At 37.6% G+C, this 72,089-nt stretch overlaps 1 pseudogene; it reads left to right on the top strand.

Moving 5' to 3' along the window:
- Positions 1-53,085: 53,085 nt before the first annotated feature.
- Positions 53,086-53,956, top strand: LOC129518317 (methylsterol monooxygenase 1-like; annotated as a pseudogene).
- The last annotated feature ends 18,133 nt before the right edge of the window (positions 53,957-72,089 follow it).

Below are 72,089 nucleotides of genomic sequence, written 5' to 3'. Positions count from 1 at the left end.
CCTTTCTTCACCAGATAGCACATTTAATATTTTTTCACTTTCTTACCATATTTCTATATATTAACATACATACATATTTAAAATATATTTTAAAAGAAATTACTGCAGATAAGAAAGAGAACTAAATAGAGTAAGAACATTGAATTATCAGGAATGTCTCATGATTTTAAACCTAAGGAAAATACTGTGAGTATTGTTTCAGTCACTTGTGATGGGCAGGTTCTAACATGAAACCCAATCCCTGTCTCCTGCAATTCACAACTTTGTGTGATTTCCTCTCCTCTATGCCAGACTGAACCTAATGACGCTTCAACAAATATAATACACCAAAAGTGATGAGATATCACTTATGTAGCTAAGCTACAAAACACTGTGACTTCCATTTTTCTAGCACCCTGTCTGTCTTATTCTTGCTCTTTCTGAGTGTTTGCTCTGATGAAGCAAGCTGGAGAGATCTGCATGGCAAGGGACTGAGGATGGCCTCCAACCAGTCATGAGCAAGGAACTGAGGCCCTCACTCCAATAACCAATAACCCTTGAAAAACTGATTCTTGCTACATTTGTTTACTATTGTTGCTATAACAAATTATCAAGCACTTAGCAGTTTAAAAACAACACAAATTTACTATCTTATAGTTCTGGAAATCAGAAGTTTGAAATTAATTTCACTAGGCTAAAATCAAGGCACCAGCAATGCTGCATTCATTTCTAGAGGTTCTAGAGAAGAATCCATTTCCTTGCCTTTCCAGCTTCTAAAGGCTGCCCACATTCTTTGGCTCTCACCCCACTCCTTCTGTCTCCAAAGCCAGCAATAGCCAGCTGAGTCTTTCTCACATCATATCACTCTCACGGTGATTCCTCTTCTGCCTCCCAGTTCCACCTTTAAAGCCCTTGTAATTACATCGGATTTACCCAGATATTCCAGGATGATCTCCTTATTTCAAGGTCAGCTGATTAGCAACCTTAATTCCATCCATAACTATAACTCCTTTTTGCCATGTAAAATAACATAATTCACATGTTTCAGGGATTAGGACATGGACTTCTTTAGAGAACCATTATTCTGCCTACCACATTTATCAATAACCAGGTAAGTGAGCTTAGAAGTGGATTCTTCCATATAAAGTTTAGAGACTAAAGTCTCTAAACCCCAGCTGGTACTTGGATTGCAACCTTGTAAGTGACCACAAAGCAGAAGACCCAGCTAAACCATATCTGGGTTCCTGACCCGCAGAAGCTGTGAGATAATAAATGTACGTTGCTTTAAACTGATAAATTCTGGATAATCTGTTACCCAGCAATAGGTAACCAATACACTACTTAAAACTAAATTATTGGTTTTATTTGGACATTTCCCCTAGATTTTATTTTGACAGCCATTTAACTAAAAATAAATGGAAATTGTGGAAAATACAGGTTACATTTAAGTTACTCTAACCAATAGCTAAAATGATCAATTATGAAAATCTCCAATTTGCTACACTCACACAGTAATTCTTTGGATCAACGATACAAATCACTCTTCTTTTAGCTACAGACTGATCCTCAGAATAGGATTACAGTTTAGGAAGATGATCAATCAGTAGAAAAGGCGTGGTGGCCCAGTTATACCACAATGCTTGTAATTATAAGGAAATTGTGATGCATTCAACAGAAACTTTAGCTGCGGGAATCAAATTAATGTGTTTGTACTTAGTTTTTTCTTCTTCAGAAATTAAGGATGGCTTCCCTTTTTTGTAAAACAAGGAACGCCAAGAGATGAAATTACTATAAAAACTAAGAAGATGACTTATCTTTTAAAGCTTTTGGTATAGTCAATGGGTGATATCTATACTAACTGATTTGTAACTGATACACTTAATTAAACCATAGATAATGATTGTAGCTAATTGCCCCAGGCAAAATAGAACTCAAGACTTTGTTTCCTTAGCTTTATGTTCCCATCAGCCCAATAAGCACTTTTTTAAAAAATCATTATGAATATTGGCAGAAGCTTTGTCTCTCACTAGCAAGATAGTTTAAATTATACATTTCCAAATACTTATATTTTATTTGGTAACTTTTCAGAGAGATTCCTTATTTAATGCCTATCAGTTGGGTTTCATTGTTTCTTCTAAGTAAGAGTGGAGGAGTAAACTGCACTGGGGAAAAAATTACACAACTGCTTTATAAACTGAATGTGGCACTGTTCTAAGTGTGTTTTCATATATGACTTCATTTAATACTTACAACATCCCCTATTCAGTACATGTTATTACTTCCATTTTGTAGGTGGGAAAATTGAGCCTCAGAAATAAGCAACTTGCTTAATATTACACAGCTAACAATCACCAGTGCTAGAATTCAAACCTAGTTTACATCCTACACTAGAAAAGAGTTCCAAAAGCTTAGTTTTAACTATTCTTAAATTTGAAGTCTATGTTAAAAAAAAGTACATTTAGAGTCTTATGAGTTGAAATGTATCTCTTAAAAATTCAGATGATGAAATCCCAAACTCCAGAACCTCAGAATGTGACTTTACTTGGAAATAGGATCATTGCAGATGAAATTAGTTGTGGTGAAGTCATTAGGATGGGCCCTAATCTGACCGATGTCCTTATAAAGAAGGAAAATACAGACACAGAGACAGATGTATGTGATGACACATACATCAAGGAAAGACCATTTGAAGAGGCACTGCTAGAAGGTAGCCATCTCTAAGCTGAGGAGAGAAGCCTGAGGCAGATGTTTCTCTCAGGGCCCTCACAATTCAACTTTGCTAACACCTTGATTTTGTACTTTTGGCCTCCAGAACTGCAAGAAAGTAAGCTGCTTTTTGAAGACCACAAAAAAGCAATAGATTGAAATTTGAGATGTTAGAAAACTCTGCCTCCTTCTAAAAGTTCAGGAAAACCAATTTCATTTAAAAATAAGTAACAGAAAATGATAGGATGAAAATTCCAAACAAAGTTATTATACAGGAAAAAGAGAATAAGAAGTAGAATGACATCTCCCCTGTCTGTATGGGTTTGTCCTGGAAGGGAGCTTTGGCTGCAGTTTTGAGAGCTCATAATGCCTAAGTAATTCAACCCCTTCAATCTTACCACATATCACTTGTACTCATTCTAGTTCCACTTGTTTTTCTCAAATCAGTTCACTGTGTTATCTAATTAGTACTTTGTATTTTAATTTGTCGAGTATTTAGGTTTTTCCTATTTTCTGACCTGTCAGATGATCCATTGTTTCTTTATGCTCATGCCCACACAGATTGCTCGGGTCTTACAGATGTGAATTGCCCCCAACCTCTTGTATTTAGAGTTCATGGAAATATGTTATTACTTACTTTTTTGTAGATGTTGTCCATGGATTAATTAATTAATTACTACATTGCATGCACAATTCACTTACTCCTTATGGCCGCCATGGCTCTGCCTCTGCACAACCTCAAGGCCTGAGTGCAGACCCTGATGCCTAGCCTAGTGCCCATGGGGTGAAGCACCACTGGCAGAGAAAAGCGTGAAGGAGAAGTGATGTTTGCTTGATAAGTGGCCTGAGCCAGACTCCTTATGGACAAGTCTGGGATAACAAGGATCCATTATCTGGGGGTGATACCCAGCTATTTCTCTATCCAGGACTCCTCTGCCAGCCCCCGTAGACCTCCTGAGATCCTGGGAGATTGCCTTCCTCTGGGAAGAGTGATGGCAGAAATAGCATTACAGGCCTGATGCTGCCATCCTCTGAGCCACCCTTAACCCTTAGTCTATCCTAGCCCATCCTCTTCTCATCCTAGCCCTCCATCTGGACTCAAATTTACACTGTTATACACACCCAAAGCTATAGAGCATATCTGGAGGGCTCCAATTGCCCTATTTGTCTTTATCTAGGTGAACCAGACTCCAGCAGATAGGAGTTTCTCCTAGTGTTCAATAGAGGTGAGCAACTCCTGATGGAGGGGCTTAGGTGAAGGGAGCCATCACTGGATGCTGGCAGTTGGACTAGGGCAGAGAGAGCAATGCCTTAAGACTGTACTTTGTGGTGAGAAGCTGGAGGTACAGGCAGCAGTGGTCTCCTGGGACAAATTCTTTAACCTTTGCTATTGCCAAGAGGAACAACTGGCCCCAAGGATGTACAATGAGACAGTGTGTTTGGGTTGTTTCAGCCTTAGACCTTGGCAGATGTCAGATTGGCCTCAGGGTTTTGCACCAGAGGCCCAAGTTGCTGCCCAGGGGCCTTCAGCCTCCAGGAAGACAATAGACTTGCCACCAACCAGTCCTTGTGCAGTTTACTCCTCCACTCTGGTCTCAGGCAGTTCTGACCCACACAGCCTTTAGTCTATAATCTGGTCCCTGACACCTGGCCATGGGCCCCTGGGGTGAAGTACCACTGCACTGTGACTCTGAGTGGGATGGGGTAAGGCACTGACAAGGATTGGGGTTTTATAGGTGGTGTGATGGGGCCTTCACCCGGCAAGCACCAATGTGTGAAAGGGAAAAAAATTAATGAATATATTAATTAATAATAAGCCTATGGGTACAAAGTTTCAGTTATGCAAGATGAAAAAGCTCTAGGGTCCTGCTGTACAACATTGTGCTTATAGATAGTAATGTTGTAAAATTTCAGTTAAAATGTTAAGAGGGTAAGATCTCATTCTGTCTTTTTAACCACCATAAAAAGTAAGGTCATAAAATATTCTGTACAATTCTATGTAAAGGATGTTTAAAAAACCTATCACACCTATCTCTGTGCACATACATGGAATTAAATACATAAAAATGTACAAGTGCTACTTCTCTCCAGTGGTGGGATTATGGTTAAATGTTTTTTTTTTCTTTTTCTTCATTTTCTGATTTTTCTAAAGTGATATCAAGCTACATTTATGATCAGAGACATACTCAGAAAATGCTTTCTTCTGATCTCCTTGGTTCTCTCTTGCATTTCTGAAATCAAAGAGGACTGGCCCCATCAGAAGACAAACCTCCTGTCCAGGATCAGACATCTTCAGTTGAAGCATGGTTTTATCCCCAAAATAATCATGTTTTATCACTTCCACCATCCTAGTCCCTTGGTCTTTACCTCATACAATTATCTTATCCCTAAGGGATCTTGAGGAATGCTGAGCCCTTTGTTCCTGTCCTTTCTGTCCCCTGAGGCTGCTGCCTCCTCTTGCCTTATCACAAGAACTTTTTCCACATCCCACACCTGTCAATATGCTAGCTGCAGATGCTCCCACAGGAGCTGCTCTTATTAGAGCCACTTCTTCTGATTCTGCTTTTGCTAGTGGAAGTGGAAGGGGATAAATGATAGGTGGTATATTAATTGTGGAAATGGAAATGGGATTTTAAGGCACTGCTCCTGTGAAGGTCTAGTAGTGGATATGAAGTAAAGAAATGGGTGAGAATGTGGAGAAGAGGAAGATATTGCTATGATTCTCCACTTGCTCCACACAGAATTTTGCCTCTCCCACACTGAAGATCTCACAGAATCTGAAAGCCTTCTTCCCACATCCCCTACACTCTCCTGTTCAGAGAAATACCATATTACTCTTCCATCACTACCACCTTCATAAGCGCCTGTAAGGCTGCAGTACTAGGCCCATCCCTACCATCAATAAGAGTAGTAGCTGCTGCAAGGCCTGGTTCTTTTTCCTCTTTCTCCACCACCATTTGAACCCTTCCTATACTGTGCTCACACTAAATTTAGATCCAGCAGGAAAAATATCTGCACATGCCCATCTTTCCAAATGCACAGGGGACATTAGGATCTATAGTATATCATAGTATCTCCTCTACCCCCTTCCTTTTTTTAATAATAAATTTATTTTTATCGGTGTTCAATTTGCCAACATACAGAAAAACACCCAGTGCTCATCCCGTCAAGTGCCCCCCTCAGTGCCCGTCACCCATTCACCCCCAACCCCCGCCCTCCTCCCCTTCCACCACCCCTAGTTCGTTTCCCAGAGTTAGGAGTCTTTATGTTCTGTCGTGTGTTTGTTCCCCATAACAGCTCTCTTCTATTCCTGCATTCCTATCTCAGGTAATCACGGCCCTCTCTGTTAGTCATCTCTGAAAGAAGAAAGATTTCCACTATGACAGGATCATTTTTGTTGTCCACTCCCTCATCTCACTATCCCAAAAAGGTGTCCAGATCTTTGTTCCCCACTTATGCCAAAAGAAATTGATGCTGCCAGCCTATTTTTGATTTTCTATAATCCTGATCATCTTGACCAAATTTTTCTAAGGGAGCAAAGAATGACTTAGAGAACAGAGAGAATGGAGAGAGATTACTGTTTATTATATCTAAGCCCTCTTTACTCCCTGCCAGGACCCCAGGGAGAAGGTAGGGCCCCAGAAGTGGAATGGCTACTTAGTGCATGTAGGGAAATGGACCCTAGGCATTAGGGCTTCCAACATTAGCAGATACCTTGAAACCTCACTGACCCTGGAGAAGCAAACAGGCCCACCTTCGATGTATCATCTGGACTTGGTCAGTAAGGGTAGCAAGGATAATCACACAATGTATTGAAGGTCCCATAAAAACCCCTTACCCCTCTCATTCTTAGGTAATTTTCATTATGACAAAGACCCTCTCATAATGAATGAGATTGAGCTTTCCTTTGCCTCAGTGGGATAGGAGGAATATACAGATTTAAGCTGCCACTTCTGACCAACCTGCCCCAAGATACACATTACACAGAAGACACAGCAGACCAGTGCACACTCTTTATTACTAATTAGGATCAGAAAAACCCTGGCAGAGGTTGAGCTTGGTGATCTGGACAGATCTCATGGGGGAAACTACAACATTTTTGTGCAGACTAAGGTTCCCACCCTTTCCCACGCCCTCGGCTCTACCTTGGCTCTCTCCTTACTTATAGCAGCTGCCTTAGAAGAGCAGAGAGCCTTGAAGAGAATACACCAAGTGGAGGAGAAAGGTACCAGGTGCATTCTCCAGAATGCTTGTCCCAGTCCAGTATTATTTTTAATTCAATCTAAGAGAAGTATGATGTCTGTCCTTGGACTCCATCTTGTTCTTCATACACTTTTGACTGGAAATGGGCTTAGGATGGAGGTAGTCAAGACTGAGGGTTTAAGTGTGTGGCCAATACTCCCTCAAGCACTATATTTAAGTCACTCAGTAGTCTTTCAGGCAACCAGAAAAATAGTTTTCCCTCTCAAAGGAAGAAATAAGACTTTCAGAAAAGTCCTGCCTGCACTTTGTGATGCCACTTTTCTGATCTTTGCCACTACTAGTTTGTTTCACCTAGGAGCAATGAGATGAGCAATCTGGTAAATCTTCTCATGAAAGTCTCTGATATTGCTCCCAGAACTGCAAAAATATCTAACTTGTTTCAATTGGGTTTACCCAAAGGCCATGCTATACACAAGGCAAAGAAATTACCTCTGATCTCAAATTATGCTCTCTCCTATCATATAAGCAAACTCACCAAAAAGTTATGATGTGTGCACTAAATATTAACATATGGTTCTAGCTCCCAACATACATTAGATAATCAATAACTATTTGTTTAATGAATTAAATGTGATCCATCAAATTTGCTATTATCTATAGAATTTAACACTGCAACACCCTCTCAACTCTTCCAAATTACTCCCTTGTCTCAACAGAGAAATTAAATTCTATCAAAATCATTTTGCCTTCCTTCCCCCCTTATGATTGCCAAAGCATCTCTTCTTCCCTGACTTCCTCTCACTCTTCTCAGCTCCAGCCAATGAGGGTCTCCATGAGGTTTGGGTGAGCCAGAATCAAGGTGTGATTTCTTTAGACTCTTGGGAGATCTTCTAATGGGATGGATTCAACTTCTTCGGCAACAAACAACTTCTGTGGGGCTCAGAGACACAAAAACAGGCTCTCACCTATAAAACTCAAAAACAAGAAGCAAACATGAACGCTGTGGTAGTTTACAAAGGAGTAATAGCATTTTCAAGGAAAAACAGTGCTCCTAAAATTCAATACGGTTATAACTTGAAAAACACATGGCTGTTCATAGCCAATGACATATTTTCAGGAAAAGGAGGTTAATAAGAAAACAGAAAGGACTGAAAAAAGGAAAAGGCTTCATGACTTTAGCCTCTCCAAGGTGTCAACCAATCAGCATCAGCTATCCAGAATCTACCACCTGCAAACTTAACTGCAATTAGGAGAAATCCCCTGTTTAAAATGTGTGATACTCAAAAAGTAATCTATCCTTGTTAAAATAAATGTATAAAATAAAAACATAGGTACATATACGCTTGTGTGTATGTAATCAGAATGATGAAAAGTGATTAATTTGGGTAAAGGGATGATGGACAATTTTATTTAATTTTCTATATCATAATTTCGATTTTCAAATTTTCTGTGAAGTATATGAGTTACTTTTTCATGAGAGGAAGTCTTAGGAAATTGGTTTTTCTTTGGAGTGTTTCCATTTTTACTTACCTTCCTAAAATTAGTTAGTCTGTCCTGGGTCCAGGCCTCTACTCTCACCAGCCACACAGAGTTTTTTGCATTTATAGCAGGCCTTGCGCCACGAAAAATTAATGGCTTTACACCATGGGCAGTCCCAATTCTTTGGACTGCATACTGAGGCAGGCTTCTCCTGGTGTTGGGAATCCGAGGCTTTTTTCCCTTTTGGTTGCTTGGCCTTCTGCCCCTGAGGCTGCTGTTTCTTGGGGCTTTTTCTGGCACCACTTCTCCTGCTGCTTCTCAGTGGGGATGTCCCCCGGGGCCTCTCTGGATCTTCTTGGCTGTGGTTCTTGCTGTTTTCCAGGGAGTACTTCTCCTGGGGCATCACTGGACATTCCTTCCGGCTGGAATTTCTGTCTCTCAGGGGTTCTGTCCCCTGAGGTCTCTCCAGATTTTCTTTCTGGCTGTGGTTCCCGATGTCCTCCAGGGAAGCCATTCCCTGGAGACACACAGGACCTTCCTCTTGGGTGTGGCTTCCGCTGCCCCCCAGGGGAAATCCCCCCTGGGGGATCTCAGAATATTCTTCCTGGTCATAGCACCTCTGGTCACAGAGTGGGGCCATCTGCTTCTGGGCCCTCACTGCAGCCCATGGACCAAGTGGGTAGACCCCCAGAGGAGGCATCTGAGGCGAGCCTACCAGTGCTGCTGTTGCTGCTGTTGCTCCTGCCGCTGCTGCGTCTGCTTCCACGACTAGTGAGTGCGGTAGAGATGCCGAGTATGGAAATCCCATAGGGAATGATGCAGAAAATGGAAATGCATGTGACACCTGCACTGGCAGAGAGGATTGCATGACCTTGGCCCAGGAGCTCGGGGGTGCCTGCACACGAAGCACAGTTGCTGGAGCTGCTTCTGGAGCTGCCGTCTGGCCCTCCGAAGGCTGCACGGCCTGTGCTCCTGCAGCCATCATCTTGCACTGCTCATCCACATCCACTGGCCATGCTCTGGCGCCACGCTGTTTAGCTCCTGACTCAGACATGACTTCCTGAGGTGGCTTGTCAGCCAGGGCCGATTTCTCTGCCTGGATCAGCCGTCGGCGCAATACATTCCGCTCATTTGACACCTGCTGCAGAGCAGCCCTCGCGCATCGAAGCTGTGCAGCCATCTCCTTGCGCTCCCCTTGCATCCGCTGTAGCTCAGAGGCCAAGGCCCAGGCGGCGGTCTCTCGCTTTTCTATTTGTTCCTGCAGCCACTGGATCCGGCGCCCCTGCTGCTCCCGTTGCCTTGCGCCCACGCGCACGCTCAAGGCCAGCGCGCTCCAGGCACAGGCTCTCTGGTAGGTGCGCGGCGCCTGCGGGTCGGCCAGGACACTTCGAAGCTGGTCTTCCACCTCATTCCAGGGCCGCGAGCGGAAGGCCATGTAGAAATCTGGGCCACCGCCGTTCATGAGGACTTCGTTGTTGATGAACCTGATCACCTCAGCGTGACGGAACCCACTGGCTTGGTCCCCAAAGTCAACTGCCATGGCTGCTGCGGCCTAGTTAACCGCCGCCTCACAGACTATGCTGCCCCTGCAGACGCCAGTAAAGGTCCACCCTTCGCCTCTCTACTCAGTCCTATCAAAGTCCTTTCCCAGTCCTGGCCTCCTCCTTTGTTTCTTTTCTCCTTCACGCCTTTGTTTTTCCTCAAAAAAGAAGAAGAAAAGAGAAGTGAATTTTCTCACCACACCAACCCCCAGTGCCTGAAGGGGGACGGTGACGTGATACGTCAGATATAAGAGCTCTGAGCCACGTGCCACCGCAAGGTATGCTGGGACCCATCTCCCTGGGCCACGTGCCCCTGGAGCCTGAACCGGGTGAATGGCTGCACTGTGTAGTACAGTGAGCCCAGACAGTGACAGAGCACATTAGATTCGTTGGAAGTCACAATACTTGTCACTCATGCACAGAAGGGCTTGGATGGGACTTTCAAACACACACACACACACACACACACACAGTCTAAAAGAAAGGGTCGGTCAGAGAAGGTCAGAGAACTTCTGAGGGTGAGAGGGAGAGAGTCAAGGAGGAAGTTGGGGTTGCGGGACCCAGTTCAGGGAGATAAATAGGGTGCAAGCCTGGGGTCTGCCCAGAAAAGGAGCAGGATAGTGTTGAGTGAAGGCTGTGGTTGCAGTACTGCTGTGGGGAAGGGAATGAAGCTGCACCTTGGGGCAGCAGGGGGAACTAGATGAAGAAAAGCAGAATATGCCACCCCAAAATATGCCACTTTGGCACATTACTTTGAGTAAAAGTTACTTAAGAAACAGCTGATATAAGCAGGACACTCTAATCCTCCTTTGTTCCCCTGAAAGGAGGAAATAAATCGCCCATGTGAAGTGTACCCTCTCTCTACCCAGAGAATAGAAGGCACCCTTACCACCAGAAATAGGGAATGAATTTAAAGTTGAGAAGGCTGCATAAAACACCTTATTACTTCTTCACTAATTTATAATCCCAAACTCAAACCTCTTTGCCTTGTCAATTCTTTACAATTTTTTTTTGTCTTGAGGTTATAAAAGCTGCCTGCTTTAGTCACTTTTTTTAGTCTCATATTTATATAGAGTTCCTGTATGTATGAAATTAAATTTGTTTTTCTCCTGGAAATCTGTCTTATGTTAATTATTAGGCCAACCAAAGAACCTTGAAGGGAAGAAAGGAATAGTTCTTCACCTCTACAGTTTTGGCACCTGACGTTGGGCCCTCCACCACCTAGACATTGCTCACTCTGAAGCTGCTGCAGCTGTGAGATGCTGGGAGTCTGGCAAGAGCCCACAGAAGGTAAGAATTCTTACCTCATCAGTCTCCTGGATCTCTGCTCACAGAGTCTGGTGGAAGTGAGAGTGGTGAGAGTCCTTTTCTTTTTCTAAATTTAGTTTAACAGGAGAATATATTTGTGTGATCAAGTTCTTGGATATAGTGACTCTTGTAAATATTCATTATGAGTACTCTTGTTATCTATTAATCTATTTTCTCCCAGAGATGGTCATTGTTTTCTTTTGTCTCTGTCCCTTGTAGTTTTTGTCATAAGGAGGGAAACCATAGGGTAGGATGCTTCACAAAATGGTGAGTTCACAGTTCTAACCAGACTGGCATCTGTTTAGACAAACTTGGCTTTATGGTTCTTTATGTAAAAATCAGATGAGGTTTTCCTTTCATCTTGTTCTGTCCTGAGAGTATGGCATTGTGACCAGTAAGAATATTCTCTCTGGTCTCTGGCAGCCAGAAGGTACAAGTACTGACTTGCATTTGGTAGCTAGCCAAATAGGCTGGGAATCCAACCTGTGAGGTCACAGGCAGCATTCTTTTTGTCCAAATGTGCCAGGTATCAGGGGAGTTTGTCATAAGGTGTCCCAGTTCATAAGCGGCCTTTGTTGTCTAAACCACAGTTTTCTTGTTAGTGCTGGAAAAGTATAATTCTAGTTGCACCTGCTCAGTGGCACAAATTAGTGGATCTGCAACTGGAGGCATCTCACATCTCATGGGAAACTGGATACACCATTTTCACTACACCACTCACTACTGGTGACAACAAAAATTCTGCTTTCTTAGGCGACTCTGGGAGTGAAACCTTTGGATCTTGTGAGGGCTGCATCTTTTGTACTCTCTTTTGGGATACCTCTTATGGTCATGGTTAAGCTATAAAATGTCTTATTGGTTTGAGTCTCTATTGAAATTAATATGAGATCATACTCATCAATGCCAGACAATAAATCCTTTGAATTAGAAAGACTTCTGTATTTGAAAAAAAATTAAAGAGCTCTCATCCTAAACAACTGCCTTATTGGTACCTATGGAAAGACCAAATTAAAAAGTGGATATAGAAGAGGATAATTACTAGCCTAAGGGATTCCCCTAATAAGATTAAAGAACAGAAATTAGACATAGAACAAAAGTTAAAGTCCACATCCAACATAAATTCCTCTTTTTAAAATACAGCTTGTCACTAAATTATATCCAAAACAAATATTACATTGTATGTTAACAAACTGGAATTTAAATAAAAACTTTAAAAATCAAATAATAAAATCTAGTCCTGTCTCCTTAGCTCCTAAGACTCCTCTACCTTTCCCAGAAAATCCCTTAAACATCAAGCTGCTTGTTTTAACCTCCCTTTCCCTACAAGATTTACAAAGAGCATTCTGGTCTGATCTCCAGGTGTAGGCTATACATGTTATTCCTGTAAAGGAGGAAAGGAGGAAAGGAGGAAAAGGAGGAAAGCCAGGAAGTGATTTTAGCAGAAACACAAAGATAGGTGGTGGGATTCACTTTGCCCTGTCCCTTATAACTGCTCCTGCTCTCCAGGGCTCTCAAATGGGGTTCATTTGTATTTCTCATGGGTGCAGTAGGACAAATTATATTTAAATAGGAAAGAACAGATTGGATTTCTGGTGACAGATTCAATGGTCAGAAAGGTTTTCCTCTTTGGCAATAGACAGGGCCAAGAAAGAGGGAGGAAATAAGCTAAGAAGGTACAGTGAGAAAAAGGTATACAGGTCTGGTCATTTTCAGAAAGCTGCCTCCTTCAGCTGTCATCTGCTTCAATTCTTATAAATCTTAATTTTCAGGTCATTACTTGGTGTACAGATCTAATCAGGGTTTGATGCTTTCTGTAGATGTGACATATGGATTCAAAGATCTATTCTTGGGAGTTTGGCAGCACAAGGGTTGGTTAACAGTATCTGATAGAGGTCTTTTCATCAGGGTTGAAGAGAGTGTTTCTGGACATGTCTTTTCCAATGATGAAATTTCTGGGCTGCAAGGTGTGATGTTTGAGGTCTTCGTCTCCGGGGAGTGTTCTGTGGAAAGACTGTTCTACTAAAGTATGGTTATTTTCAACAGAAACAATTAGGCCTTTGCAATATTAAAATATATTATATCCCCCTTTACTAACTGGATCCAAAGAAGCAGGAGTCAAGTACATTGACCATCCTGTGATTATCTCAAACAGTGAGAGTTTATGAGGTCCAAAAGGAGTAGACCTGAACTTTAGAACCACTAATGGCAGTGCTTTTGGCCTGGATATTTGAAGGATCTCTACAAATTTTGCCTAAATGCTATGTTAGTGCATTCAATTAGCTCTAAGGATTGAAGACAGTAAGCAGAGTGGAAGTGTTGTAACACAGGCCAAACAGCACAGACCTGTTAAAGTGAGTTCCCTGATCACAGAACAGACCTGTCAAAGTGGAGTTCAAGGGGGATTCTCCAAGTAGGGATGATCTTTTCTAGTAACATTTTAGCCACAAAAGTAGCAGTCCAGTAAGAAAACATACAAACAATTAGCAAGACATATTTATATCCATGAGATGAGGAAAGCTAAGTAAAATACATCTGCCAAACCTCAAATGGTCCATTGAGAAATTTAAAGTGTCTAGGAGCAATTGCAGACAGCTTTTCCTGAATTATATTTCAGGCAGGTAGGGCAAGCAAAGTAGGCACTCTGTGACCTTATTAATATTTAGCCACCAGTATTGCCTCATAAAGGTTTTTGGTTTATCAGTAGACCAATGATTCATTGCATGTACAGTACTCAGTAATGGGAACTTTAGAGTCCCTGGCAGCACTGTATTATTATTTGGCCTAACCCCAGAATTTTCTTTTTTTATCGAACCCACATTTAGTAGATTTTCAATATTGTTTTTCCTTTTCTGGGGCCAATTATTGGACATCTCCAGTCAGTTTTTCTATATTATTATTTGGGGGAACATCCCTTTGGCCCAAGACAAAGGTTTAGTTGTTCCTTCCTTTGAAGCAGCATTCTTTGCAGAAATAATCATCAAGGTGGTTTCCATTAGTTTCCAGAGAATCAAGTTTGGAATGTGCAGGGACCTTGACGCTGACCAAAGTGTCTGCAAGAGTATGACATCTAATAATTCCTGGATATAAAGGCCATTTTTAATTTTGTCCCAACTAGGAGTAAGGAAGCCTTGCTGTTTCCATAGCATTCCAAAGTCATGAGCTATTCCAACATACCTACTATTAGTATAGATATTTACAGTTTTGCCCTTAGCTAAAATGCAGTTCTGATCAAGAGTGTACAATTCAGCCTATTAGGCCAGTTCAGCCAAGGGCAAAGGTGTTGCCTCAGTGACTTCAAAAGGAGTTGCAGTAGTATACCTAGCATATTTGTCATTTTCACCTTTTAAATAAGAACCATCAGTAAACCATGGAGAGTTAATGTTATACAAAGCCGTTTCCTATAAGTCATCATGAGGAGTCAGGAGGTGATCTGTGAGAGTCATAGTCATGAGGAGTATTGAGCATAGAGAAGTGAAGAAGGGTGACAGTGTTAATATTATTACACTGAAAAAAAGAGTTTGGAATCCAATTTTGATGGTAGCCAGCTAGCCTGAGAAAACCTTGTAATTAGCATTTAGTTTTGGGAAGTTCAGGATGCCATGAAGCCTATTTGAAACTAAATGCAGCCCTTGTTCTGAAATCAGGTGCCACAAATATTGAACCTGAGTTTGAGTAAACTGCAGTTTCTCCTTGGAGATTCTATGTCCATTTAAGGCTAAAAGTTTTAACAGGTAGATACTGCCTTCCTGCAAAGAGGCCTGAGATAGGGAGTAGAGAAGCAAGTCAACTACATATTGTAATAAAGTAGAGCTTCCAGATAACTTTATATCATTTAAATCCACTTTTAAGATTTGGGAGAAGTAGGAAGGATTTTTTAGTAAAACCCTGGGGCATTACTGTCTAGGTACACTGCTTTCCTTCCCAAGTAAAGGAAAGAATTATTAACTAGCTTTATCCACAGCAAAATCAGTCACTAAAAACTTTGATGGAGCAAATAAAAGATGCTGAAACATCATCTGATTTATCTGGTTGACTATTTTGGTTGCTATCAAATTCTAGAATAATTTTCTTCTTTCAGGAGAAAAATTCCAGCATGATATTTCTCTAAGGAATTTTAGCCTAATAAATGAACAGGGGTGGAGAAACTAAGAAGAAAAGTATGAGTGTCTCTTAGCGGGCCTAAATGAAAGGGAATAGGTTTAGAGATAGAACCAGTTTAGGTTTATTACAGATCCCCACTCTTTGAACTGTTTCAGTACTTTGAGGTAAGGGCTATTTAATAACAGCAGGGTCAAGCACCAAGAGTGTAGCTCTGGTGCTGATAAGAATTCTCTAAGCCATTTCAGAGGAAGGATTGGGAAAAGCCCTGTAGTTCCTCAGACTCAGAGTTGTATCATTGGGAGTTTGCAGGGCATTGGAAAGGCTGGTTAGAGGGCTGAACACACCTGAAATGCTTACATTTGGAACACACTTTCTGCTAGTGTCTTGGTGTTTTTCAATAGTGGAGAGACCAGGAGGGTTTGGTTTTGTTTAGGGCGTCTATTTGTTAAATCTGAATATCAAGGATTTTATTGGTCTTCCTTTTAGTTAAATCCTCTAGGGTGTAAGTGAGCTGATTTGCTAAAAACTGAATCTGGAGTGTAGTTTCCCATTCCATCCTAGTCCTTTTAAAAGAGAAAGATCCCAATTCTGCCCTTTAATGAACATAGAGTTGAAGACTATCTGAGTGGATTCAACATCTATAAGGAGGCCAGAATTTTCCTTAAAAACAATTTGGATATGATTGTAATAGTCATGCATAGATTCACTGGGTTTCTGAGTGGTAGCAATCACCCAGCATGGTCATATAAAAAGGCATGGGGTTGGTCTCTCATTTAAAGTTTTATAGATTTGTTCAGGATCATCCTAGTTAGTTGTTTTCATCCAATGTTGGGCTTGGCCTTCACCACTAAGCATATGGACTAGCTGGTACGAATCTGAGGAACCTGAATGGTAAGTCTGATTGATTATATTAAATTCCTTGGCAAATCTATGAGGATCTTCAATAACTCCAGGAAAATCTTTGACTATGGCTTGTAGTTCAGTCTTAGTCCGGGGGACATGGAACATTAGGGGATTAGCATTAGGACCCTCAGAAGGTCTAATTTTAAAGATGTAGTTTCTAATGGGTTCGGAAGAAGAAGGAGCAAGAAGTTCTGAGAAAAAGAGAAGTTCATTGAGAGAATTAGAATAAGAAAGTAAAGGGTAAAAAGAGGTGGGGATGGGGAGAAAGATACCTGTGAATCATTTTTGTCTTCTTTCAGCTGTTGACTTGTTAATTTAGAAATGGTAATTTGTAAAGAGGCGATTTTAGAGTCCTGAGTATATTTGGAAGCCTCAAGAAATATGTATCCCATTCAGTTTGTTTTATTTTAGAGCCATGGTTCTAAGAAAAGTAAGTTTGGTTTGATCAAAAGTACCCCATAATAACCATTGGAGTTCTAAAATTATTTTTAGTTAAATTGGTCCAATTAGTTGAAAATGTACATTAGGGGTGCCTGGGTGGCTCAGCTGGTTAAGTGTCTGCCTTTAGCTCAGGTCATGATTCCAGGTTCCTGGCATCGAGCCCTGTATTGGGTGCCTTGCTCAGTGGGGAGTCTGCATCTCCCTCTGTCTGCCCCTCTGCCTACTCATGCACTCACTCTTTCTCAAATAAATAAATTCACTCTCAAATAAATAAAGTATTTTAAAAATGCACAAGGTAGGGACCATAGGGTGTAAGATTTATTTATTTATTTGAAAGAGAGAGAAAGAGCTAGGCAGAGGGACAGAAGGAGAGGGAGAGAAAGCCTTAAGCAGGCTCTGCACTGAGCACAGAGCCTGACTCAGGGCTCAATCTCATGACCCTGAAATGACCTAAGCCAAAACCAAGAGTCGGACACTGAACTGACTACACCACCCGGGTGTCCCAGGACTAGTTTTTAAACATAAAACTAGCTTAGGTAATAAAAGGAAGTCCCTCCTGAAAGAATTTAGCAGATTGGGATCCCATTACTCAAAACGAGAGGTTCAGGAAACAGAAGAGTATTCAGCAAGAAGGACAATGGCTTCAGAAAAATAACAAAAACAAGAACAGATCCTGAATAAAGTCAAAGAGCTCAATCAGAAGGAAAGAGCTCATATCCAAGAGGAGATTTACTTAATGGAAAGGAAAAACATGACTCACAGAAGCAGAGAGCACAAGGGACTCAAGTGGGTACTTCACATGGTTTCAGGGTCATTAGTTTCTAATGGGTTTGTCTCCTTTGGGTCCCTTCCTGGTCACCATGTAATTTTGACCTCAGAAAACAAAAGATCAAGTTACTTTAGCAGCAATTTAGTGTATTCAGGAATAGCAGAAGAACTGCAACTCAGGACCAGCAAACTATAGAAAACGATTGGCAAGTCTGGAGAATACAGGAGAGGAGCCTACTGAATGGGAAGAAATCAGAGAGGGAGACAAACCATAATTGACTCTTAACTTTGGGAAATAAACTGAGGATTACTGAAGGGGAGGTGGGTTGGGGGACGAGGTAACTGGGTGATGGGCATTAAGGACAGCATGTGATGTGATGAGCACTGAGTGTTATACACAACTGATGAACTTTTGAAAACCATCTGAAACTAAGGATGTACTATATGTTGGCTAATTGAATTTAAATTTTAAAAAAAAGAAGAAGAAAGGAGGAAGCTGGAAGGGGCTGTTTTGCTGAATTCTCATTGGCTGGGCTGTTGCAGATCTATGTAAAGAAAGCTTCTTTGTGAGGTATGATGCTCTAGAAGTAATTCCAAGTCCACCTAATTTACCAACCCCAAATCTCCCCTATTCATCTCAACATGTGTATATATTATAAAAGATCGGGACTTTAGAAACAGAACTGTCCTGTACTTAAAAAAGATGGAAAATTTTAAATAGTAATTACCCTACACTTCTGATAATAGAGAAATGTACCATAAAACTCCTAGGAGAAAGCATACATTTTTTTTTCTCCATCCCTTGAAGATGTAAACGTTAACACGTCTTTGAAATGTAAATACCCCAGGAAATAAAACACTGCCCACAATCACCTGAGACTGAAGAAAAAAGGGAAGAAAGAAGTTTTGAATATACAGACTTCTTTAAAGGCTCCTTTGCCCAAACACTAGTCCACAGCCTTCATAAGATTACTCACCTGGGGCACCTGGGTTGTTCAGTGGTTGAGCATCTGCCTCTGGCTCAGGTCTAGTCCCAGGGGTCCTGGGATTGAGTCCCTTGTCAGGCTCCCGACGGGGAGCCTGCTTCTCCCTCTGCCTGTGTGTCTGCTTCTTTATGAATAGATAAAATATTTTTTAAAAAAGATTACTTATCAAAGACAAATACAATTCTTAAGAGTATTCTCCACAAATATTAGTAAAAAGTTCTAGCCATCTGAGCAGGTACACAATTTACTCCAATTGCAGAAGCACAATTTAAGCCCAACTGTTATTTATAAACTAGTGAGTTCTATATTACTATACCTGATTCATGACTAAAATTTTAGAATGAAAGTTATAAGGTCTCTGTATGTTTATGTATGCTATAAATGTGTCATGTATATGTGATATTTTCCTACCTCAGGATGATATTGCCAAAATTAATTTTTTAAAGGTTACATTTAATTGGCTTAAAGAAAAATAAATGATGATCAAAATAAATATTTCTAAGCTCTCAGAAATATATTTGAAACTAACTGAAATATTTTTCAAGTTACATGATTTGGAATAATCTTCAGTAAATAAAAGCTAGTTTAGTTTTATTGGTTTAATTAAAAAAGGAATGTCTTCAGAGTTATAAGCATTAAATATAATGCATACATACAATTTTTATTCTATCTGGGCTTATTAGTCAAATAAGCTCATGTTACCTCTGTTACAAAATTTGTCAGCAAGAAAAGTAACTTAAGATGATAGCTAGCTGCTTTAATGTCTCATGAAACTTTCATGAGCAATCTAAATATAATTGTTTAAAACAAGTGATTTAAATAGTTGTAAATGAGATAAATGTTTATAAGTAAAGTTTCCAATAATAATTATATTTTATAATAGGTCTACTTAAATAGTTTCCAAAGACTTTTTTGGTAACTTTAAACCTTAGGTTAAATGATGGAAATTCAATGACTATCTAGAACATTTCCAAATAAGATAAAATATGGAGACATTATTTACTAAACATAGGCTTATCTACTTTTGGCTTCTTATTACAGAGAAACTAAAGAAATTTTGACCTGTCAGTAAACATGTCCTGTGCCACATTGAAAAATTATAGTATAAAAAAGTATATGATTCTAGAAATCATGAACTATATTCATAAATTTGCCAATCTGAAGAATGTTGGTATAACAGTTCACGATTGCTTACTTCTTAGCTCTTACTAGAACTTAAAGTTTCTAAGTGTTAAAAATTGGGTTTTTTTTTTTTACAGATTTTATTTATTTACTCATGACAGACCCAGAGAGAGAGAGAGGGGGGGGGGCAGAGATACAGGCAGAGGGAGAAGGAGGCTCCCTGCAAGGAGCCTGAAGTGGGACTTGATCCTGGATCCCAGGATCATGCCTTAGCCGAAGGCAGACACTCAACCCCTGAGCCACCCAGGCATCCCTAAGGATTAAAAATTGTAATTATTTTAATAATTAGTTAATTAGTGGGTTAACATAATAAGTGTACTTAAAACTCCCAGAAATACTAAGGGAAACATCTCTGTGCAAAAAAAAGTAAGATGTATTTTTGACTAAGAAAAGGTATGAGGTATGGACTGTGTTTTGTTAAAAGAAAAATAGTAATTTTGTGTAAAGTAGAAAATCTGGTTATTTCTGAATAGTGGAGAGGAAAATAAAGAGCAAACTAAATGGGTATAGAAAATTGGGAAGGGAGAAGGAAAAAAAATCTTCCTTTGTATAGTCAAACTGGCTAAAATTAAATTTATTTAAGGGCTTTAAAAAATAAGGTTTTTTAATTTAAATTCAATTTGCCAACATATAGTATAACACCCAGTGCTCATCACATTACGTGCCTTAATGCCCATCACTCAGGTATCCTATACCCCCACCCACCTCCCCTTCTGCAACCCTTTGTTTCCCAGAGTTAGGAGTCTCTCATTGTTTGTCTTCCTCTCTAATTTTTCCCCACTCAGTTTCTTCCCTTCCCTTATGGTCCCTTTCACTATCTTATATTCCACATATGAGTGAAACCATATGATAATTATCTTTCTCCTATTGACTTATTTCGCTCAGCATAGTACCTTCCATTTCCAACCATGTCAACATAAATGGTAGGTATTCATTCTTTCTGATGGCTGGGTAATATTCCATTGTGTATATATATTACATCTTCTTTATCCATTCATCTGTAGAAGGACATCATGGCTCCTTCCACAGTTTGACTATTGTGGACATTGCTGCTATGAACATTGGGTGCAGATGTCCCATCATTTCACTACATCTGTATCTTTGGGGTAAATGCCCAGCAATGCAATTGCTAGGTTGTAGGGTAGCTCCATTTTTAACTCCTTGAGGAACCTCCACAGTTTTCCAGAGTGACTCTACCAGCTTGCATTTCCAACAACAGTGTAAGAGGATTCTCCTTTTTCTATATCCCCACCAAAATCCGTTGTTTTCTGTCTTGTTAATTTTAGCCATTCTGACTGGTATAAAGTGGTATCTCATTGTGGTTTTGATTTGTATTTCCCTAATGACAAGTGATGTGGAGCATTCTTTCATGTGCTTGTTGGTCATGTGTAGGTCTTCTTTAGAGAAATGTCTGTTCATGTCTTCTGCCCATTTTTTGACTAGATTGTTTGTTTTTTGGGTGTTGAGTTTGCTAAGTTCTTTATATATCTTTGATACTAGCCCTTTATCTGATATGTCATTTGCAAATATCTTCTCCCATTCTGTAGGTTGGCTTTTAGTTTTGTTGATTATTTCCTTCACTGTGCTGAAGCTTTTTATCCTGATACAGTCCCAGTCGTTCATTATTGCTCTTGTTTCCCTTGCCTTCATCGATATGTCTTGAAAGAAGTTGCTGTGGTCAAGGTCAAAAAAGTTGCTGCCTGTGTTCTTCTCTAGTATCTTGAATGATTCCTGTCTCACATTTAGTTCTTTCATCCATTTTGAATTTATCTTTTTTATGGTGTAAGAGAATGGTCCAGTTTCATTCTTCTGCATGTGGCTGTCCAATTTTCACAACAGCATTTATTGAAGAGACTGTCCTTTTTCCATTGGATATTCTTTCCTGCTTTGTCAAAGATGAATTGACCATAGAGTTGAGGGTCCATTTCTGGGTTCTCTATTCTGTTCCATTGATCTATGTGTCTGTTTTTGTGCTAGTACCATACTGTCTTGATGATCATAGTTTTATAATACAGCTTGAAATCAGGCATTGTGATACCTCTAGCTTTGGTTTTCTTTTTCAACATTCCTCTGGCTATTTGGAGTTTTTCTGGTTCCAAACAACTTTTAGGATTATTTCTACCAACTCTGTGAAGAAAGTCCATGGTATTTTGATAGGGATTGCATTGAATTTGTAGATTGCTCTGGGTAGCATAGACATTTTCACAATATTTATTCTTCCAATCCATGAGCATGGAATGTTTTCCCATATCTTTGTGTCTTCCTTAATTTCTTTGATAAGTGTTCTGTAGTTATTAAAGTACAGATTCTTTACCTCTTTGGTTAGGTTTATTCCTAGGTATCTTTTGATTAAAAAAAAAGCTTTAATAAAAATTGCATACTTATGCTTATATAAAACTAAAACTTAATATTCTTTCATCTGCTAAAAAAACAAAGTTTTCTTGAACTGTTAATCTACTCCTGATAAGAGATTGTGAAAGCCTTTTCTTTACCTTTTCAGTAATCTGATTAGAAAACAAAGATTCTATGTCTTATCAAAATAATTTACTGTCTTTCATGCTGTCTTCATTAGGTCTTTGATTACTTAAAACTTAGTCTTCTCAATGTTAAAAGAGCTAAGTTTTGCTTATGACTATGTAACCTTTTGTATCTGCCTTTAAACTGTCATTTGGTTAAATGAATAATTAAGTATTGTTTCACAGTGATCTGCAATCCTAGTTAATCAAGTATTTTAAAACCTTATAATTTTTGACAAACTTCCCCAAAATCAGATTCTAAATGAAGTCATTTTAATCTGGAACAAACTTTGATATTTCCAGAGGGTCCATGGAACATTTCAAAATTTTGTTATCTCTCCTTCTGATAAAGGAGATATTAAACCTTAGCCTTGTTTATATTAAATTACATGGGAAGCATTGTCAAGGAGTGGTGTTTAACCTTCTTAGATTATATTCATATGGTAGAAGTTATTAATACAAGTGTCACAGAAATTGTATAAAATTCCTAAAACTGATATGAAATGTTATCAGTTATAATTGCAGTTATTAATATTCCATATTAAAATGTGTGTCACAGAAATAAGCAAATTTCCTTGTCAGTTGCATTATAATGAACTCTCATCAGATCTTTAATCATGGTCATTTTTAAGTCCTTTGCCATTTATACACAGTTGTTAACTCTGATGCTTTTGCAAAAATGTTCCTGCAAAAGTTTTTCATCTTCAAGGAGACCCATGGAAGGGACTCTAACAAGTACATGTTTCTGATAACTTTCAGACCATATTACTAAACTAAGTAAGAATTTACAGAATTCTAATGAAGAACCTGACAGATTCATTAAACTGCTAATAAAAGTTTAATACAAGAAGAACTAATTACATGGGACTGAATGAACTGATGAAGATAACTATATAATTTAAATGACTTTTTGAAACATTTTTGGTTATTTACTGTTATGTTTTTCTAGATTTAAGGAAGCTATTTTCTCTTAAACTATTAGCAGTTTGATAAAATACACCTTCGTGAACAAAAATAAAACAATTATTTTATTCCTTACCTAATCTCACCAGAATTCATAAGCTCTTAGTAAGTTTTCTTATTTTTGTGGTAGTGTAGTTATTTGCATAGTTCCATAAGAATCTGTTCTCCTTATAACATAACACAATTGGAAACTTTGGTTATATTACAAAAGCTTTGACTGGAATGTCATATTTGAAAAAGATGTACTGCATAGACTCAGATAGGACCAGAAAGCTTTAAGGAACTAAGGTTGACTTTCAAAAGCAAATAAAGCCACTTGGAAAAATAGCCTAGTAACTTGCTTACAGCGTTCTGGACAACCTTACCAGGTGAGTAAGGAAAGCTTCTTCCTGCAGGCTCAGGAAACTTAGGATATTTTGGGAACCTCAATAAGAGAGGAATTAATCCAAATGTGTAGGTATTGCGGGTCATGGCTGATGTTGATTCCTTGGCTTGGCGTCGTAGGCTCAAGAGGCTTTTAAGGGTTCAATCTGAGGGTTTTAATGAAAAGTTCCAGTGAAACAGACTTAAAAGAACCTATTTGGTCAATCACTATTCTTGCTGTACTTATGAAAATAATCGGGCCAAGTTTAATGAGACTAGACTTGTTTTGCAAACAAATTAGTCTCACTTTGATTATCTCTAATAGAAATGGGAGGTAACTGTAGAGAGAAAAATTATGTTTTCAGTAAAATCTATAATACCCTCTTGTGGATATCAGATTCTAGCCTTATTCATTGTCTTTGAGGTTTTGTTATCTACCTGTAAACTGGACTAGACTATCCTGAATTCTTCCAATTTTCTCCAACATACGACCACAATCCTCCAAACTAACGTTTCTAGCTTCTCTCCCATTCTTCTGACTTGGAATGATTGAAAACTAAAACTGCCCTTTTCCTAAAGCCATGCAAGATAAAACTGGGCAACTTGATATAAATAAGAGAAATTACAGTTCACCTATGGACAATCTTCATGTCTGTTGGTATGTGGGCCACTCAGAAAGATCACCAGAGACATTCAAGCTGCAAACTAGGAAAATCTATAAAAATTTCCACCACCTGCCTTTACTCCATCTAAAGATGCTTTAAGCTAGACAGCTAGAATTTTTTTTGACTGGCTGTCCTCAGGATTCAGACTGGTTTTTTAGTCCATTCCAAACATTAACCATTGTTTTCCTTTTGTTTCCATAGAAATACCTCTTATTAATACTTGATATAGATATTTACACCATAGAGGCCTAACTTTGGGAGCATACCTACATCACTGCCTCCTGAAATGAAACACAGTGGTTTAACTGAACTGATTTATTTTCAAGACTAAAAGACTAGGTCAGTTAAATGGAGTGATCTACCAACTCAGTTTCTCAATTGTGAAGTTTCTTGCAAGTTTCAGAAGATGAACTAAAGGAGAGCAGAATATGGTGCTTCAAAATATGCCACTTTGGTATTGATCATTTTGAATTCAAGTTACATAAGAAACAGCTGGAACAAAAAGAACTCTCAACTCCTCCTTTGTCTACTCAAAAAGAGGAAATAAATCTCCCATGTGAAAGGTACTCTTCCTGAAACAGAAGGATAGAAGGCATCCTTATCACCACAAATGGGGAATTTAGGCCTGAGAAGGCTGTATAAATAAACTTTGTTACTTCTTCACTAATATACTACCCCCAAAATAAACCTTCTTGTATTTTTAATTCTTCACAATTTATTTATTTATTTATTTATTTATTTATTTATTTATTTATTTATTTAGAAGGTATAAAAGCTAGCTGCTATGGACACTTCTTTGAGTCTCATATTTTTATGGAGCTCTAGGACATAGGAAATTAAATTTTTCTCCTATTAACCTGTTTTATGTCCAATTAATTACTAAGTTAGCTACAAACCTACAAGTGAAGGAAGGAGAAAGTGTCGACCCATACATAGGCTCAGTTGTGTACCCTGTATATGAGTAAAGGGAGAACCTGGCAGCTATGGAGACTTACAAGGCTCAAATCATTGGGTAAGGCTGTAAGGAGGAAAAGGAAGCCAGACCAAAATGTTCTGGGAAAATAGGGAGCTATCAAGGGCACGAGGTTATAGTGGGGATGAGTGACCTGATACTGTGAAGAAGAGGAAAAGATGTTTCTGATTTTAGCATTCCAAACTGGAGTACTCTGATGGATGATGAAACAATGTTTGTGAATATGTATGGGAAAAGTGAATTGTGAATATCGAGTCTCATGTTTCTGGGGGCTTCTAGAGGACATGACAAACCATGTAGGGTGGTTTACAAACATGAAGTGGAGGAAAGGGAGCTGCCCTTTGCAGAGCTCCTTCTCTTACCTCTCAGTTGCCATACTGTCCTCAAACTTCCTGCATAGTTCCTGCTTTGTTTGCTCTCACAATAAACATAGTTTCTCTTTTCAACGTTAAAGCTAGCTCCTTCACTTATGATTTAGATCCCATTTAGATCTCAGCCTCTCCCATCTCTTCAGAAAGTTCAGTCCAGTCATGGTCTCCTCACTCTCTTTTCTATTTCAGTCCCTTCCTCTCTGCTTGCTCCTTCCCCATCATGGTATGAACATGTTCAAACATTTTCTATGCTATATAATGTTCTTGTCTACATTTCCTATACCTAAACTACAGAAAGTATTCTAAGGGAACCACCAGTGACCCTCTCTCTTTTCTTAATCCAAATTTCTTCTAACTTAAAATGTCTGTGGCCTTTGACTATATTGACAACTCCCTTTCTGAAATTCAGTCCTTCCTTTTCTTGTGGAACACCAGACTCTTTCAGTTTTTTTCCTGTCTTTATGGCCGCTCCTTCTTAGTTTCCTTTTGCTGTCTGCTATGTTTCCATTCATTTCTAAATCCTGAGTCTCATCCACAGACCCCTTTTTTCCCAGGCACTTTCTCTCATGTCAGATACTCTATCTGATCTTATCTCTTCTCTTGTTCTCAACTATCATTATTAATTGCTAAAGACTCACACAACTTTCAGGTCCTTCCATGTCCTAAACTTCAGATTCACCTAAACAACAACTTCCTAGAAAGCTTTACCTAGATTTTCCATAGGCACCTTATTCTCTACAAGTCCTAAAGTCATCAACACTACTTTGGATGAATGACTTGCCAACTTTCTTAACATTTCTGAGGATCTGCTTCCTCAAAGAGTTGTTGCAAAGATGAAATAAGAATATATATATAAATATATATATGATATAAATATATATATAAATATATATAATGCATACATGTATGTATCTGTATTCTTATATATATTATCATATATGTATATGTATTCATATATAGTCTTACAAATAGGTATGTATATGCATTCGTGTATATTTAATTGTCCCTTTCCTTATATCATCCTCATTAGTGTTAAAGAAGTGTTCACGCAGAAGGTGGGATTTTATCTGGAAAGTGTGATTTGAACAACAGGTAGAATTTAAATGAGGATAGTGAAGGGGAAAACAAACTTGAAACTGACAAAAGATGTTTCACTGTTATTTAGTAATCAATTGCTTGGCCAAGATTTGTTCCAGGTCACCCTTTTGAATTATGCTTCTCAATTCATATGACAACTGCCTCTTGTGCTTTCATTCTATTATGTTTTTAGAAGCTGTCATCTGGTCCACCACCTACCTGCCTTCTACATTTCAGCTATTTCCATGGATGCTCTTTGCTAGAGATACACATCTAATACCACCAAAGAGGCACCATGTGTGTACTGGCATTTGTGATATTTGCAGGATCTATGTTGCCTTCTGGGTGCTGAAGGCATCGTCTGCCTCTGATTAGAAACAAAACATATTCTGTATATGAAAGTAAAAACAGTAGGGTTGTTGAAGCATAGAATTAAGACCATACTTGGAATATTCAGAAAAATAAAAATATATATCAAGGGGACAATTATGAGGGTAAATGATTTTGTATATAATAATCATCTCTTCTTAGGCCTGTAATAGGAAAATAAAAAGAAAATAGAGCATTCTGGCATGACCCTAAAATATTAAAAAAACACATTCAATGTGTTTATCTAGTTCTTTATTTGGATAAGCAGATAACATCTTTCCCTAAAAATAAAAACTTTTTCATGCTTGGGCCAGTTCAACTTGCCAAGTGTTGAGTAAATATTATAAGTAGCAGCACTGTTTTTACTAGCTATATAAAAAAATCATTCAGGTGTAAGAGGAACAATTATCAATATTACTAGCTCTAATTTTCAAATTGGCACTAATCATTGTTGCATATTAAGTGAAGGTAGAAGTGATTCCATTTAAACTAAAAGTAAAGTTGTTCACTGATGATCTTTTCAATAGTAATTTGCATATCTATGTTATAAACAATAATGGTGCCAATAAAAAGTTTCTCTTCTGGGCTTTTTATACTTTAATAAATAATAGGTAACTTTTTAGTACTTTCTATGTGCTACATGCTGTGCATATTTAGTGCGCTTTATCTTATGCAATCATCACCACAACCATGTAAGTTAAGTAACAGTATTACCTCCCTTTTTTAAATAAGTAAATTAGGGCTTAAGGAAGCTAAATAACTTTTGAAGAGCCCACAGCTAGTGTGTAGGGAAGCCAGAACTAATACTTTGATTGTTTCAGCACAAAACCCATGCCTAATATTGCACATACTGCCTGCAATGACCTATTTCCCCAGAACTCTGAGTCCCAAACAAATAAAATCAATATGTGATATATGTGATAATACATGTGCAAAAGTCATACAAAAAAAGAAAATGTTTTTCCCTCCACAAGTAAGAACAAAGCTTGCCTATAACCTATTAGGTAGCCTAGAAGTATTTTTTAAATGAATCAAATGAAGAGGAATGAACAATTTGAGACATAGGAAAGCAGGAATCAGAGAGTACACATTGGAATTTCCATTAAAACCTGTCCAATGTAAAGGGTGTTCTAACCAATGGATGGTAACATTCCAGTCCCTTGCTCAGATATATCACTGTAGTGGACACAGAGGCACCAGACCACAAAATTTTAATGACAAAATTCTATGAAAATTATTCAACTAACTCCAGTTGTTTTCACTACATGTTCAACAATCATAATATTTGGACTTCCAGTATAACTTACAATTCTGGAGGAAACTCCATGATCATCAACCTAAGTGTTGCAGTCTGCTTGATAGTTATGCTTACTATTGTAAACAAATAAACCAGCACTCAAATTTTAGACATTGATATCTTTTGAATTAAGCTAATGTGTAAGCAAGTCTCTGAGAAATTGGTAATATTTAGTTACCAAACCAGACTGAACATCTGATCTACAGAACTGAGAAGCATTATCCTGGAATGGGATTTCCACAAAGATATATCCATCCTAGGTGACAACTCTGTGTCATGACTCATGCAGCCACAGGTTCACTTGACCTGTACTGTTCAACATAATCACTAAGTTTATGGAGAATCATATATATGGAACCATTTTTAATGTTTCTCATAATCTGAAATCCCTAGAAAACAATTGAAATTATAAATAGTCATAATCCAATATGGCAACAGGCAACAGAGGAAGATGCAGAACCTACCTCCTTTCACAGGTACTGTGTACTGATGGCTAATTGATAGCTTCTGCACAAGAAATAATAGAGACCATATAGAGAAAAGTAGGAAAAACAGAGACACAGTGATGATTAGAAGTCCACACCCCAGGCAATGACCTCGACTAGGGAGGGGTATCACTGATAGGCCTACATGCAGAGTTATCCAACCTGGGGCACCAGGAAACAAAACCAAAACAACAACAACAACAACAACAACAACAATAAAACACAGCTGTTTAAAGAGCAGCTACACTATAATTGAAGGAAATCAATTTTCTAATAACACTAGAGGGTGTGATAACAGTTGGGGAACGACTAGAGCTCTCCAAGATTGAAAGTACAGGCAAACACCATTGTTTATGTTTTCCCTCCACCTTGACAGCACAGATTGGAGCTGGGACCACTCTGGCCCTGCTATATCCACCATTGTGAGCCCCAAGCCTTTAACCCATGCCAGTTCCAGCTGTCCTGCCTAAGGTGACCCTCCACCAGTTCCCTTCCCAGCTCCCGTAGTCCCAAGATGGCCCCAGTGTAGCATGCCCTAGGACCCCTAAAACCCATGCACAATCCAGCTGTCCCATCAGGACTACCCTAGCACAACATGCACCAGGACTCCCCTGGTCCATACCCTCTCTAACTCAAGATGTCCTAACAGGTAGCCTGGGTGCAGCAGTTCAGGACATGCCCAGGTCACTCCCACTCCAGCTTCAGTCATTTCACCAGGGTTGCCTCAGTGTGGTATGTCCCAGGACAACCCCATCCCAATTCATCCTTTCTCCAGCCCCAGCCAACCAGCTAAAGCCACCAGAACATTCAGTCTAATATGAGGAATGTTCTTATATAAGGCCATTCCTTCAAAAGCAGAAGAGGTAGCTTTTCTGCCTAGTTTATAGAAATAAACACAGAAAGTCAAACAAAATAAGACAGAATATATTCCAACAAAAGAAAAAAATGAGACCCCAGGAAAAAACCCTAATGAAATGGGGATAAGTAATTTACCTGATAAAGAGTTCAATGTAATTATAAAGATGGAGCAACACAGTGATAAACTCAAAGAGAAAACATAAGAAAATACCAAACAGAAGTCACAGAGTTTGAAAATAGAATAACTGAACTAAGGATTACTGGAGAGGAGGTGGTTGGAGAAAAGGGATAATTGGGTCATGGGCATTAAGGAAGACATTTAATGTAACGAGCACTGGGTGTTATATGCAACTGATGAATCAGCAAATTCTACTTCTGAAACTAATTTTTAAAAAAGAATAACTGAACTGAAAAATAGACTAGAAGGAATCAACAATTCATTAGATGATACAGAAGAATAGATCAAGAGGTGTGGTGGAAATCACACAGAACAGCAAAAAGAAGAAAGAACTTTAAAAATGAGAATAAGTCTGCTTTTCCCTCTGACCATGTCTCAGCCTCTCTCTGTGTGTCTCTCACGAATAAATAAATAAAATCTTTTTTAAAAATGACAATAAGGGACCCCTACGACAACATCAAACACACTAACATTCGTGTTACAGTTGTCTGAGAAAGAGAAACAAGTGGAGAACATATTTGAAGTAATAATGGATGAACATTTCCCCAAACTGGGAAAGGAAACAGATGTCCAGGTCCAGGAAGCACAGAAAGTACCAAACAAGATGAACCCAAAGAAATCCACACCAAGACATATTATAACTAAAATGGCAAAAGTTAAAGATAAAGAGATGATCCCAAAGACAGCAAAAGAAAAATAGACAATTACATACAAGGGAAACTCCATAATACTAGCAGCTGAGTTTTCAGCAAGAAACTTTTCAGGGAAGAAAGAAGTGGCAGGATATATTCAAAGTGCTCAAAGGGAAAAATTTACAACCAAGAATACTCTACCTGGCAAGATTATCATTCATTATTGAGAGAAAGTGAAGTTCCTCAGGCAAGCAAAAGCTAAAAGTGTTCATCACCACTAAGCTGGCATTACAAGAAATGCTAAAGAGTCTTCTTTAAGGGTAATAATAAGGCCACAACTAGAAATGAGAAAATATATGAAAGAAAAAAATCTCACTGGTAAAGGCAAATATAGTAAAGGCAGTAAATCAGCCACTTTAAAAGTTAGTATGAAGACAAAAAGACAAAAACACTGAAATCAATTCTAACTACAAAAAGTAGTTAAGGGACATGCAAAATAAAAAGATGTAAAATAAGGTATCAAAAAAAAAAAAGCATGGTGGGGTGATGAGTAACAATGGAGTGCTTTTACAATGTGCCTGAACTTAAGCAGCTATCAGCTTAAAATAGGCTGCTGTTTATATAGATCAATATATGTGAACCTCGTTGTAACCTTAAACCAAAATTCTATAGTAGATACACAAAAATAAAAAGAAAGGAACCCAAACATAACATTAAATAAAACCATCAAGCCAAAGGGAAGGGACCAATAGAGAAAGAAAGGAATAGAGAACTATGAAAACAGTCATCAAAATGGCAATAAGTACATGCCTATCAGTAATCATTTTAAGTGTAAATGGACTAAATGCTTCAATCAAAAAGCATGGGGTCAGTGAATGGATAAAAAACAAGGCCTATTTATATGCTACCTATAAGAGACTCACTCCAGATCTCAAGATACACACATATTGAAAGGAAGGGGATGGAAAAAGATATTCCATGCAAGTAGAAACAAAAAGAAAGCTGGTGTAGCAATAATCATATTAGACAAAATAGACCTCAAAACAAAGACTATAAGAAAAGACAAAGAAGGGCATTACATCATGATAAAGAGATCAATCCAAAAAGAAGATATAACATTCATAAATATTTATGTACACAACATGGGAACACCTAAATATATAAAGCAAATATTAATAGACCTAAAGGGATAAATTATCAATAATATAATAATAGTAGAAAATTTTAACATCTTACTAACATCAATGCATAGATTATCCAGACAGAAAATCAATAAGGAAACATTTGCCTTAAATGACACGTTAGACCAGAGTAATTTAATAGATATATATAGAACATTTCATTTTAAAACTACAAAATACACATTCTTTTTAAGTGCACATAGGTCACAAAATAAGTCTCAGTAAATTTAAGAATATTGAAATCATTTCAAGGCTTCACTCAAGCATCTTTTCTAACCATAATAGTATGACACTAGAAATTATTTTCAAGAAAAAAGCTGGAAAACCACAAAATCATACTATTAACAATCAATGGGTCAATGAACAAATCCAAGGAAATAAAAAAAATACCTTGAGACAAATGAAAATGGAAACACAACTTTTGAAAGTCTAAAAGGCATCCAAAATGGAAAGGCAGTAAATTGTCACAATTTGTAGATGACATGATACTATATAGAAAACCATAAAGACACCACCAAAAACTATTAGAATAATGAATTAAGTAAAGTTGCAGGGCATAAAATTAACATAAAGAAATTGATTACATTTTTATACACTAATGAGCTATCAAAAAGGGAAATTAAGGAAAAAAGCCCATTTACAAATTGCATTAAAAAAATAAGATACCTAGGAATAAATTTAACCAAGAGGTGAAAGACCTATAATCTGGAACATGAGACACTGATGAAAGAAATTCACGATGACACAATTTTTAAAAGATTTTATTTATTTATTTATTCATGAGAGAAACAGAGAAAGAGAGAGAGAGAGAGAGAGAGAGAGAGAGAGGCAGAGACATAGGCAGAGGGGAGAAGCAGTCTCCATTCAGGAAGCCCGATGTGGGACTCAATCCCAGGACTCTGAGATCATGCCCTGAGCCAAAGGCAGATGCTCAACTGCTGAGCCACCCAGGCATCCCAGGATGACACATATTAAGGGAAAGATACACCATGTTCACAGATTGGGAGAATTAATATTGTTAAAATGGCCATACTACCCAAAGCAATCTACAGATTCAGTAAAATTCCTATCAAAATGCCAGTGACATTTTTCACGGAACTAGAACAAATAATCTTAAATTTTTTATGGAACCACAAAAGATCCTGAATAGCCAAAGCAATCTTGAGAAAGAGGAACAAAGCAGAAGATATCACACTCCCAGATTTCAAACTACACTACAAAGCTATAGTAATAAAAACAGCATGATACAGGCATAAAAATAGACATACAAATAGATGAAACAGAAGACAGAGATCAGAATTAAGTCCACACTTATATGGTTAATTAATCTATGAGAAAAGAGGCAAGAATATAAGAATATAAAATGGAGAAGACAATCTTTTCAATAAATGGCGTTGGAAAAACTGGACAACTTGCAAAAGAATGAAACTGGATCACTTTCTTACTTCATACACAAAAATAACTTCACAATAGATTAAAGACTTTGATATCAGACCTGAAGCCATAAAGTTCCTAAAAGAAAATATAAGCAAGAAGCTCTTTGATATTGGACTTAGCAATATTTTTTTGGACCAGTTTTCTCAGACAAGGGCACCAAAAGCTAAAATAAACAAGTAGGATTACATCAAACTAAAAAACTTTTGCACAGAAGAAAAATCAACAAAGTGGAAAGGCAACCTACTGAGTGGGAGAAGCTTTTGCAAATAATATATCCAATAAGGAGTTAATATCCAAAATATATAGAGAGCATAAACAACCTAATATAAAAAAACCCTCAAATAGCCTAAATAGACATTTTTCCAAAGAAGACTTACAGATAGTAAGTCACATACATATGAAAAGATGCTCAACATTACTAATCTTCAGGAGCATGCCAATCAAAACTATAATATTGTAATAACTTTGTATGGTGACAGATGGTAACTAGACTCCTCATGGGGGCTATTTCATAATGTATAAAAATATCAACTCACTGTGATGTATACCTAAAACTAATAGGATACTGTATGTCAATTATACTTCAATTAAAAATCAAATGAAAGGTAAAAGAAATTACAAATAACATTTGTTTTTAAAAAGTTTAATTACGGGATCCCTGGGTGGCACAGCGGTTTAGCACCTGCCTTTGGCCCAGGGCGCGATCCTGGAGACCCGGAATCGAGTCCCATGTCGGGCTCCCGGTGCATGGAGCCTGCTTCTCCCTCTGTCTGTGTCTCTGCCTCTCTCTCTCTCTCTCTCTGTGACTATCATAAAAAAAAATAAAAAATAAAAATAAATAAAAATAAAAATAAAAAAATAAAAAGTTTAATTACATGTTATAGAAACTGCCAAAATTCCATTAAAGCAACACTCCTTCCTGATGTTCTACTTCAAAAATTGGCCTTCTATAGTTAATGAGAATTAACAATTAATTTTAAATAGTTCTAATAGAATACTATTGCTTTTGATCCACCTATTTAGGTCCGCATTGTTCATATTTATAGTGGCAAGCTTAGTGTATCTTATTTTCTAGAAAAATTATTACTCTACTCTTGTGGTCTTGTTTCTGTTGTTTTCTTCTCAATATTCTTTGTCAAAAAACTAAAAATGTTGTATTACCCTCCTCAGATTGCATTTTAATTTGACAGGAATATTAGGATACAGTCATGTTTTCCCATCCCTGCTCCTATAGTGTATGTCAATAGGGCAAATAAAGCTATGAGCGATAGTAATCCATTGGGTATCAGTCCAGACCACATTACAAATGGTCCAGTGGGTAAGTGTTATGGTAAAAACATAAGAAATGCCTTTATATCTATCCATTTCACAGGTTAATAATGCCCCCACAAACAATCTTTCTTTTATTAATAAATACTATGAATTCACAAGTCACAAAATTATCTAATAATCTTTTTCAATCTGTATTCTGTCTTAGAAGTTAGAAATTCTAATGCTCTTTTACCTGCTCTATATAAAAGAAAAGAGAGAAACATCCTTCTATCAATCTTAATATTGCCCTCTTAACTTCCCACTAAATTCTCAATTTCCTTCATTCTGGGCCCTATAACCTACTACTGTAACATAACTGATTTTGTTAAGGTCACAAATGGCTTCCTAATTGTAAAATTCAAGGGAGATTTTTTTTTAACCCTTACTTTCCTAGACCTCTTTACTATAAATAGTAATGACAATAACTCCTTTCCTGAATTTCTTCACTCTTGACCTCCAGGTCACCAAACTCCTATAGTTAGTTTGGTGTATCTCCAACCATTTTTTTCTTTTATGGATTCCTTTTCTTAAATTTTCTCAGTAAATATTGATGTTTCCCAGAGTCCATATCATTTCTCTTCTCACTTTACACTTTTCCACATATGATAAAATTAATGATCAAGTGCAAAAAAAACCTTTCTATGTATTCATAACTTCTACATCTGTATCTCTAAACTAAAACACTCATTCAGGCTTAAGACTTGTATTAAACTGCATGCTAAATGTCTTATAGAAATCTTAATACCCTAATTGAATTCATCTCTAAATTCCATACCACATACTCTCCTTCCTCTATAATTATTTGGCATCTGTCATCATCTACTCAATCACTAAAACCAGAAGTTTTAAGTCATCTGGACTCCTTTCTCTACTTCCCTCCTCCTTTATCCATTTGGTGACTATATCCTCCTTAATATTCCTTGAGTCTGTCATCACTTTAACATCCACACTACCATTACCTAAGGCAGCCATCATCATTTGCCTAGACTAATACAACCACTTCCTACTGTTCTCCCAACCTCTTTTATATTCTCTTTCAAATTTATCTACCAAAAAAGTTCCAGTCCAAACAATTTAAAACTTTACATATAAGCACCGTACTTAAAAAGCATTTGATGTCTATATTTCTTATATATTAGTGCCCAAACTCTTTCATATGTTATTTAAGCTTTAATGATTGTCCCTATTGCCCTTGCCAATTTCATTTTTCTTCCATTCCTCTATCAAATGCTACATTCAAGCAATGCTGAATTGCTTGTCATCCTTCACGTCTTCTTGTTTCTCATGTATTTCTTTTGTTTTTCTTATTTAAGTTCAATTAGCCATTAGTTTCAGATGTAGAGTTCAGTAATTCATCAGTGGCATATAACACCCAGTGCTCATCACATCATGTGCCCTCTTTAATACCCATCACCCAGTTACCCCATCCCTCCACCGACCTCCCCTCCAGCAACCCTCAGTTTCTTTCTTTCTTTTTTTTTTTTTAGCAACCCTCAGTTTCTTTCCCATAGTTAAGAATCTCTCATGATTTGTCTCCCTCTCTGATTTCTTCCCATTCCATTTTCCTTCCCTTCCTGTGTGGTCCCCTGCACTGTTTCTTATATTCCTCATATGAGTGAAACTATATGATAATTGTCTTTGTCTGACATATACGCTCAGCATAATACCCTCCAGTTTCATTCACATCGATGTAAATGGTAATATTTCACCCTTTCTGATGGCTGAGTTATACTCCATTGTGTGTGTATATACACCCCATATCTTCTTTATCCATTCTTCTGCCAATGTACATCTTGGCTTTTTCCATAGATTGGCTATTGTGAACATTGCTGCTATAAACATTGGGATGCAGCTACCGCTTTGGATGACAACATTTGTATCTTTGGTGTAAATACCTAGTACTGCATTTGCTGGGTCATAGGGTAGCTCTTTTTTAGCTTCTTGAGGAACCTCCGTTCTATTTTCCAGAGTAACTGCACCAGCTTGCATACCCACCAACAGTGCAAGAGGGTTCTCCTTTCCCCAGGTCCTCTCCAAAATTTGTTGTTTCCTGTCTTGTCATTTTAACCATTCTGATTGGTGTAAAATGGTATCTCATTGTGGTTTTGATTTGTATTTCCCTAATGACAAGTGATGTGAAGCATTCTTTCATGTGTTTGTAGGCCATGAGTAGGTTTTTCTTGGAGAAATGTCTGCTCATATCTTCTGCCTATTTCTTGACTGGATTGTTTTTTGGGTGTTAAGTTTGATAAGTCCTTTTTTTTTTCTTTTTCTATCTGATGTACTTATTTAATCTTTGGTTTGGATTGGAGAGAGGAATACCAAGAAAATAGCCTACTCTGCTTGCCCAAATGTATTCCTGACCCCTGACCTCCCATTATGCCAGATCCAAATAGTTTTAGGGATGAGTTTCTTCAAAATTTCAAGCATAGATAATTCCAATGTTATTTAAACAATCTCTGTGCATATGGGAAGTAGTTTTCTGCTGCTCCTTTATATATATATATATTATTATATTATATTATATTATATTATATTATTATATTGTATAATTAATATATATTATATATAATTAATATATAATATTATATATTATATAATTATATTAAATAATATTTTATATAATTATGTTATATTAATTATCATATTATACAAATATTATATAATATTATATTATATACATTATTGGAGTTCCATTTGCCAACATATAGTATAACACCCAGTGCTCATCCTGTCAAGTGCCCCCATCAGTGCCTGTCACCCAGTCAACCCATCCTCCTGCCCACTTCCTCTTCCACTACTCCTTGTTAGTTTCCCAGTATGGTAAGTTCTTTATATATCTTGGATACTAGCCCTTTATCTGATATGCCATTTGCAAATATCTTCTCTCATTCTGTAGGTTGCCTTTTAGTTTTGTTGATGGTTTCCTTTACTGTGCAGAAGCTTTCTATCTTGATGAAGTCCCAATAATTCATTTTTACTGTTGTTTCCCTTGCCTCTGGAGATGTGCGTAATAAGAAGTGCTCCAGCCAAGGTCAAAGAGGTTGCAACTTGTGTTCTCCTCTAGGATTTTGATGGTTTCCTATCTCACATTTAGGCTTTTCATCCATTTTGAATTTATTTTTGTTTATGGTGTAAGAAAGTGGTCAAGTTTCATTCTTCTGAATGTTGCTGTCCAGTTTTCCCAACACCATTTATTGAAGAGACTGTCTTTTTTGCATTGGATATTCTTTTCTGCTTTGTCCAAGATAAGTTGGCCATATACTTGTGGGTCCACTTCTGGGTCTCTATTCTGTTCCATTGATCCATTCATCTGTTTTTGTTCCAATACCATACTGTCTTGATGATCACACCTTTATAATACAGCTTGAAGTTGGGAATTGTAATGCCTCCAGCTTTGGTTTTCTTTTTCAATATTCTCTGGCTATTTGGGGTCTTTTCTCATTCCATACAAAGTTTAGGTTTATTTGTTCCAGCTCTGTGAAAAATGTGGATGGTATTTTGATAGAGATTGCATTAAATGTGTGGATTGCTCTGGGTAGCATGGACATTTTAACATTTATTCTTCTAATTCATGAGCATGGAATGTTTTTCCATTTCTTTGTCTTTCTCAATTCCTTTCATAAGTGTTCTGTAGGTAGTAGAGTACAGATCCTTTACCTCCTTGGTTAAGTTCTTTCCTAGGTATCTTATGGTTTTGGTGCAATTGTAAATGGGATCAATTTCTTAATTTCTCTTTCGTTTGTCTCATTGTTAGTGTATAGAAATGCAACTGATTTCTGTGCATTGATTTTATATCCTGCCACATTGATGAATTCCTTTGTTTCTGCTGTCAAGAATTTTTTGCCTATTTCCACTCTTCACTTGGTTAACTTCTCATTATGTTTTAGTATTCAAATAAGGTATCACTTTATCCAGAGAGCATTTCCTGAGATTCCCCACCTCAGGCTTTTCCCCACTATCATAAGAACTACTTTATTTTTTTCATTTTTGTATCTCCATCATCTAGCACAGTATCTGTTATACAGTGCATCTCTATTGAATAAATGAATTCCAAAAGGTAACTCCTAAGTATTAAATATGGAGATTTAATGAACATCTCTAAACTTACCTTTCCCTTATAATGTGTAACCTTCACCTTTTGTCTTTTCAGTTAAGAAGCCTACTCATTATCCCCTACTCTTAAAGATCTTACTCCTCAATCATCCTGATTACTTGTAACTTATGTTTAGAATTTCTCAAACTCAAACATATCTTAGAGATGTGGGGGTAAATCTTTAATTTTCATATGAAGTAGGATATTTTATTTTATGTTTAGTATCTACCATGATTATGCTCATTATGCTCTTGAACTTTTGGCCACAAAAGCATACTAAATTGATGCCTTTAGGAGATTCATACTTTCGACAAGTATTTAATAAGTGTCTGTTTTGTGCTAGGAGCTGGTGATTCAGTACAACAAACAAGTAAAAACAAGGTCCCTAAAAAAATAAAAATAAATAAATAAACACAAGGTCCCTACTTTCATGTAGTTTACATCTTGTTTTTGGGATAGGAGAAGTCAACACAGCCAACAAACAAATAAATAAGCAGTAAATAATAAAATATGTGTAGCAAGTGCTATAAGGAAAATAAAATGAGTGGATGTGATAACGCATCCTTTGATGCCCAGAGAGACTACTTTAGGCAGACTCACGGCTCCTGTCTATAGATGTAAATGGTAAACTAGGATCCCATTAGGCTATGAATATAATTTGGGTTATTTCCTTCAAATTCATGCTGTGTACCACATTCTCATCAGTGTCCTGCTTACTCACCTTTAAAAGTAGTACTTACTTTCTTTAATCAGTATGACACATCTTCCAATTCATCTGAGTCAGGGAAATGTTAAAAGTAGTTCCATAGAGTCCCTGGTTGAATTCACCTGCTCACATTACAGAAAGTTAGAATGATTTTACAGAGAATGATTTTTCTGTTTTACAGCCTCCAACTTAGCATTCCACTACCTGAAAGACTGTGATGATAACTGCAAATTTGCCAAATGATTGTAGACTTACTCTTCCACATAATTTTATTCAACAAACATTTAGCAAATATTATATTATAAATTTATGAAAAATAACATTAGTTTCAGCATTTATACCTGTGAGACATGCCAGTTTCCACTTGTCTACCCAGAGAAGTACATGGCTAAGATAACTCTAGGACACGGCTAATATCAGTACTGAGCTCATGTACTCAGTATCCTCAACCTTCAAAGTGGTAAAACTTTTGATTTTTGTAAAAACATAGCCCCCAAAATTCAACTGCTGTTGTGGTGTTGGTGATAGAAATAAGGAAAAAGAGAAAATGAGAAGATCTAAGAAAGTGATGGTTCTTAGACAGCAAAATAGAACTTTTACATGGAAAATTATAGTGGCATTTGCAACATTGAAAAATTCCAAAAGCCTCTAGATATGTCTTTTGTGAACATTAAGGGTCTACAGCAGTATTTTCTAAAATTGTCTGATCATCAGAATCACATGGGTCACATGCAAAAGATGTAGATTATCAGTCTCCTTTCTCTGGATACTATCATTCATGAAGTTGAGGGTGGGGAATCTGTAGTTTTTAATAATTGTACCAGGTGTATGGGATATATTGGTCTATATTACTTTCCTCGTGGGATAAAGAACTTGTGAAAATGGATTGAAGAGATTTTCACAAATAGTAAGTACCCAAATGTTTTCATGCCTCTCCATTTCTTCCTTATTTTGTGGCCCTTCTATGAAATTGTGATGTTTAAGGAAGTTTATATATACACTTCTAGAGCTCTGCTTCTTATGTGAAATGAGACTCAAGTTCTTACATATTATTATTGTTGGGCTGGAGAGACTGGGAACCTCAAAATGGCTGACCCCAGGCCAGCGACCTCCCAATAACGCAGCCTTGCCTCCCCACCTCCATCTTCCCACTGACACTGCCTTGCCTCCCTACCCTAACTTAGCTTACAAGACCTGTAACCCTTGCCCTAACTGGAATGCCGCCCTACCCCCATCTTCCAGCAGAAAACTCTTTGTAAACCCCCCTGCCATTTGCCTGGGTGCAACTTCCCTGGTGACCTCCCCCCTCTCTCCCTCCCCTGCGGGCCACGGAACCTCACCAGAGAGCGCATCCCATTAAAAGCCTGTTTCGACCAACTTTTGCCTGACCTCTCTATTCCATTTTACTACCAATCAGATTAAACCTGACAATTATGGTCTTCTCCCACATTTTAATATAATCCCAACACTTTTATTCACCCAGATACCATATTACCTATCATGTCAAACCTTTTTGGTAGCTGAACTTTGTTTAAGCTTTTTGTTTAGGCCATTCATCAGCATTATTTTACATTTGTCATGTTTTCCATTTAAGTGGCTTTCAAGCTTTTTTTTCGCAACGGGTTTGCCGCCAGAACACAGGTGTCGTAAAAACCACCGCTAAACCTAAACCAAAATGGGAAAGGAGAAGACTCACATCAACATCGTTGTCATTGGACACGTAGATTCGGGCAAGTCTACCACTACTGGCCATCTGATCTACAAATGTGGTGGGATCGACAAAAGAACTATCGAAAAATTTGAGAAGGAGGCTGCTGAGATGGGAAAAGGCTCCTTCAAGTATGCCTGGGTCTTGGATAAACTGAAAGCTGAACGTGAACGTGGTATCACCATTGATATCTCCCTGTGGAAATTCGAGACCAGCAAGTATTATGTGACCATCATTGATGCCCCAGGACACAGAGACTTTATCAAAAACATGATTACAGGCACATCTCAGGCTGACTGTGCTGTCCTGATTGTTGCTGCTGGTGTTGGTGAATTTGAAGCAGGTATCTCCAAGAATGGGCAGACCCGTGAGCATGCCCTTCTGGCTTACACACTGGGTGTAAAACAACTAATTGTTGGTGTTAACGAAATGGATTCCACTGAACCACCCTACAGCCAGAAGAGATACGAGGAAATCGTTAAGGAAGTCAGCACCTACATTAAGAAAATTGGCTACAACCCCGACACAGTAGCGTTTGTGCCAATTTCTGGTTGGAATGGTGACAACATGCTGGAGCCAAGTGCTAACATGCCTTGGTTCAAGGGATGGAAAGTCACCCGTAAAGATGGGAATGCCAGCGGAACCACACTGCTTGAAGCCCTGGATTGCATTCTGCCACCAACTCGTCCAACTGATAAGCCCTTGCGTCTGCCTCTCCAAGACGTCTACAAAATTGGTGGTATTGGTACTGTCCCAGTGGGTCGAGTGGAGACTGGTGTTGTTAAGCCTGGCATGGTGGTCACCTTTGCTCCAGTCAATGTTACAACTGAAGTAAAGTCTGTTGAAATGCACCATGAAGCTTTGAGTGAGGCTCTTCCTGGGGACAATGTGGGCTTCAATGTCAAGAACGTATCTGTCAAAGATGTTCGTTGTGGCAACGTGGCTGGTGACAGCAAAAATGACCCACCAATGGAAGCAGCTGGCTTCACAGCTCAGGTAATTATCCTGAACCATCCAGGCCAAATCAGTGCTGGATATGCACCTGTGCTGGATTGTCACACAGCTCACATTGCTTGCAAGTTTGCTGAGCTGAAGGAAAAGATAGATAGTTGTTCTGGAAAGAAGCTGGAAGATGGTCCCAAGTTCTTGAAATCTGGGGATGCAGCCATTGTTGATATGGTTCCTGGCAAACCTGTGTGTGTTGAGAGCTTCTCTGACTATCCTCCTCTGGGCCGTTTTGCTGTTCGTGACATGAGACAGACGGTTGCTGTGGGTGTCATCAAAGCAGTGGACAAGAAGGCAGCTGAAGCTGGCAAAGTCACCAAGTCTGCCCAGAAAGCTCAGAAGGCTAAATGAATATTATCCCCAATACCTGCCACCCCAGTCTTAATCAGTGGTGGAAGAACGGTCTCAGAACTGTTTGTGTCAATTGGCCATTTAAGTTTAATAGTAAAAGACTGGTTAATGATAACAATGCATCGTAAAACCTTCAGAAGGAAAGGAGAATGTTTTGTGGACCATTTTTTTTTTTTTTGTGCGTGTGTGGCAGTTTTAAGTTATTAGTTTTTAAAATCAGTACTTTTTAATGGAAACAACTTGACCAAAAATCTGTCACAGAATTTTGAGACCCATTAAAACAAAAGTTTAATGAGAAAAAAAAAATAAGTGGCTTTCAATTCTCAATATTTTTCTTAGGCTTAAAGTGAGGATGATTTTATCCATTTTGTCATGCTTTAGGAAGAACAGATTGTATTACTATGATAGTATTTTAATCAGGACCATCATAGAACTAATTAGGGGAAGAAGTAAAACTTGTAAAATTTTCTTAATTCTTAGTCCAATACTCTTTCCATCACACTGCACTGCCTCTCAGCATGCATTAATGTAAATAATTATAAATGCTCATTTCAGAACAATAAACAAATTGTTAGCTATTACTTATCCTAGAACATCTTTATTCTGCTGAATCTATAAACCATTTGTACTCAAACTGAAGAATATTTGGAGTAAATGTTAATTTAATTCTTGAATTATCAAATAGAATTAGTAGCATTGTGATTCATTTCTAAACTTTTTACCCTTTTACACAGCAGAACTATATATGTCAGGTTTCACTGTAAATGGGAAAAACATTCTAAAATGCATTCACTTCCGTTGACCTGAGTTTCTCAGAAATTACATTATTAAGAAAGCTTCCAGTAATAGATTTTTAAATGTGCTGCATCATCTAATATGACAAAACTGAAGTATATGGGTAATTATAAGTTGTCTTTGCACTTATATTCTTCCTTATATTAGTTTCTCATCCATATGTCCTGTTTTCCCAAACTAGATGATCATCTCTCAGAAAGCAGAAACTATATGATAAATCTTTGTTTTTTACCCAAAATGTAGTAAATTCTCATCGAGTATATGCTATTTGGTTGATCATTTTCTCGGAGTATCACAAGGCACAACAGGACCTCCTGGATGCATCTAACTGATTCGGACCCCTTATTAAAACTAGATGAATAATTAAGCCATAGTTTTCACAAACTGGCATCCCTCAAGTTGAATCTAGTCTTCATAGGCTAGGTGTCATCAGATTTTTAAAAGAAACAATATCAATAGTTCTACAACCACATCTCTCTGACATTTGTTATCTGCCTGTCATAAAGTAGCCACTAATGTCATTCTCATCATGAAAATCTCTGGAGAAAAAGACTTTAAATATATAAATCATCACTCAAATAACCAAGAGTTTGCCTGGTAACCAATTCAAACTTCTCCACTTTTATTTTCTTGCCTCTTTTCCACTTCTCAGTGATCAATCTAAATAAAATCTTTCACATAATAAATCTTATATTGTAAGGCTGACCACGTCACCTCTTAGCCATCCATTCTCCAAGAGAAGTAAGCCTAATTCATTTAGCTTATTTTCACAAATCTATTTTCTATATCTTTCATTCTATCTCACTGATTCCAAACTCACTATCTCCAATCCCCACCACCACAAATGATTTGAGCCAAATGTAAACATAACCATGTTAATTCCCTTACTTTGAACGTTTCTGGCTTCCCATTGACTATAGGATGCATTTGAATTCCATTACCATGAGATAATGAGGACCCAACATCTATCAAATTCTGCCACATAAACTCTTACTTCTTCTTGTTTTGCATTCTATGCTTTAGCAACTTTATACTTACGTTTCCCACTGTTTACCTATATGATTTCCACAGTGAGGTGTGCATACCTGAGAGCATACACAAGATGATGCATTGGAGTGTGGAAAATATTATAACTTTCGTGTGTGTAGTCTTATAGCATCTTATCATTGACATTTTTGTGGTATCTGTAATAAAAATATTTATAAAATACACACATGTACATCTAAACTAGCATACCTACACATGCATAAAGGCCAAAATTTTTTATGAATGAAATACACCAATACAATTTGGAGTCTACTGCTTTCTTCTTTTCACTGTTGATGAATTTTCTAAATGACAGTGTCTATTACTGTAGTATCAGTTAACATGTAAATAAAGAGGACTCCCACTTTTATATTGTGAGCCCAAACTTCATTTCTAACCTTCACATTTAAATTTCCAACCAGCTACTGAATATTTCCATGTAGGTGTTCTGGAGTTTATTTCAAAATCAATCTGTCTTAAATGTGAACCAACTTTTTGTCCTTCCCTGTTTCCCCAATCTGTTGTTCCTCATGTTTCCTACTTTTGTTAACTACAAAATTTTCTGAGAAACCTGGAAGCCTTTCTTGACTCCTCCTTTATTTCTTGCAATTACATTTTCTATTATATACCCCCACAATCATATCTTTATTTTGAGTCCTCAATTTTATTACAACTGAACCGTTGGAAGCCTCCTACCTAGTTTATCTCCAGTTTCACTTCCCTTAAGTTCCTCCTTCAGCCTAGGGTCAAAGGAACCTTATGGATTGCAAATAAGATTATGTCATTTTTTCCTTCTTAAGACTTCTTGTCGGGATCCCTGGGTGGCGCAGCGGTTTGGCGCCTGTCTTTGGCCCGGGGCGCGATCCTGGAGACCCGGGATCAAATCCCACATCGGGCTCCCAGTGCATGGAGCCTGCTTCTCCCTCTGCCTGTGTCTCTGCCTCTCTCTCTCTCTCTCTCTCTCTCTCTGTGACTATCATAAGTAAATTAAAAAAAAAAAAAGACTTCTTGTCAGCCACCACTGACTTCTCAATAAAATGCATGATTTCTAAGTATGGCCTGGCAGGCATAGAAGGCCTTTAATGATGATAGGGCTCTGGCTATCAGTCCAGAGTCATCTTTTCACCCTCTCACAATTATAGACAAAGACTTGCTATTTTCCAAGTGCACCATGCTCTCTCATTGCTCAGTGCATTTACTCAGGTTATTTTTTTGTCCAGAATCCCCTTCCCTTAGAGTCCCTTGTTAATAAACTCAATTCAAATAGCGGATTCAATTCAATTGAATTCAAATTCAAATTCCTCCTCTAGGAATTCTTTGCTGATAACAATTCCTTCCAAGATTGGTTTTGTCCATCAATTGTTAACAAAGAAACAATTGTTAACAAAGAAACAATTGCTAATTAACAATTAATCTTGTTAATCTTCTTAGGTGCTTCCAAAACTCCAGGTGCACAGTTCTATTATGTGTAGAGTGTAAATAAAGATTATTTTTGAATGAATGAATGGTTTGAAGCTATTTTCTGAAAAATCTCCAGGTTACCTATGTATCATTAAAATTCAAAGGAAAAAGTTTATTTTTATTATATCTGAACTAGTTCAGAAAATGGTGGAAAGATGACTTTTTCAGTATAACAGATTCTGAGAAATTTAGAACTATAAGGAAACTATACCAGCTGATTAGTCTCATTACCATTTTACTGGTGAGAAAACTAGGGCTCAGAGTTTACATACTTGTCTAAATTATGTAAGTAATAAGCAGCAGAGCTGGAAATGGAAAATAATGTCTTCTGTCTCTCTTTTCAGTGTGCATTTTCCTAGCTACACTAGAAGTTCTTAAGCCAATTTGCAACATAGATCCCTATGACAGTCTAGTGAAGCATATGAGACTCTTCTCAAAATGTTTTTAAATAAATAGAACACATAAGATTACAAAGAAACTAAATATATTGAAATAAAGTTATCAAACTTTGAAAATTGTGATCCAGTAAAATATATGTTCATTAAAGCATTAAGTAATATAATTTATTGACAGATTAATTTTTTTTAATTTTTATTTATTTATGATAGTCACACACAGAGAGAGAGAGAGGCAGAGACACAGGCAGAGGGAGAAGCAGGCTCCATGCACCGGGAGCCCGACGTGGGATTCGATCCCGGGTCTCCAGGATCGTGCCCTGGGCCAAAGGCAGGCGCTAAACCGCTGCGTCACCCAGGGATCCCTTATTGACAGCTTTAATAATTATTCTAATTTTGAAGTAACGATGACCATAAATGGTGTTTTGAGATAGCTACAAGAACTATAACGTGACTTCTATTAATGAAAAAGTCATATATACTGCTAATACAACTGTGTGTGTGTGTGTGTGTGTTTAACCTACATCGAAGGAAGTGTTAATCTTCAGTAATAAAGTATTGGAAAAAAAGAAGTAATAATTTTCTGATGAAAATTCCTGGGTAAGATACTTGAAACTACACATGTGATAAAACTGTATATATCTAAACACACATAGATACCATGCACAGACAGGCACATGGGTATAAAACTAGAGAAATCTGAATAGGATCAGTATGTTGTATAACTCTTGATTTCCTGTCTATGATACTGTATCATAGTTTTGCAAGATGTTTGCCATTGGGGGAAATTAGATAAAGGGTGCATAGAACCTCCCTATATTTTACAAATACACGTGTATGTACAATTACCTTAACAAAAGTCTTAGTTAAAATATTCAAACTCCAGGGACACCTGGGTGACTCAGTGGTTGTTTGCCTTTGGCTCAAGTCAGGATCCCCTGGTCCTGGGACTGAGTTCCACATTGGGCTCCCTGCAAGGAGCCTGCTTCTCCCTCTGCCTATGTCTCTGCCTCTGTGTGTGTGTGTGTCTCATGAATAAATAAATAAAAATCTTTTTAAAAAAATTCAAACTCAAAATAAGAGCCCTCACACTATCAAAATCTTATTGTGTTATTTCCCAAAGTGTTCTTGAAGATGTGTTCCAAGGCATACAAAAGGGACTGAGAATTTGAGAAACATTTTTATAAAAGCTCCAACTCAAACTTGTCTAAGAATATTTGCTCCCCAGAAAACTTATCTTTGTGGAATACTTAGTATCTTAAGTGGACTTGCATTCTACAAACTCCAATTTGAAAGTGTTGCCTTGTTCATCACAGGATCATGTCATCCCTTATCACAGCAGCCCATGGAAAGCATTCAAGACAGCATTTGAATTAGAATATTGCAGCAGACTGTTACCATTCTTATTTCATCATTGTTTTTGAGCAACATGGTTTACTTTGGGGTGGTGTCTGTTTGGAAGGATAAGGCAACCAGGTGGAAGGGCTATGTGGGTGTACTGTAACACTTTCACACTCATTATTTTCCTTTGCAATTCAGTGAGCTGTACTGAATTGAAAATAAATCTGTCAACAACCAAAGCGAAAGAAAAAATAAAAATGTTCTGAGCAGAAGAATCAATTTAAGGGAACATAGCAAAAAATTAAAAATATAAAAATATACTCACCATAAGATATGTACAGAATTTTCTTCACAAACTGATGTACATAAACTCACATTTGAAGAAATTGAGGCATGGTCTTTTGCATACTATAGAAGGTACTCCTAGATTGAGTTTTGTTCAGCATATCAGTCCCTTTGAATCCCCCCCCTCCCCAAGATTTCTGACGGACTACTACTTTGGAATGATTCTAAATTACATTCAACTTAATGTAGCACAATGTGGTAAAAAGAGCACTCAGCTTGGAAACATGCAATGAGGATTTTAATCACAATTATGCCACTCACTGTGTGACTTAAAGCCAGTCATTTTGCCTCCCTTGAACTTCTATATGGGCTTTGTTGCCTACACTGACAAGTTAAAGAGAATAAAGTCTAGACTAGCTGATCTCAAAGGAAACTTTTAGCTACATAGAAGAATTCTTGTCCTTGATGAGCTATACAAAACATGTATTATGCTCAAATTCAAAGTCCAATCAGAGACATTTAATAAATATTACTATGCAATAACTATTTTATGTGCTTTATATACATTATTTATTTTTATTATTTTTTATTTATTTGTTACATTACTTAGATCCTCACTAAACAGGTATTACACATAGGAAATATTACTATTATTCCTGTTTTATAGATGAAAAAAACTGAGACATAGAGAGGCCAAGTAACTTGCCCAATGTCATGGAAGAGCAGGAATTTGAACCTAGGTAGTCTGACCTCAGAAACTCTGAGATTAACCAAAGTATTGAAGGGAAGCAGAATTTGCCACCCAAAAATATGCCTCTTTGGCATAAGAATTTTTTCAAGCTGGGTATTTTTTTAATTGAAGTATAGTCACCATACAATGTTATATTAGTTTCAGTTATACAACACAGTGATTTGACAATTCTGTACCTTACTCAGTGCTTACCATGATAAGTATAGTCACTATCTGTCATCATACAACATTATTACAACATTATTGACTATATTCTCTATGCTATACTTCCAAATTGCACAAGCTGGTTATTTTTAAGAAACAGCAGACACAGGAAAAGCTTTGAAAACTGAGTAGAAGTTACCCTTTTGCAAGGGATATTTACAAGGAAAAAAAAATCTCCATTTGTAAGAGTGTGTCCCTCCTGTACCAGGAGGTGAAAGATGACTCTAAATTTCTAGAAATAGTTATCAGTAGAGAACACAGTTACCTAAATCTGCATAACATGTAGACCATTGTTTATTGTGCTTTTCCTGATCGCCTCCTATAACTGCCTCACCCACCTTACAACATCTTCTTTTGTCTGTAAGTAGGAATGGTATTTAAAGTGATGGCTTTGGCCACTTTGAGGTATTTTTCAGTTTTTCTGGGTATCTTCCAGGCATACAGGAGATATATATGCTAGCAAACTTGTTTCTCTCCTGTTAATCTGTGTTTTAGAACGGGGCGGGGGGGGGGGATGTTAGCCAAGATCCTTAAAAAGGTAAAGGGAAAATTATTTTCCTCCTCTAAAGTATGAACTATAAAAACTGAAGAAATAAATACACATGCAGAGAGAAGATGGACCCCCTCCCAAAAAAAAAGAAAATGCTCTAACCATCCAATTTCAGTGATTGCATATTCCATTCTGTATGTCAAGACCTTAAATGGTATTACACATATAGAACAATGTAAAGCACTCAGGAAGCTATTTTGCTGTTTTGAAAGTTGTCTAATAAAAGAAAGACACTACTAAAGAATAAAGCTTTAGTGGTCCCAAATCCTTATTCCCTGGATTTACTTCTGCACTCAAAAAATGGATCAATGTGTTGTTGCAACAGCTTATGGATAAGATGTTTTCCTTTCGGTATATTCTGTTTGACACATATAAAATACAGTGTGTGTACTTGTAGATAAAGAATGCTAGCCTGTATGCACAGAAAAAAATCTTAATAGTTCCCAATTTATTAATGAATAGTTGTATAACAAAAAATGTGGTTAGCCTTTGTCCTTAGTTCCTGGAAGGTAACTTCTAAATTCTTGGAATTCCCCAAGTGATAAAATGTCTTTGGTATTCATAGTAGGGTCTGATAGTTTATGCTAATGAAGTGACTCATGGAGAGTTCCTGTATAGTTTAAAGCTAACTGAGATGACTTAGGTTAGGACATAGTCATGACAGAAAAACCAACGATGTGATTTAGACATTTAAAGTTTTAAGCTGTATGACCTCTGGAGAGGGAATGGAGGCTGGATGTTGAGTACCATCACCTAGCCAGTGATTCAATTAATCATACATATATAATGAAACTGCAGTAAACAGTCTGGACACTGAAGCTCAGGTGAGCTTCCCTGGCTAACAATACTCTGTGTATACTGTTAAATATAAATGTGCCAGGAAGATGATACATCTTGACTCCACTGGGAGAGGATACCGGAAGCTTCATATTTGGACCCTCCCTGATCTTGCCATCTACATCTCTGCTTTGGCTGATTTTTCTATTATAAAACTATAATTATAAATGGCACTTTCTTGAGTTTTGTGAGTCATTTTAGGGAATTTATTGAACTTGATGGGAGTACTGAGAAATCCTGAATTTATGGCCAGTTGATCAGAACTGTGCTTGTCTGTGGACTCCGAAACAGGTGGCTGATGTCTGAAGTGAGAACAGTCTGAGGAGAATTGTGCCCTTAATCTATTAAATTTGAAGTTTGGCCTAACTCCCAATAGTTAGCATCAGGAGTCATTGAAATAGTCTAGTAAAAACTAACTTAGAGTATAACATCAGAAATATTTAAGAGAAGTTGGCCACTGCAAATTTCTATAATGTATCAGGATTATACAAACAACTTTTCATGTTACATTTTTATTTTATTTTTTTTAATTTTATTTATTTATGATAGGCACACAGTGAGAGAGAGAGAGAGGCAGAGACATAGGCAGGGGGAGAAGCAGGCTCCATGCACCGGGAGCCTGACGTGGGATTTGATCCCGGGTCTCCAGGATCGCGCCCTGGGCCAAAGGCAGGCGCTAAACCGCTGTGCCACCCAGGGATCCCCATTTTTATATTTTTTCAATAACATAAATCATAACAATATTGAACTCTAAAATAATACTTTTATAGTCATTAAACCAAACTCATAATCTATGAAATCATGCATTTCAGTGCACAAAGCTGAATTTCTTGGTGTAAACCCAAGACATTCACTATTTATTTTTCTTTACTAAAATAAAAGCCTTTCAACCTAGATATTTTTGTGAGCACTAAATAAACTGATTTTATCCATCAGCCTTATGTCAGCATTGGGCAGGTAATTTTCAAACAAAACCTTATTTTTCTTTCACTGACTCTAAATCCAAACTTTAATCTTTTATCTCTATCCTTCAAACTCAACTTTAACTGACATCAACATGGTTAGGAAAAAGTCTTATTGTGTAACATGAAGATAATAGTGCTGAATTTTCAGTAACATCACAGTTTTATGCCTATGACCAGTGATATGGAAACTTGTTTTCAAAACAAAAGAAAGCCATTTTGTTTGAGGACTGTAATGGATTTCTTATATCCAGGTTAAAGAAAACACATCTCATTAAGTGAAAGAAGGCTAGGGTGAAATAAGGAATTAATTGAACTCATCCCCAACATTTGGAGAGTGGTCGATTTGTTTTGTATTTCTAAAGGAAGCTGTGACTGTCCAAACTGATTTTCTAAGTAAGTGAAGGATTATTGACCATTGCTGCTTAGTTCAGTTTTTCAATCCTCATGACAAAGAGCAGTTTTAGATCCAGTGCTTCATTTATCTTTTCAATAAGTGCTTATTGATCACTCCTTATGTACCCGGCACTATGTTAGGCACAAAGGAAATAGAGATTTAAAAAAAACTCACTTCCTGCCCTATGGAGCTGTTGTCCAATAGGAGAAACAACCAAGGGAGCAATGTGGTAAAGTCTGTAAAAGTTATACCCAGTGTTTTCTTGGAGCAGAGAAGAAGGAGCACTTACCTCCAGCTGGAATTATCAGAAAAGGTTTCACAGAGGAGGTGGATTGCTTGGGCCGAGATTTCAAGCTATAGTTTGAAAATAAATCAAGGCAAGAAAGAGGAGTTGTAGATATAGAATACAGACATGGAGGCAGGGAGACTACACATCCTGCCAAAACTGAGGGGACACAGGACTCACAGTGCTAAAACCAGGAAAGTCCCAGGCAAACCAGGATGAGTTGGTCATATTTCAAGGAAATTGTATTCCTTTAGTAGGTGAGGACTAGCATTAAAAAAAAAAAAAAAGAAAATATTGCAAGTTTCAGTATTATTTAATGACATTTTTGTTTCAAGAATGTGGGGTGTGTGTGTATGTGTGTGCATGCACATGTGCATAAGTAAAACCAAATCCAGGAATTTTTTTTTTCAGATCTTTTTTTCAAAAATATTTAAACATTTTTAAGCAACTACCTGTTCAGAGAATAAGCAGGGATGTATTTTCCAAAGTGAGCACATCTTGCAAGCAAGGTAGGCTTATGTGTGCAAAGTCCATGTAGCAAAGAGGTCCTGGTCCCAGAAGGGGCCCCACACTTGATTTAATGTTTTGCTGTCACCACCATATAATTCTGAATACTTTTGTATGTGAATGTGTGTTTTATAAATCAGATCCAGTGGCACAGTGGAGTATGGGCATGAGGAGAGGAGTTCTCAACCACATAAGCACTGAACTTGGCTGCCTGAGACCTGCTTGCTAGCTTAGGATAGTCTGGGGCTCTCTAGGGCTCTGAGAAAGTAACTGGGTCCAAAACCAGGCCAGGATAGAGAGCTATAGTGGTGGTAGCAGGAGTAGAAGTAGCAGTGATGGCGACAGTGGCTGTAGTCTGGGGAAAAGAAGGGGTTTCTCAAGGGGACAACACTGGACCTTCAGTGGGAGGTCAGCTTACCCATTCATCCTGGTATCCTGTCCCTATAGCATCTGCACAAACATTAGGAACTGCAAGAGCTCAGGCAGGAACTTTGTCAGTGAATTATTATAAAGTAAAAGCATATACATGGACATTGCAATAAAACATATCAACTAATGATTATATTTCTTTAAAAAGTTTAGAAATTCTGGATTTGAAAATAGCTGCAACATTGTAAAGCAAATATCTGCAGGCTTAGTAAGTTTTAAATTTAAAGAACATTATTTTCATTTGAAGCACTACATGAATCAATTATTAAAGGGAAAATTTTTTAAATTATTTTCCTCATAATTGAAGATAAGGAAATGGAATGCATAAACAGGCATTTTGAATTAGATACAAATCATGAGGTAAAGTTAAGATGGCAGAGTAGGAGGAGGACCTTATGCTTGCCTTATCCCTCAAACACAGCTAGATAATTATCAAGTAATTCTGAGCACCCAGGAAATCAATCTGAAAATTGAGAGAAAAAAACTGCAGTAGAGGGAGATAAGAGGCCACACCATTGAGGGTAGGAGGTTCAGTGATGAGATTTGGGGGAGAAAAGAATCATGGGTGATGCAGAGGGGAGGGATCCCTGATCATGGAGGGAGGAGACAGAGAAAAAAAAAGAGAGAGAACAGCACACAGAGGACTGCATAAGAAAGACAAGTCTCCAGATTCCCACGTGCTTGTCCAGAATACTAAGGCTTTCTGCAGAGATTTGAAAAATGGCAACAAACAAAAGTATCAGCATCTTTAATTCATACTCCATTGCTGTGGAGTATGTAGATTCACTTTTACCTGAGAATCCTTTATAAGAACCATTTAAAAATACTTGGAACTATGTGTTGAATAATTATACAAAGTTCCAGATTGCAACATGGGGATCCTTAATAGTTCATGAGGTCCTTTATTTCTTGTTCTGTTTACTTGGATTTTTGTTTCAATTTATACCTTTCATGAAAAAGTACAAAAATCAAAAGGATAAGCCAGAAACATGGGAAAACCAGTGGGAACGTTTGAAAGTACTTCTCTCTAATCACTTTTGTATCCAGCTTCCTTTGATCTGTGGAACTTACTATTTTACAGAGTATTTTAATATACCTTATGACTGAGAAAGAATGCCAAGATGGTGTATGCTTTTGGCAAGATGTTTTGGCTGTGTGGTGATTGAGGATACCTGGCACTATTTCCTGCACAGGCTCTTACATCACAAAAGAATATATAAATATATTAATAAAGTTCATCTTGAATTTCAGACTCCATTTGGAATGGAAGCTGAATATGCACATTCTTTGGAAACTCTGGTTCTTGGAACTGGATTTTTCATTGGAATCATGCTTTCATGTGATCGTGTCGTTCTCCTTTGGGCATGAATGACTAGAAACTATTGATGTCCATAGTGGCTATGACGTTCCTTTGAACCATTTAAATCTGATCCCTTTCTATGCTGGTTTCCAGCATCATGATTTCCACCACATTAACTTCATTGGAACCTAGGCTTCAACATTTATATGGTGGGATAGAATTTTCAGAACAGACTCTCAACTTACTGCCTATAATGAAAAGATGAAGAAGACTGAGAAAAAGATTCAATAAATATCTCATTTAAACCATCCTGAATATACACACCTTTCTTGAATTGAAGCGAATAGTTACCATTGCTTCTGTGAAACAGAAATAAACGTGTCTTGGCTGGTAAGTGATACAAAGAACATGAACAACCTTCAATTACCTTCCTATTGGGAACTTTTTCTACTTTACATAAAAGTTCTATATGTGTAGAAATAAGTAGATACATAATTAAGTATGATTTTCATGAGGAAGTTGTAAAGGCCATTTTTCTAACCTTACAGAAAGGTTTTAAGTAATGGAAGGAGTACTAATCTATGTCTTTCCCCCAGTAACACCATGGGCCTGAAGTTAAAATTGGTCTTTAAAATCTTTTAAATATATAGTGGCCATTTCAGAATCTCTTATCAGGGTGTTGGCCTCATATAGAACTTAAAACATTTTTTTAGAATCTGCCTAAATATCAAAGTATCATGGGTCGAATCGTATCAATTGGCAGTGAGAGTGAGGCTGCCAAATAAGGAATAGCCAGTCCCAAGAACTTCCACTCTTATACTGAGCTGACTGGTTTGGGGTGATTCTCCTTCTTTGAGAAGGCCTTTTGGATTGCAGTGTACTACAGGTATTTATAAATTAAGGTATTTCCAAATTGTTGTAAATGGAATATTTTAGTCTAAAGGTTTTTGGGTTACTTGAATTTTTTTTAAATGAGCTTTATTTCTGCTATTTACCCTTGCACTTTTGTATATCAAGTTTTCATCATACTTAAAACTGTATCTTGAAAAAAAAACTGTATCTTGAAACATTGTGAACTGACTTGCTGTATTTGCACTTTGAACTATTGATATATTTTTTAAATTATTTATTTATTTATTTATGATAGTCACACACACAGAGAGAGAGAGAAGCAGAGACATAGGCAGAGGGAGAAACAGGCTCCATGCACTGGGAGCCTGACATGGGATTCGATCCCGGGTCTCCAGGATCGCGCCCTGGGCCAAAGGCAGGCGCCAAACTGCTGCGCCACCCAGGGATCCCGCACTTTGAACTATTGAAATAAACGTGATTGTTTTGTTTTGTCTGATTATCCAGTTTCTGATTTTGAACATCAGTTGCGATTTTTTATCATATTCTTATAAGTAAAAGTACAGAAATCATTAAATTATTAAGTTTTGTAATAAAAGAAATAATTCTGCTTTGGAAAAAAAAAGAAAGGAAGAAAGACAATTACCCAAAACCATTGACTGGGAAAACAAGAGGGGTTGATTACCACAAGTTTATACAAGCAGTCAAGCTGAAAGTCTGAAGTTAGAAGTCCATGCCATTACCAGGACCCAACCTGGTGGATGTAGTGGTGCTCCCGTGGAGAAGGGCAGAGGCCCATAGTGGACAGTGTGCTCTGAGGTGTCCCTGATTCCTGCTCAGAGAGACAACTCCTCTTTCTTGGGGTACATTTTGGAAAGGCAGCATTACCTCTCAGGGGACAAAAAGAGCCCAACAGTCACCATTCAGCTGCCCTGTTCATTAGCAGATAAGCAGAGACCCCTGTTGAGAGCAGCTAAACTGGATGATGGCTTTTTGCTATGCTTCAACATCAAATCCAAGCTCCTGCACAGTTGTGGAACTGCTTTTCTGGGACAAACCGGTACTGGCCACAGTGTGGCAAGGCTCCCCCAGAGGATCAGCACAAGTCTGAGCCACACTGAGTCCCTAAAATTTGGAGTTTTGAAAACCAGTCTCACACCTGAGATAAAACACGGGAGCCCTGCGCCACCACGGGACAGTCAGTCACTGTGGACACAGACAGGGTGAAGGCAGGGATCTGATGGAAGTCTGGGACAAACAAGATGAGGTTGTTTGAGCTTCTGTGAGGGCTTCCTGAACAGTAACAGGTGTGAACTCCCCTTACCAGGGAAGAGAGCAGGCTAACATCATTTTTCACTGCTTCTATCAGCATGGCCAGACTTCAGCGAGTAGCACAGTGCACACAGTGAAGGCTTGAGCTGCTTACAAGTCCCACCCACCTGCACTCTGCAGGCACCTTTTTTAATATGACAAGCATGATTGAGGACCAGAGCTGCAGAAGGCCCTTCCCCCAGAAGACCAGCACAAATCCCCCACATGCACCAGGCCTACTGATCATAGACTGCTGCAAAGCTTCAGCTCTAGTAGAAATAGGACCAGGCACAGGATATACTAACACAAAAAAGACAGAAACCTAGACAAAATGCCAAGACAGAGGAATTCATCCCAAAAGAGAGAACAAGAAGAGGTCATATCCAGGGAGCAAATCAAAATAGATATAAGTTATATGTCTGAACCAAAATTTGAAACAAGCATCATAAGGATACTAGCTGGGATTGAGAATAGAAGTAACCAGCATAGCATAGAAGAAATCAGCAAGACACTTACCATAGAGATAAAGAAAACCTAAAAATTAGGCCAAAGTAAAAAATTCTATAACTGAGATGCTAAACTGACTGGATTTAATAAGAACAAGGATGGAAGAAGCAAGAGAATGAATAAGTAATATAGAAGATAAAATTATAGAAAATAATGAAACTGAAGAGTAAAAGAAAAAAATACTGCATCACAAATGTAGATTTAGGGAACCCAGCAACTCCATAAAGCATAGTAAGAATCATATCATAGGAATCCCAGAAGAAGAAGAGAGGGAAAAGAGGGAAGAAGATTTATTCGAGCAAATTATAAGCTGAAAACTTCTCTAATCTGGGGAAATAAACAGACATCCATAATCCAGGAGACACAAAAATTTCATCAAAATCAGCAGAAGCAGGCCAAGACCAAGACATATTGTCATACAATTTGCAAAATACATAGCTAAGGAAAGAATCCTGAAAGCAGCATGGGAAAAGAAATCCCTAAACTACAAGGGAAGATGAATCAAGCTAGCAGCATATCTATCCACAGAAACCTGTCAGGACAGAAGAAAGTGATGACGATATATTCATCATGCTGAATGGGAAAAATATGTAGCCAAGAACACTTTATTCAAGATATCTGTCATTCAGAATAGAAGAAAGATAAAGAGTTTCCCAAACAAACAAAAACTAAAGGAGTTTGTGACCACAAAACCAAACCTGCAAGAAATATTAAAGGGGACTCTTTGAGTGGTAAAGAAAGATCAAAAGCAACAAATACTAGAAAGGAATGGAGAAAATCTCCAGAAACAACAACTTACAGACACTAAATTCATTTCTATCAACAATCACTCTGAATGTAAATGGACTAAGTGCTCCAATCAAAAGACATAGGGTATCAGAATGGATAAAAAAAATAAGACCCATCTCTAGGCTGCCTACAACAGACTCACTTTAGACCTAAAAATACCTCATTTGAAAGTGAGAAGTTGCAGAACCATCTATCATGCTAATGGACATCAAAAGAAAGCCAGAGCAGCCATATTTATATCAGACGAACTAGATTTTAAACCAAAGAGTCTAACAAAAGATGAAGAAGGGCACTATGTGATAATAAAAGAGGGTATCCAAAAAGAAGATCTAGTAATTGTAAATATTTGTGCTTAGGAGCAGCCGAATATATAAATCATTTAATAACAAACATAAAAAACACATTGATAACAATTCAATAATAGTAGAGGATATTTACACCCCACTAACAGCAATGGACATATCATTTAAGCAGAACATCAACAAGGAAATAAGGCTTTGAATGACACACTGGACCAGATGGACTTAACAGATATATTAAGAACATTTTATCCTAAAGCAGCAGAATACACATTCTTTCCGAGTGCACATGGGACATTGTCCAAAATAGCTCATATACTAAGTCACAAGTCAGGCCTCAACAAATACAAAAAGATGATCATGCCATGTTTATTTTCAGACAACAACAATATGAAACTTAAAGTCAACCACAAGAAAAAATTTAGAAAGACCACAAATATATGGAGGTTAAAGAGGTTAAAGAACATCCTATTAAAGAATGAATGGGTTAACCAGGAAATTAAAGAAGAAATTTTAAAAATACATGGAAGCAAATGAAAATGAAAACACAACAGTCCAGAACCTTTGGGATGCAGCAAAGACAGTCATAAGAGGGAATTATATAGCAATAAAGTCCTACTTCAAGTAGCAAGAAAAATCTCAAACACAATTTAACTTTACACCTAAAGAGGTTGAAATATAAAAGTAAATAAAGCCTGAAACCAGCAGAAGAAAGGAAATAATAAAGGTTAGAGCAGAAATAAATGCTATAAAAACAAACAAACAAAAACCCCAGGAGAACAGATCAATGAAACCAAACACTGGATCCTTGAAAGAATTAATAAAATTGGGACGCCTGGGTGGCTCCGTGGTTGAGTGTCTGCTTTCAGCTCAGGGTGTGATTACAGAGTTCCAGTATCAAGTCCCACATTGGGCTCCCTGCGAGGAGCCCACTTGTCCCTCTGCCTATGTCTCTGCCTCTCCATGTCTCTCATGAATAAATAAATAAAATCTTAATAAAAAATTAATAAAATCGATAAACCCCGAGCAGAATTATCAAAAAGAAATGAGAAAGGACCCAAATAAATTAAATCACCAATGAAAGAGGAGAGATTATAACCAACACCACATAAATATAAATTATTATAAGAGAATATTATGAGAAATTATATGCCAACAAATTGGGCAATGTGGAAGAAATGGATAAATTCCTAGAAACATATAAACTATCAAAACTGAAACAGGAAGAAATAGAAAATTTGAACAGACTCATAACTAGCAAATAAATTGAATTGGTAATCAAAATTCTCCCAAAAAACAAAAGTCCAGAGCCAATTGGCTTCCCAGGCAAATTCTACCAAAGATTGAAAGAAGAGTTAATACCTCTTCTTCTTAAACTGTTCCAAAAAATAGAAATAGAAGGAAATTTTCCAAACTCATTCTAGAAGGCCAGCATTACTTTGATTCCAAAACCAAAGACCCCTCACTGAAAAGGAGAATTACAGGCCAATATCCCTGATGAACATGGATGCAAGAATTCTCAACACAATACTAGAAAATCAAATCCAACAGTACATTAAAAGAATGATTTACCATGGTCAAGTGGGATTTATTCCTGGGCTGCAAGGCTGTTTCAATATTCACAAATAAATCTGTGTCATACAGCACCATTAATAAAAGAAAGGATAAGAACCATACAATCCGCTCAAGGGATACAAAAAAAAGCATTTGACAAAGTACATCATCCATTCTTGATAAATATCCTGAACAAAGTAGAGATAAAGGGAACATACCTCAACATCATAAAGGTCTAAAAAAGACCCACAGCTAATCTCATCCTTAAAGGGGAAAAATTGATAAAATAATCTCCTGGATAAAAATGATCCCCCTCCATGGGAAATCTGCCACATCCAGTACAGTACTAAAACCTGGCATGTGATGGACACTTAATTAACTAGCCATATTACTGTACTCCCCACCCTCACCTCCAATTAGTCTTATTTAGAGGTGATATATTAGAGTACTTAAAATATTGGGATCTTGAAGGGCACCTGAGTGGCTTAGTCTGTTAAGAGTCTGCCTCTGGCTCAGATCATGATGCCAGGGTCCTAAGATTAAGCCCTGCATTGGGCTCCTTGGCAGGGAATCTGCTTCCCCTTCTCCCTCTGCCCTCCCCACCTCATGTTCTGTCTCTCTGTCTCTCTCTCTCAAATAAATAAATAAAATCTTTAAAAAATAAAAAGATAGGGATCTTGAGACAAAAAGGACTTGGTCAAGTTTCTGTTCTGCTACGTATGAGCTCTATTAATACAACTAGACAGTTTCATAATTTTTTGTGCTTTACTTTCCTTATCTGCAGCATGGGGATAATAACAGTACTTATCTCATAGGATTTGGTGTAAGGACTAAATGTAGTGTTGCAATGTAAAGCACTTAGCCTACATTTTGCAGTATAATAAATTTTAAAATTTGGGGGATTTTCCTAATCCAAAGTTAAAATAAAGTATAAGAAATACCAGCGGGTGATTAAATAATCAAAACAGTGTGATCTAAATAAAAGGCATGCACAATGCTATAATAGTGTACTGTCATAATTAAATAAATGAGACAGGCTTACAAATAGCACTTTTTATGACTTTGCCACTAAGTATCCTTATTTATTCTGTTTTGACCTTAGTATTGATATCACAACCACATTATTTGCAAGCTCCTAGTTTATGAAACTTGCATGGTTCATATATTATGAAAATTAAAATAAATTACAAAGTAAACTGTTAATTCTATAGTTGAGCTTAAAAAGGAACAACCATTGCAATCTCCTCTTTTCCCCCATTTACCTCCTTCTGAGAATAACACTACCCAAATCTCTTTTGGGGATTAATATTTAAGTCTGAACGTGAATTTAGAAGTATTCAATGGATTAATCTAAATATCTTGTTAATTTGTAGTAATTACCTTAACTTTTTTCCATTCTAATTTTTAAGAGATTTGAGTAACAAAGTAGCATGCATTGATTAAATTTCTAAATTGACAAAGGCTATTAATTTGGGAAGCATACAATTTATTCAAAATATGGTGTTACACATTCTACTTCTTTCAGTGTAGGATGAGCCAGTATGGCAATCAAGATGCATACAGATCAGATACCAGCTTCAGCCCTATAATATTTTTTTGGAGAGAAAGAGTTGCTTTCAGATGATGAATTTCAGGTACTCTTAATAAACATTTTGAATAGTTGCCCAGTTATAGAGCATTTATTTAGTGTCTACAAATATTGTATATATTTTGGCTTACCAAAGACTTCTTTGTTTCATAACATTTCTTTAAGTATAAGTCAGGAGTCTGCAAACTGCAGCCCATAGGCCAAATCCAGCCTGTGATCTATCTTGTGAATAAAGATTTTTTAGAACACATCCACCTAAGCCCAAATGTTTATGTATTAGTTGTTTCTTTGGCTTTACAATGACAGTAGAATTGTGACAGAGATAGGAGGACCCTTTACAGAAAACATTTGCTGGCCTCTGGTTGAAATAATTCAAACCATTACATCATTTCTCTAATAGCATGACTATGCCCCTTTCCACTGGAAACTTCACTCGGGCAAATTTGATTTGGGGACTCCTTTCAACTATGGTAGCATAGTTTCACTTTCTTGTCGCAGTCAAATTCATTTAGAATTAGTATAGACCCATTGGTCACATCTAATAACCATGTATTCGTTCCATGCCCAACTCTTCTGTTTGAGGTTTCATAGACTTCTTTTAAATAATTTTAGGAGTCTCCTTTTAATTCTTACTATTCTAAACCTCTCATATATGACACTTATGATCACCCCACCAAGAAAGAAGTCCTCTCTCATTGCTCAGTTCTGATATATGATAAAATGATATTTCTCATACATATGTGTGCCTTTTTCTAGCTCATCTTCTTCCTCTCCTGTGAATGTTCTCCTTGGTCCTCTTCTAGTTTCATACTATGTGTATTCATTAAAAATTTCATTTATTCTCATTATTTTAATCACATCTATGACTACTAACTCCAAAAAAAGACCACCAACAAAAATCTCTTAGTCAAACAAAGCTGAATATATTGCTTATTGTAATAAGAGGAAGTACTACCTTGACAGGGTCTTAGTAGTATCTTGGAAGGGGAAGGTCAAAGGCATATGCTCATAAAGTTTGAGGGTTTGATTTAAGGTATCTCTTTCAAAGCAGGGATGTGATTAGAATTGAACAAAATTTGTCATATAGATTTTTAAATGTATGGATTGGTGAATACAGCAAGGCAAGAGTTTTAAAGTAAATCTTGTTGAGTAATCGTTGAATAAAGTGATCAGTTTTCCCACTGAGTAATCTCAGAATGGGGATATTTACCCTGATGAGGAACCTCTGTCTTGAGAAGAGCAGCTGCTTGAGCCAGTTTACTGTTTAGATAGATAACTTCTCGGAAATTTCCTGAAACAAACAATAAAGTTATTTGCAACTTTATCTTCCCAGCCAAGAATTTCCCAGAATAGTAATGTTAACACTGACACTCTTACTTCTTGATCCTATTAAGCAGTATGCCTACAGGAAATTTGTTTTCACTTTTATTTCAATAACTATCCAACATGATCTACAAAATAATCCATTTACTCTGGTTCCCTACTATACCAGCTCTTATTTCTATAGTTTCTTTTCTTTTTCATCTATTTCACCCATCCCCCCACCTCCTCCCCTCTGGCAACCACCAGTTTATTCTCTCATAGTTACTTTATTCTGTTTGTATTTGAGTCTGTTTTGGAGGGACAGAGTTGTTCATTTGTTTTGTTTTTTAGATTTCACATATAAGTGAAATCATATGGTATTTGTCATGTTCTGTCTGACTTATTTTACTTAGCATGATACCTTCTGAGTCTATCCGCGTTGTCACAAATGGCAAGATCTCATTCCTTTCTTGTAACTGATTTCTGTAAAACCTAAACTCTTTAATCCATTCATCTATCAATGAACACTTGCATTGCTTCCATATTTTGGCTATTGCAAATAATACTGCAGTAAACGTAGGGGTACATATATCTTTTTGAAATCAGTGTTATCATTTTCTTTGAGTAAATACTGAGTAGTGGAATTACTAGATCATATGGTATTTCTGTTTTTCATTTTTTGAAAAAAATACGATTTTCCACAGTGGATGTACCAATTAACATTCCCACCAACAGTACACAAGAATTCCTTTTTTCTCCTCATCCTCACCAACACTTGTTATTTCATGTCTTTTTTATTCTAGCCATTCTGACTGGTACAAGGTGGTATCTCATTGTGGTTTTGATTTGCATTTCCCTGATGATGAGAGATGTTGAGCATCTTTTCATATGTCTTTTGGCTATGTGTATGTCTTCTTTGGAAAAATGCCTGTTCATGTCTTCTTCCCATTCTTAATTGGATTGTTTGTTTTTGAGGTATTGAGTTTGATAATTTCTTTATATGCTTTGGAAACTAACTTTTTATTGGATATGTCATTTGCAAATATCTTTTCCCATTCCATAGGTGGTTGCCTCTTAGTTATGTTGATTGTTTCTTTCACTAAGTAGAATCTTTTTATATTTTGATGAAGTCCCAATAGTTTGTTTTTCTTCTTGTTTCCCTTGCCTCAGGAGGCATATCTAGAAAAAAAGTCACTCCAGTCAATGTCAGAGAAGTTACTGTTTGTGTTCTCTTTTAAGATTTTTATGGTTTCAGGTCTCACATTTAGATCCTTAATCGATTTTGTGTTTATTTTGTGTGTAGTACAAGAAAGTGGTCCAGTTTCATTCTTTTGAATGTTGTCCAGTTTTCCCACACCATTTGTTGAGGAGACTGGCTTTTTGCAATTGCATATTCTTGCCTTCTTTGTCAAAGATTAATTGACCATATAATTGTGGGTTTATTTCTGGGCTCTCTATTCTGTTCTATTGACCTGTGTCTGTTTTTATGCCAGTAACATACTGTTTCAATTACTATATCTTTGTACTTTATCTTGAAATCTGAGATTGTGATATCTCCAGTTTTCTTTTTTTTTCTCAAGATTGCTTTAGCAATTCAGGGTCTTTTATGGTTCCATACAAATTTTAGGATTATTTGTTCTAGTCTTGTGAAAAATACTATTGGTATTTTAATAAGGACTGCATTGAATCTGTAGATTTCTTTGGGCAGTATAGACATTTTAATACTATTAATTCTTCTAATCCATAAGCATGTTATATCTTTCCGTTTGTGTTGCCATCCATTTATTTCATCAATGTTTTATAGTTTTCAGGGTACAAATCTTTTACTGCTTAAGTTAAATTTATTCCTAGGTATTTTTTTTTTTTGGTGCAGTTGTAAATGTGATTGTTTTCTTAATTTCTCTTTCTACTACTTCTTTATTAGCATATATAAATGCAGCCAGTTTCTGCATAATTTTGTATCCTGCAGCTTTATTGAATCCATTTATTAGTTCTAATATTTTTTTGGTGGAGTCTTTTGGGTTTTCTAAAAATAGTATCATGTTATCTATGGCATCTGTAAATGCTGACAGTTTTGCTTCTTCCTTACCAATTTCAATACTTTTTATTTATTTTTAATTGGTTTATTTATTACAAATCTGATGGCTACAGCTAAGATTTCCAGTATTACGTTGAATAAAAGTGGTGATAGTTGATATCTTTGTTGTTCTTGATCTTCAAGAAAAATCTTTCAGTTTTTCACCATTGAATATAGTGTTAGCTATAGTTTTATCATATAGGGCCTTTATTATATTGAGATATATTCCCTCTAAATACACTTTGTTGAGAGTTTTAACCATAAATGGATGTTGAAAACAAAAAATCCAGTCAAGAAATGGGCAGAAGACATGAACAGACATTTCTCCAAAGAAGACATACAAATGGCAAACAGACACATGAAAAATGTTCAACATCACTCACTGTCAGGGAAATCCAAACCAAAACCTCAATGAGGTACCACCTCAACCAGTAAAAATGGCTAAAATTAACAACTCAGCAAATAACAGTTGTCGGCAAGGATGCAGAGAAAGGGGAACCCAGTTACACTTTTGTTGGGAATGCAAACTGGTGCAGCCACTCTGGAAAACAGTATTGAGGTTCCTCAAAAAGTTAAAAATAGAGCTACCCAACGACCAGCAATTGCACTATTAGGTATTTATCCAAAGGGTACAGACATAGTGATTTGAAGGAGCACATGCACTGCATTGTTTGTAGCAGCAATGTCCACAATAGCCCAAATACAGAAAGAGGCCAGATGTCCATTGAAAGATGAATGGAAAAAAAGAAGAGGTGATAGAGAGGCGGGGCAAGATGGCAGAGAAGTAGGGGTCCTCAACTCACCTGATGCCACCAACTCCCCTAGATAACTTTCAAACCATCCTGAAAACCTATGAATTCAACCTGAGATATAAAGAGAGAACAGCCAGAAAGCTGCAGAGAGAAGGGTTTTCGCTTCTAACAAGGTAGGAAGGCAGAAAACATAAAATAAAATAAAATAAAAAATCAAGTGAGGAGGGGCCCCTGCGAGGAACTGGGCTAAAGCCCCGGCAAAAGCCTCTAGGACAGGAAAGCCCAGCCCCGGAGAGGCAGGAAGTTTAAAAATTCCACACTGGATTCTTCCCAGATGGAAAGGTCCTTAGCAAGGAAACTGAACAGAATCACAGGAGGGGCAGTGAAGCCTCCAGTTTCCCAGAGTCACTAATAGAGGAAGTGCACTCAGGAGAAAGCATACCCCAAACTATGAGCCAATCTCAGTAAAGGGCTGGAGCATGCACCTGGTGGAGCATGCAGGACAAGCCAGTGGGTCAGGCAGGCAGCTCTGGAAGGAGGGGTATGCACCCTGATGCCTTTGGGAGCCTGGGAGCATGATTCCAGCAGCAGAGGCCCCAGATCCCAGGGCTCTGCACAGCCCAGGATCCTGCACTCCCCCTGGGACAGGAGGACAGTAAGGACTCTCCTGCTGCCGAGTGCCCCCAAACCGTGCAGGTCAGTGAACCCGTGCCACCCCGGGAGCATCTAGGCCAGTGAAGACTGAGATACTGTGGTAATTACTGCGGGGAGCTGACTCTAGAGCTGGAGAGCTGGCCACCATCAGTGTTGTTGTTCCTCCTTGTGTAACCTTGTGCCTGGGAGAGGCAGGGGCTGCCAGGGAACAGAGGCCTCATGGGGTAAACGGCTCCCCCAGTTGGGGGTGGGGCATCTCCCCCAGGTCACACACCTGAGAATCAGCACAGCAGGCCCCTCACCCAGAAAACCATCTGGAAGGACAAGGAAAAGAGCAAGTTCTTGACCAAGCAGGACTGGAAAGCTCCAGGGGAAGTCGAGGGATTTATAGTATATAAAACTAGAAGATAACCCTCCTATTATTTTTTCTTCCTTTTTCCAGTACAACTCGTTTTTATATCAGACTATAAATTTCCAATTCCTTTCTCTTTTCCCACCTTAAGTACAATATTTTACCACCTCTTCATTTTTAAGTTTCTTCCTTTTTGACTTTCATATTTCTACAATTATAGGTCTCAAATATATTTTCCACTTCTAGATTCTCTTCAACATACTCAACTTAATTTTGGGAGATATACAAGATATGTTTTTTTTGTTTTGTGTTTTTTGTTTTCTCCGCTTTATATTGTTCCACAATGGCCAGCATCCACCCAGAACCAGTTAATACCTTCTAAAACATGAACAGCATCCACCCAGAACCAAGTGGTATACGGTGCTGGTTCATTCTGTGAGATTGCTAATTTCTATTCTGCCCCCTATTTTATCTCACTTATATTTTGCTGGTCAGTGTTGGGGCCCTCTACAACTATTTCTGGTTTATATAAATTTGGGGCTGAGCATCTTCTAACATACAGAACTTAATATACTCAGAACAAAGAGGATCACCCTCTAGGACCCCTCAGGTACTACATGCTCCCTCCACTACAACTTCGTCACCACCACAATCTCCCAGTCCTCCCTTTTTATTCTTTTTTTCCTCTTTTCTTTTGCTTTTTTCTATTATTTTTCTCTCTTTTTTTCTTCTTCTTTGGAATTCTTGGCCTTTTATTTTTTTACTACTTTGTTTTAAAATTTGTTTTTCACTTTGCTGGTCCTTTTATTTTATTTCATTCTGATCTTTGTTTTCAATTTCTGGTCTCTGACCTCATCAGAATCATCTGGGGTGAAATTTACTTAGGTCGTGCTTAATATTCTTGATGCTGCCCCCTCACACAGCCACTCTGCACTGAGAAAAATGACTACAAGGAAGAACTCACCGCAAAAGAAAGAATCAGAAACAGTACTCTCTGCACAGAGTTACAGAATTTGGATTACAATTTGATGTCAGAAAGCCAATTCAGAAGCACAATTATAAAGCTACTGGTGGCTCTGGAAAAAACCTTAAAGGATTCAAGAGACTTCATGACTGTAGAATTTAGATCTAATCAGGCTGAACTTAAAAATCAATTGAATGAGATGCAATCCAAACTGGAGGTCCAAATGAAAAGGGTTAATGAGGTAGAAGAAAGAGAGAGTGACATAGAAGACAAGTTGATGGCAAAGAAGGAAGCTGAGGAAAACAGAGAAAAACAAAAGACCATGACAAAAGGTTAAGGGAAATAAATGACAGCCTCAGAAACAAAAATCTATATACAAATGGGGTTCCACACTGTGCTGAGAGGGACAGAGGGCCAGAAGGCATATTTGAAGAAATCATAGCTGAGAACTTCCCTAAGGGAAACAGGCATTCAGATCCAGAAGATAGGTCTCCCCCAAAATCAATAAAAATTGTTCAACACCTCAATATTTAAAAGTGAAACTTGCAAATTCCAAAGATAAAGAGAAAATCCTTAAGGCATCAAGAGACAAGAGATCCCTAACTTATTTGGGGAGAAATATAAGATTAACAGCAGACCTCTTCACAGAGACCTGGCAGGCCAGAAAGGGCTGACAGGATATATTCAGGGTCCTAAATAAGAAGACTATTCAGCCAAGAATACTCTATCCAGCAAGGATCTCATTCATAATAGAAGGAGAGATAAAGAGCTTCAAAGATACATAGAAACTGAAAGAATATGTGACCACCAAACCAGCTCTGCAAGACATATAAGGGGGACCCTGTAAAAGAAAGAGGAAGCTCAAGGAAATAATCCACAAAAACAGGGACTGAATAGGTAAAACTATGACACTGAATTCATATCTTTCAATAGTTACTCTGAACGTGAAGGGACTAAATGATCCCATCAAAAGACACAGGGTTGTAGACTGGATGAAAAAGCAAGACCCATCTATTTGCTGTCTACAGGAGACTCATTTGAGATCTAAGGACAACTCCAGCCTAAAAATGAAAGGTTGGAGAACCATTTACCATTCAAATGATCCTCAAAAGAAAGCTGGAATAGCAATCCTCATCTCAGATAAATTAAAGTTTATCCCAAAGATGTGGTAAGAGATGAAGTGGGACACTACATCATACTTAAAGGGTCTATTCAACAAGAAGACCTAACAATCATGAATATTTATGCCCCTAATATGAGAGCTGCCAAGTATATCAATCAATTAATAACCAAAGCGAAGACATACTTAGATAATAATACACTAATAGTAGGAGACTTCAACAGGGCACTTTCTGCAAATGACAGATTTTCTAAGCACAACATCACCAAGGAAACAAGAACTTTAAATAATACACTGGACTAGATGGATTTCACTGATATACATAACTTAGCATCGGAACACAACTGAATACACATTCATCTCAAGTGCACATGGAACTTTCTCCAGAATAGGCCACATATTGGGTACCAAATCAGGTCTCAATGGATACCAAAGGATTGGGATTGCCCCCTGCATATTTTCAGACCACAATGCTTTGAAACTAGAACTCAATCACAAAAAGAAATTTGGAAGAAACTCAAACACGTGGAGGTTCAAGAGCATCCTGCTAGAAGATGAATGGGTCAACCAGGAAATTAGAGAAGATTTGAAAAGATTCATGGAAACTAATGAAAATGAAGACACAACCATTCAAAATATTTGGGATACAACAAAAGCAGTCTTAAAGGGGAAATACATTGCAATACAAGCATCCCTGAAAAAAATTAGAAAAAACTCAACTACACAAGTTAATCTCTCACCTAAAGGAACTGGAGAAAGAACAACAATAAAACCTGCACCAAGCAGAAGAACGGAGTTAATAAAGATTCGAGCAGAACTCAGTGAAATAAAGACTAGAAGAATGGTAGAACAGATCAACAAAACGAGGAGTTAGTTTTTCGAAACAATAAATAAAATAGAGAAACCATTAGCCAGCCTTATTAAAAAGAAAAAAGACTCAAATTAGTAAAATCACAAATGAAAAAGGAGAGATCACAAGCAATACCAAGGAAATAGAAATGATTTAAAAACGTATTATGAGCAGCTATACGCCAATTAGACAATCTAGAAGAAAAGGACACATTTCTGGAAAACCACAAACTACCAAAACTGGAACAGGAAGAAATAGAAAACCTGAACAGGCCAATAACCAGGGAGGAAATTGAAGCAGTCATCAGAAACCTCCCAAGACACAAAAGTCCAGGGCCAGATGGCTTCCCAGGGGAATTCTATCAAATGTTTCAAGAAGAAACCATACCTATTCTTCTAAAGCTGTTTTAAAAGATAGAAAGGGATGGGCTACTTCCAAACTCATTTTATGAGGCCAGCATCACCTTAATTCCAAAACCAGCAAAGATCACACCAAAAAGGAGAATTATAGACCAATCTCCCTTATGAACACAGATGCAAAAATTCTCAACAAGATACTAGCCAATAGGATCCAACAATACATTAAGAAGATTATTCACCATGACCAAGTAGGATTTATCCCCGGGACACAAGGCTGGTTCAACACTCGTAAAACAATCAATGTGATTCATCATATCAGCAAGAGAAAAACCAAGAACCATAGGATCCTCTCATTAGATGCAGAGAAAGCATTTGACAAAATACAGCATCCATTCCTGATCAAAACTCTTCAGAGTGTAGGGATAGAGGGAACATTCCTCAGCATCTTAAAATCCATCTACAAAAAGCCCATAGCAAATATCATTGTCCATGAGGAAACACTAGGAGCCTTTCCCCTAAGACCAGGAACACAACAGGGATGTCCACTCTCACCACTACTATTCAACATAGTATTGGAAGTCCTAGCCTCAGCAATCAGACAACAAAAAGAAATAAAAGGCATTCAAATTGGCAAAGAAGTCAAACTCTCCCTCTTCACAAATGACATGATACTCTACATAGAAAACCCAAAAGACTCCACCCCAAGATTGCTAGAGCTCATACAGCAATTCGGCAGTGTAGCAGGATAGAAAATCAATGCCCAGAAATCAGTGGCATTTCTATACACTAACAATGAGACTGAAAAAAGAGAAATTAAGGAGTTAATCCCATTTACAATTGCACCCAAAAGCATAAGATACCTAGGAATAAACCTAACCAAAGAGGTAAAGGATCTATACCCTAAAAACTACAGAACACTTCTGAAAGAAATTGAGGAATACACAAAGAGATGGAAAAATATTCCATGCTCATGGATTGGAAGAATTAATACTGTGAAAATGTCAGTGTTACCCTGGGCAATTTACACATTTGCCATTGCAATTAATTAATACACATTGCAATTACAATGCAATCCCTATCAAAATACCATGGACTTTCTTTTTTTAAAGATTTTATTTATTTATTCATGACAGACACACACACACACAGAGAGAGAAAGAGAGAGAGAAAGAGAGAGAGAGAGAGAGGCAGAGACACAGGCAGAGAGAGAAGCTGGCTCCATGCAGGGAGCCCAACATGGGACTCCATCCTGGATCTCAAGAATCACACCCTGGGCTGAAGGCAGCAACAAACCGCTGGGCCACCGAGGCTGTCCATGCCTTAGACTTTCTTCAGAGAGTTTGAACAAATCATCTTAAGATTTGTGTGGAATCACAAAAAACCCTGAATAGCCTGTGGAATATTGAAAATGAAAACTAGAGCCATGGGCATCACAATGCCAGATTTCAAGTTGTACGACAAAGCTGTGATCATCAGGACAGTATGGTACTGGCACAAAAACAGACACATAGGTCGATGGAACAGAATAGAGAACCCAGAAATGGGCCCTCAACTCTGTGGTCAACTAATGTTCGACAAAACAAGAAAGACTATCCACTGGAAAAAGGACAGTCTCTTCAATAAATGGTGCTGGGCCAGTGAGAATAGGGAAAATGAACAAGGCAGGAAACAACAAATGTTGCAGAGGATGTGCAGAAAGGGGAACCCTCTTGCACTGTTGGTGGGAATGTGAACTGGTACAGCCACTCTGGAAAACTGTGTGGAGGTTCCTCAAAGAGTTAAAAATAGACCTGCCCTATGACCCAGCAATTGCACTGCTGGGGATTTACCCCAAAGATACAGATGCAGTGAAACGCCAGGACACCTGCACCCCGATGTTTCTAGCAGCAATGTCCACAATAGCCAAACTGTGGAAGGAGCCTCGGTGTCCATGGAAAGATGAATGGATAAAGAAGATGTGGTTTATGTATACAATGGAATATTACTCAGCCATTAGAAACGACAAATACCCACCATTTGCTTCAACGTGGATGGAACTGGAGGGTATTATGCTGAGTGAAGTAAGTCAATCGGAGAAGGACAAACATTATATGGTCTCATTCATTTGGGGAATATAAAAAATAGTGAAGGGGAATAAAATGGAAAGGAGAGAAAATGAGAGGGAAATATCAGTGAGGGTGACAGAACATGAGAGACTCCTAACTCTGGGAAACGAACAAGGGGTGGTGGAAAGGGAGTTGTTTGGGGGGTGGGGGTGACTGGGTGACCGGCACTGAGCTGGGCACTTGATGGGATGAGCACTGGGTGTTATTCTATATGTTGGAAAATTGAACACCAATAAAAAATAAATTTAAAAACTAAATAAATAAATGGTGCTGGGAAAATTGGACAGCCACATGCAGAAGAATGAAACTAGACCACTCGCTTGCACCATACAGAAAGCTAAACTCAAAATGGATTAAAGATTTAAATGTGAGACCTGATTCCATCAAAATCCTAGAGGAGAACACAGGCAACACCCTTTTTGAACTCGGTCACAGTAACTTCTTGCAAGACTCATCTATGAAGGCAAGGGAAACAAAAGCAAAAATGAACTATTGGGACTTCATCAATATAAAAAGCTTCTGCACAGCCAAAGAAAGTCAACAAAACTGAAAGCCAACCTACAGAATGGGAGAAGATATTTGCAAATGACGTATCAGATAAAGGGCTAGTATCCAAGATCTATAAAAAACTTATTAAACTCCACAGCAAAGAAACAAACAATCCAATCATGAAATAGGCAAAAGACATGAACAGAAATTTCACAGAGGAAGGAAGTTGGGCAGGGGGATGGGGTGACTGGGTGATGGGCACTGAGGGGAACACTTGACAGGATGAGCACTGGGTGTTATATTATATGTTGGCAAATTGAACTCCAATAAATAATATACAAAAAATGAAGAGGTGATATATATGTATTATGGAATAATACTCAGCCATCAAAATGAATGAAATCTTACTATTTACAACAATGTATATAGAACTAGAGGGTGTTATGCTAAATAAGCAAAATAAGTCAGAGAAAGACAAATACCATATTATATCACTCGTGTGG

This window comes from Nyctereutes procyonoides, unplaced genomic scaffold, assembly GCF_905146905.1.
Source record: "Nyctereutes procyonoides isolate TBG_1078 unplaced genomic scaffold, NYPRO_anot_genome, whole genome shotgun sequence".
Taxonomy (NCBI): Eukaryota; Metazoa; Chordata; class Mammalia; order Carnivora; family Canidae; genus Nyctereutes; species Nyctereutes procyonoides.
The sequence above is the reverse complement of the archived record's forward strand: the minus strand, read 5'-3'. Positions and strand labels throughout refer to the sequence as shown.